Source organism: Haliotis cracherodii, unplaced genomic scaffold (assembly GCF_022045235.1).
Source record: "Haliotis cracherodii isolate W230 unplaced genomic scaffold, xgHalCrac1.p SCAF_6, whole genome shotgun sequence".
NCBI lineage: Eukaryota > Metazoa > Mollusca > Gastropoda > Lepetellida > Haliotidae > Haliotis > Haliotis cracherodii.
Genome location: NW_027266319.1, coordinates 54,443,128 through 54,515,216, shown reverse-complemented (window position 1 = coordinate 54,515,216; position 72,089 = coordinate 54,443,128). Strand labels below are relative to the sequence as shown.

At 41.9% G+C, this 72,089-nt stretch overlaps 4 protein-coding genes across 4 annotated transcripts; 2 read left to right on the top strand and 2 right to left on the bottom strand.

Annotated features, from left to right (window-relative positions):
* Nucleotides 1-6,253: 6,253 nt before the first annotated feature.
* On the bottom strand, nucleotides 6,254-10,726 carry LOC139446139 (uncharacterized). Its single transcript, XM_071227437.1, has 3 exons — nucleotides 10,497-10,726; nucleotides 7,400-7,633; nucleotides 6,254-6,495 (listed from the first exon to the last, which is right to left on the bottom strand). Exons 1-3 carry the CDS (start codon nucleotides 10,723-10,725, stop codon nucleotides 6,254-6,256), a joined length of 705 nt encoding a protein of 234 aa, XP_071083538.1. The 5' UTR covers nucleotide 10,726.
* A 6,448-nt stretch (nucleotides 10,727-17,174) lies between these two features.
* On the bottom strand, nucleotides 17,175-26,477 carry LOC139446145 (uncharacterized). Its single transcript, XM_071227444.1, has 3 exons — nucleotides 26,417-26,477; nucleotides 21,853-22,092; nucleotides 17,175-17,410 (listed from the first exon to the last, which is right to left on the bottom strand). The coding sequence occupies exons 1-3, from the start codon at nucleotides 26,475-26,477 to the stop codon at nucleotides 17,175-17,177; spliced, it is 537 nt and encodes a 178-aa protein (XP_071083545.1).
* An 8,095-nt stretch (nucleotides 26,478-34,572) lies between these two features.
* Nucleotides 34,573-46,127, top strand: LOC139446506 (uncharacterized). The gene is made up of 6 exons (XM_071227812.1): nucleotides 34,573-34,579; nucleotides 37,406-37,474; nucleotides 38,651-38,927; nucleotides 43,559-43,758; nucleotides 44,312-44,536; nucleotides 45,916-46,127. The coding sequence occupies exons 1-6, from the start codon at nucleotides 34,573-34,575 to the stop codon at nucleotides 46,125-46,127; spliced, it is 990 nt and encodes a 329-aa protein (XP_071083913.1).
* An 18,989-nt stretch (nucleotides 46,128-65,116) lies between these two features.
* LOC139446137 (uncharacterized) lies at nucleotides 65,117-70,263 on the top strand. The gene is made up of 3 exons (XM_071227436.1): nucleotides 65,117-65,444; nucleotides 68,384-68,617; nucleotides 69,521-70,263. Exons 1-3 carry the CDS (start codon nucleotides 65,216-65,218, stop codon nucleotides 69,760-69,762), a joined length of 705 nt encoding a protein of 234 aa, XP_071083537.1. The 5' UTR covers nucleotides 65,117-65,215; the 3' UTR covers nucleotides 69,763-70,263.
* The last annotated feature ends 1,826 nt before the right edge of the window (nucleotides 70,264-72,089 follow it).

Genomic DNA, 72,089 nt, shown 5'->3' with positions numbered 1-72,089 from the left:
TGGCTGGAATCGATTTCGTAGGTGTGTTGCTCGAATCAAGTTGTCTTGTCGATTATTGGTTACGCGTTGTCTGCCACTCCGAGGATGGTCTCTGACTGCTGTCAACTGCTTCGGCTGTTGCCATTAAACAATAAATCGTGTTTTTGTGGACGTTAAATTGTCTTGCAATATCACGTTGACTGGATCCTGCTTCAAGCATACCAATGGCTCGCAGACGCTCATTTTCGGACAGGCGTGGCATTTCGTAATGTTGAATTACGTAATAATTGCGTAATTGCTGTAAAAGGCGACTAACGGGATCGGGCGGTAAGGCTTGCTGGCTTAGTTATGCATGTTATCGTATACCAAATGCGTAGATCGATGCTACGTGTTTGTTTGTTTGTTGTTTAACGCCACACTCAGCAATATCCCAGCTATATGACGGCGGTCTGTAAAATAATCGAGTCTGGACCAGACAATCCAGTGCTCGACATCATGAGCATCTATCCACGCAATTGGGATCGATGACATGTATCAACCATGTCAGCGAGCCTGACCACCCGATCCCGTTAGTCGCCTTTTACGATAAACATAGTCGCCTTTAACGGCATGTATGGGTTGCTGAAGACCTTTTCTACCCCGGAATCTTCACGGGTCTCGATGCTACATGTAAGGATCATATTTCAATCAAAGTAATGACATCATATTTCACCTATTACACATACATGAATAATTGACATTTAATTACCACCAAACCTTATCTAGATTATTGTAGTTAATCGTGCGTGGAGACTGAAAGGTATTGTGATAGATAAAGTGAAGTTTTAAGCTTTGCCTCATTGGCAAATTAGTTTGAAGGATTGAAAAAATAGTGAACGTGCTTTATATGTAGTAATTTGATGTATATGAAAGGATACATCTTCCCGAGGCAAGGGACTTAACTGACGAGAAAAGTCCAGTTTCCACCCTTGCCGAACTCGGCTGGTATTATGGAGTTACATTTTGGCTGGACTAACGAGTCTATGCATAGTCCAGTCAAAATCGAAATCCGGTTCGCAATCTGTCGTGCAGATTTCCGTCGATTGCAGGATTTCCAAAGCATGTGCACCGCTCACTCTTTGTCCAAATTTATTTTCCAAATTGAATTCTTTTCATGATTTTAATCAAGGTGCTCACATGATTTGATGCACTTTGCGATGTAAGACCCGTTTTATCACAACATCTTGATTATCGACCAGATCGTCTTGACTGGGCGCCGCCATTTTATTTGAAGCAAATGCAAGTGAATCAGAAGTGGAATCTGATTGGTCCATAGGAGAGGCTTAGAATGGTCTTACTCGTAAAGGCCACTGGAGGCGCTACGATTGAGCCAAGGAATTCCAGCCTAGTTCGGCAAGGGTGGAAACTGGACTGAGAGAGTCAGTTAACTCTCTTGCCTTGTCTTAACTCTGTCCATGTATATTATGGGGTGTTGGTTGATGCTGCATTCAGTAATATTCAAACTGTATGAACCGCGGGTTAGAGGACACAACCCAGTGATTGATATTCTGAGCAACGATCGTCGCCGTCGTAACACAAGACAACACAAAACCATTAAGAAAGACAAACCTGCTCACCTGATTCAAGTATCACCACAAAGGAAGCACTACGTAAAAGGCGACTGTGCTTGTCGCAAGAGACGACTAACAAGATCGGGTGGTCAGGCTCGCTGACTTGGTCGATGCATATCATTGATGTCAATCACTTGATTGTCTGGTCCAAACCCGATTATTAAGAGACAGCCGTCATATAGCTGTAATATTGCCGAGTGCGGCGTTAAACAACAAACATTTGTTCCACATATACAGGTCGGCCATATTCAGCGTGTATACGTTTAGAACTGAAGTTAAAAAGGTGAATACAAACGTATTAATTTATTAAATAGAATTGTTCTTGCATGTTTTATGGAACCACTACTATTTAGATTTACAGAGGTACCAAACAATAACTCTGCACTACCAAGTTACAGCTTTAATGGGGCTGTGGGATCCGGGGTAGAATAGGTCTGTAGCAACACATGCTTGCCGTAAAAGGCGACTATGCTTGTAAGAGGCGACAAACGGATCCCAATTGCATGGATCGATGTCAATCCCTGCATTGTTTGGTCCATAAGTGATTATTTACAGGCCACCATCATCTAGCTGTAATATTGCCGACTGTAACGAAATAATTATTTGTCTTTTGTGCGTCACTTTAAATCCAATAACAAATATGAAACATTCCCAGTGTTATTATGTAGTGTCATAACATGAACACAGACGCATTTCGTTGTGTATTTAAGAGCTGGGTTCCATGTATGCCGAGTTGTGTTTATATATACATTTTCATGGTACCAAAATAAGAAATAATGTTCCTCCCACTTTTTTCAATAAAATCATCAAATATTGTACCTCTACTTTTGGACCCGTGAAGATTCCGGGTTAGGACAGATCTTCAGCAACCCATACTTGCCGTGAAAGGCAACTATACTTGTCGTAAAAGGCGACTAACGGGATCGGGTGGTCAAGCTCGCTGACTTGGTTGATACATGTCATCGATCCCAACTGCGTGGATCGATGCTCATGATGTCAATCGATTATTTTACAGACTGCCGTCAAATAGCTGGAATATTGCTGAGTGCGGCGTTAAACAACAAGTAAAAATAAAAAAAATACCCCTTTTTGAAAAAACATTTATTATTTGAATATGAACTTACCTTCACGGCGCTATAACGGCAGCAGGACAGCAGGTTGTGGAACTTATGTAATACCTTTCCTACTTTTAAATGGAGGATTGAAATTCCCGAGTATATTAAGAAATGGGAAATGTGCATGTGGTTATCTGTTATTTCTGGTATGTATTAAGACTTTGTAAAATAAGGATAGGACGACTTGTATGGAAGTATTTGTCGTATAATAAATAAAACATATGTATTAATGTGTATAAAGGATGAATATGAGGATAAGAATAAGGTTTGATAGTTGTTTCAAGTAGAAATCGTTTATGGATAATACAAGAATGTTGTATAACGCCAAATCGGGAATACCTACAGTCCGTTTGATTACATCTGAGACCGATGAATTGCTCACTACCTGAAAATCTAATAATTGCAACAAAACCAAAATGTGCACAGCGACATGAATTGGACAGACCAACTCTGATGGTTTGTCTCATAATTTTGGAGACCCGAATAAAAAAATTGTTTAACAAACGATCATCATATTGTTGACATTTTTCGCCATCCCATGCAAGGGAGGACTAGTCACTCATGGAACAGCTAGGTAATGACCAAGCATGTCCACCGTATATTGGGAGTCATCTCAAAAGCCGTTTTGGGTGTTCAATCGGAGTCACTGTTACAGGTTTCTGAAGCCGTGACAGTGCTTTCGGAATCGGTGTCGCTGTTGTCCGAATCGCTATCGCCGCTGTCCGAGTCTACCCTGATGATCACTGGCTTGATTGTGGCATGGTCCAATCCACTATGATCCAAATAATGTCTCTCTATTTAATTCTCAACTTTCTCAACACACTTTTGCCACGTTTCCTGCGTGATGGTGTCTATTGATTGTTGAACCAGTTTCTGTACATCCCGCAGTTTGAATGTTGTATTTTGCCTGGCAACAATCGATTTAATGATACCCCAAATTAGTTCTATTGGGTTTAAATCGCAATGATAGGGCGGCAATCGGAAAACTGAATGGCCATGTTCTTTAAGATACTCGTCAACTTTAAAGACAGGTGTGGTTTTATGAGACTTTAATAACATACAGAACAGGTTTCGTTGCTTTTTGTGGATCGGTATTGCTTTGTGTGTCAACCATTCTATCATATCGCCCTTCCTACTGTTAGACGTTGGGGCTTTTGTGTTAGGTACCTGAACGCCATGATATGGAGCATTGTCCATGACAACCAGACTCTTGGGGGGCAATACCGGTACCAGTTGAGTTTTAACTCATTCTAGGAATACCGCTCCGTTCATTTCGGTATGATAGTCTCGGTTGTCCTTGGATTTTGCCTTGAAGACTAGCGAACAGCCTGGTAGGAATCCCCGACTCTTGCAGCCAGCATGGAGCACAATAAGCCGCTCACCCTTGCCAAGTGGCAATTTCCTGGCACAGAAATCAGAAGAGGAGCTAGGGAACCATTGTGTTCCTGTGGTATGGGAAGTGTTTACCCACGTTTCGTCCAAGTATACGGGCTCATAACCCTCGTAACGTTTTTCTCGTGTTGTGCGTAAGAAATGATTCCTTAGTCGAACAATATCAGACCTCTCGCATAATGCATGTCTATTTTCGGAGCCTACTTTTTTGTAACGGAAACCAAATTGGTGTAGCAATTTCCATAACTGATATTTTGAAATGGTCAAAGAATGATTTGTCGCCATATATTTTTAGAGTACGGAGAGGGACATAGATATTTTGTTTATACAGAGTCTTAATGGCGTTACTAACCATCTCTTGTTGAAATGAATCGACTTTAAAACATCGCTTGGGTTTTGAGATAGTCCCCTCAGGTGTATCCCTGGTATGGGATGGCGAAAAATGTCAACAATATAATGATCGTTTGTTAAACAATTTTTTTATTCGGATGTCCAAAATTATGAGACAAACCATCAGAGTTGTTCTGTCCAATTCATGTCGCTGTGCATATTTTGGCTTTGTTGCAATTATTAGATTTTGAGTTAGTGAGCAATTCATCGGTCTCAAATGGAATCAAATGGACTGTAAATCAAATCATTTGTTAAAATATCTTTGTGAAAAAGTCGAAATATTTGGCTCCCTAGGTTGAAGCAGTTGCATCATAAAGTAACTATAATTCTTAGGTCTTTTGGGATGACGCGGCCGCGGATCACATCACCAAGCTTCCGCTCCCAGGGTAGTCACTGTATCAACAAGACACCGGATGCGGTCCGGTATTTACTGGAGTTTCTGGTATGTATTAGGATTGCGTGTCATCGTGCCCCAGGGCGTGGGACATGCACATGTGCTTATCTGAACAGTAGATGTGTGTTTATGTGCAGGGACATATTAGGTCTCCGTGTGTTGTTAACAGCCTAGTACACACTCACACTCACATTCAAGCACGCGCATGCACACACAGACACACCACACACACGCATTCAGTCACATCTTCATGTGTTTTTTTCTTGAGCAATTAACGATTCTCTGGTCCGGACTTATGCCAGTTTTATAGTGCTGGCCCGCTGAGATACCATGCCGTAGTTTAACATGAATACCCCACTCAGACACAGTATGCTGACCGAGACAACCAGTCCTTGTTTTAGCCCCTTAATGCTGAGCGCCAGGCAGGGTAACAACAAGTACCATCTTTAACATTTTTTGGTATGACGCTGTCGAGGATCAATCCATCGTCCTTCCACTATGGGTAGAGGCTCTAAACACTACACCACAGAGGCGATCTATGACGACAGTAGACGAGACAATAGAACAGAGGCTGATAATGTCAGTCTGGTGCGTGCATTAAGCTCATCATCATATGATATCGACAACTATCGTGTAATGCCGCCACTGACTAGTTTATTACTTTGTACTATGCCACAGCAGGGACAAGATGGGTTTGTTTGTTTGTTTGTTTGTTTGCTTTTTTTAAAATTTGAGTCTGGACCAGACAATCCAGTGAATGACATCATGAGGATCGATCCACTCAATTGGGATGCGATGACACGCATCAACCAAGGGAGCGAGCCTGACCACCCGATCCCGTTAGTCGCCTCTTGCGACAAGCATAGTTGCCTTTTACGGCAATCATGGGTTGCTGAAGACCTATTCTACCCCGGAACTTCACGGGTCCCAGGGACAAGAAGATGTCTTCCACAGCATACGTGAGAATCTAATCCGCTTAGCTGTAAATGCATTTATCACTCTGCTAACACTAAAGCATAGAATGTGATGGGTTCGCAGACCCTGAGAAAAGAAATAATTGGTGGACAGATTTATTCAATCAAAGACAATATTCACCATACACTGATCTCATGTCAAGGGGCAGGATCATCTGAGCGTGTATTAAACCCGAATCCACTGATGAGGTTCGCAATCAATTTATACAACACTTCCAACACAGCATAATGATCATAATCACAACGATTACATATTATTACACAGCGGCACAAAATTTAGGCATCGCGTGACCCCGTGGTGAGTATCACTGCCAAATAAGGAATGACCACTATTGAAGCAGGAAGCTCAGAAACAATACCAAGTGCAAGAAATTGAGAAAGTTCTTGATCTTCATTTCTTCAAGCAGTCTTCTCAACGCACATCCTCTTGACTTTATCGAAGATCTGTGGTCCGTTCTCCTGGTTGCACTTACCCGAATACACCATCCGTCCACCCTCACACACGACGAAGTTGGCGGTGTTTTCCCATGCCGACCATTCAGCCCAGTGGTTCAAGCCGTCGGGAAGACCCTTGCAAGTTGGGTAGGTCACATTACAGGGTCTACAGTGAGCAACCTCGCATTGGTTCACGCGGTAGTCGCCTGTCAGAGAGAGAGAAGGTTGTAAACCCTTGAGTTGTAAACCATTGTGGACGAAACAAGACAGTGATTGTGAGGAACGGCCAACGTAGTCGAGTACGATGACACCTACCAACCAAGTCACAGAACCTCATACGACCGGCATAGCTTGATGGGTTGGTTGGTTGGTTGTTGATTAACGCCGCACTCACCAATATTCCAGCTATATGACGGCGGTCTGTAAATAATCGAGTCTAGACCAGACAATCCAGTGATTGACATCATCGATTCACTTAATTGGGATACGATGACATGCATCAACCAAGTCAGCGAGCCTGACCACCTGATCCCGTGAGTCGCCTCTCACGACAAGCATAGTCGCCTTTTATGGCAAGCATTGGTTGCTGAAGACCTATTCTTCACGGATCAGCTTGATGGGCACCTACTCTAATCAAGAGTGAGTGAGTTAATGCTTTACGTCACATCGGCAATATTTCAGCCATATCGTGACGAGACTCTAATCAAGAACCTTCACAGGCTGAATATGCTCAAGTATCCCATGCTGATCGTGAAAGTCGACTCGACTTATGAGTGAGGGGTTTTACGCCTCTGTTAACATTATTCAAGCCATATCAGGCGAGGGAACACCAGAAAGGAGCTTCACGCCTTCTACCCTTGTGGGGAATCGTACAGTTCCATTGGAAGGGTGGCGCCTGGTATGGCCAACTATCGGCAGTCAGTTACCGATGCTGTTGGGAGTTGCTCAGACTGGTATTCCTGATCCATACGTGATTATGAACTGTACGCTTTGACACATCTGTTTTATTGCCAACAAAGGCTTAAATATCCATATTTCACTCACTCGCTATCACCGTGTTCTAGATTAAAGACTTTCCTCTATGAATGTCATAGGTAATGATATACTCACAGCGATTTTTGGGTTCGACTCTTTCACCGCATTCCACCATGGTGTAGTGCTCGCATCGTTTAGTGATGACGTTGTAAAGTTGGGGGAAGGTGCACTCCCTCAGATGCTCAGGCCAAAAGTACCCCTGCTTCGGCTCAGAGCAGTTGTAGTACTGGGCACAGTTGGTGGGGTGGGGGATCACGGCACTAGACTCCGGCAGACAGATGACCGTCTCTGCTGGGTTTTCCTTGGTACCTGTCGAATAATATTATCATTTCAATCAAATATTTCGATTTTTTTTTAATAATCAAAAGGGGTGAGCGTTTATCGTACAGACACGTATGCCTAAGTATATCTGAATATACATAGGGAGAGCAATCGTCCAGCGAGTTTTCCAATTTAATGAGGTTTCTGGACTGACATGGAATCCGGACTATTGGAGATCTGGACTATGAAGGTCTCAGAAATGACATGGGAAAAGGATTGACGAATTTCCGGATTAACACGGTTTCTGGATGATCAAGGTTTCGGACTAACAAGGTTTCCAGCTTAACAGGGTTTCCGGACTAACATGGAGTACAGGTTTTTGACTGTGTTTGTATATCAATTCACGATCATATGTCCGCAAAGCAAGTACTTCTATTTGGCAAAATCAGTTTGACGTATGTCCATTAACTGAGTTTGAATGCGTTGTTTTAATGTGTTGCTCGTATATCACTGCGTTGTTGTCGTCATGGAGAAGACCCCTGAAGATCCGGGTTAGAACAGGTCTTCAGCAACACATGCTTGCACACATGCGACTTTGCTTGTCGTAAGAGGCGACTAACGGAATCGGGTGGTCAGGTCGCTGACTTGGTTGAAGCATGTCATCGATCCCAAGTGCGTGGATCGATGCTCATGATATCAATAACTGGACTGTCTGGTCCACACTCGATTATTTACAGACCGCCGACATATAGCTAGAATATTGCTGAGTGCGGCGTAAAACAACAAACCAACCAACCAACGTCATGAAGAATACACAAATACACGCTTTTGAGGTCTTTTGTTTTGACAAACATTATTCAAGCTCACGACCAGCAAACGCGTGGCACAATAAACTGCACCGGTGTCGAAATGAAACAGGCGGTTGCACATGCAGTCCGAGATGTTACGGGTAAAAGATTTGATGTACGTGGTGAACAAACCATCACAGTGGAACAGTTCATGTTGATAGGGGACGTCAGCTAGTTTGCTGATATTGTTCGTGATAAATAATACAATAAATCAATAGAGTGACTTCACAAGAAATATATATTTTTAACTAGCTTGCTACACGATCTGATGAACTTGTTCCAGTAAACAAGAAGACTTCAAATGATCTGATTAGTCCCGGGGCATAACTGCTGTGAGCGGCAATATCTTATTGACCTGCACAACGTCTCCCGGTCGGTGCCACACCTCGACGACAGGGACGGCCGACTGTGTATACAGCCACACCACCTCGACTTTATTCTCAGCTAAAATGTTGCCGAAATACTTGCATCATCACCGGCGACGAGAATTGACGTTGTACAACACAAAGCAGGTATTTTTCGCGGTTTGCTGACGAGAGTGAGTGAGTGAGATAGTATGGTGTTACGCCGCTTTTAGGAATATTCCAGCAATATCACGGCGAGGGACACCAGAAATGGGCTTCGCACATTGCACCCGGGTCTTCGGCGTGACGAGCGAACGCTTTAACCACTAGGCTACCCGACCGCCCCTTGCTGACGAGAACATTTGGAAGAAATCATTGCTGAGTGGCGTCAGCTGCATGCGTAAACGACGTCTGTTTTGGCGGACTGTCATATTACGTATAAAGCACATGCAAAATACTGCCGTCTTGAGCAAAGAAAGCTTGTGTCTGTCTCGTTGTGATTTTCCTTCACGGAATCGAAGTGAGGGATGAAAACATTGAATATCAGGTAGGCTGTGCTTGAAGTTACAGAGAACATTGCATCTTGGAGAAGAAAGTTGTTGGTCGCTCAGTTTTTGTACATGATTATTGGTAGAGTTCCTAGGGCAACCATTTTTATACGTGCAAGGTATAAAGTGCATTTTAAACCAATATCTAGGAGATGAATTTTAACGTAGATTACAAATTCATATTAGAACTAACTGTATCAGCCAAATCCGCTTAGTGAGTGACTTTAAGGTCCGTGATGTTTTAGCCACGTAACGACTCAAGTTAAAAATCCAGTTTCCACCCTTGCCGAACTAGGCTGGAATTATTGAATTTTGGCTGGAATAACGAGTATATGAAAAGACCAATTAAAATCGCGTTACGATATCGACATCCGGTTCGTAAACTGCCGTACAGATTTCGGTCGTTAGCAGTTTTTGCAAAGCATGTGAACCGCCAACTCGGCATCAACAGATAATTTCCAAATCTTTTCATGTTTTTAATCAAGGTGCTCATGTGATTTGATGCACTTCGCGAAGTAAGACCCGTTAAGTTTTATGACAATAAAGATTTTGATTAGCGATCAGATCGTCTTGACTTGGAGCCGCCATTTTGTTTGAAGCAAATGCATGTGATGTGAGATGTGGAATCTGATTGGTCAATATGAGGGACATAGAAGGGACACAACTCGTAATAGCTACTGATGTCGCTACGATCGAGCCCAGAAATTCCAGCCTACTGTAGTTCGCTAAGGGTAGAAACAGGGCTTTTACAGTCAGATAACTCCCTTGCCTTTGGAAGATGGCCCACATTGGGAATAGAAAGAGTGAGTGAGCATGCTTTTACGTCGCTTCTAGCAATATTCTAGCAATATATCGGCGGGGGACTCGGGAATAAAACCAGAGTCTTCGGCTTGGCGAGGCTACGCGTTAACCACGGGACTATCCAACTGCCCTCATATTTCAGTTCAGGAAGATAGAATCGATTATTTTTAAACTTAAATAAATCCTCTGAATAGAGTGGGTCAGTATGGTTTTACGCCTCTGTTAGCAATATTCAAACAGCGTCCCGGCGGTGGAAATCCATACATGAGCTTAACCATGTGGGGAATCGAACCCGCGTGATGAGCGAACGCTTTAACCACTAGTCTATCCAACCACCCTCTGAATATAGAGTTTAATACATAGTACTTACATTTGTCGTAGATGGATCCCTCGGCTACGCATGAATTGGTCTCGGGGTCGAACACGCTGTCTGCACAGTTGAACTTGTACAGGATCTCATTGGTGCACACATAGAAGACCGAACAGTCATCGGGATCTGGTCTGAAGTCGGGGTTGCCTTTAACCACACAACTACCCACTGAAGTTGAAGCGGTTGCCATGGCCACGATTAAGCAAGCGAGTACAATTCGAAATGCCATGATGAAATAGAACGGCAGCGACACGATTTCACCGAAAGTACTTAACCAGTTATACGTGAACTCACTGCGTTTAACCTTTCTCACGAGCAATATACAGTTTTATCGTATATGCCTGTGAATTCTGATCGTATTTATACCCATCACAGACATGGAAATAGGTGACTTCCCGGCTGGTTTCTTGTGTGACGTCACCGCCGTAGAAGATTCTGTTTGTCGAATCTGACAGCTGATTGGCGCACGGAGACTCGTTTTCTTCATGTGACGTCACGTGCGCCGCCTGGTAACAAATCAGCGATCTAACTGACTAACGGCTTGTAAATATAACAAGCCGTCAGTTACCCCTTCTTTTCAATTTCAATGTACTGTTTAGCCAACCGGGGATACAGTTTTACAAACTGATTCATGAATAACTTAATGTACAATTGGCTGTATAATTTAAGAGATTCTTCAGAAGATTGGTTACTTGTTTGTCGAGGGCGACAATGTTTCTGTCGTCAACAAGGAATCAGTTCCTCGTCTGAAACGCGAGGGAGGGCGCTAAGCAGGGGAAAGGGTAAGCTTGTTTTCCAAAGTTCACCATAGTGATGCGTACATGTATATACGTTCCGATAGACGGGGTGACGGATGTGCCTATCCCAATGAAGGAGTAATTAATTATGCTACTTCTAAAATAAACACTATTCATGGAAATTATAAATATCAAGTTCGCGGCTTGAACGTTAATTGAGACTCATCATCAGTTGTTGATAATATACGAGTACACATGCAAAACCCTTTATTTTAACCTTCATCTACCTATGTCATTTTAAATACACGTAAATACATCACTTCATCTCGTCCCCCGCGCATGTTACCTCAATATGTGACCGTAATATATACCTCAATATATGACCCAAATACATACCCGTTTAGTTCCGGGGTAGAAAAGGTCTTCGGCAAACCATGCTTGCCATAAAAAGCGAGTATGCTTGTCGTAAGAGGCGACTAACGGGATCGGGTGGTCAGGCTCGCTGACTTGGTTGATGCACATATCGTATCCCAATTACATGGATCGATGCTCATGATGTTAATCACTGGATTGTCTGGTCCAGGCTAAATCACTTACAGACCGACGTCATATAGCTGGAATATTGGTGAGTGCGGCGTCAACCAACAAACATACCCTAAGCACATTACCTTATCACATCCAATCACCTCATCAAAAGCCTGATCAAAGCATGTGAGCTCAGAATATATCGTCAAAGCTCGTCTGCGCAATTTCTCTTAAACTATTCAGTGGATTCATCTCAAACTTAGTACATATAATCTGTGTCATATGGAGGGGTGCAGTCAAAAGAAAAAAATTGTTTTTATTAATTTTCCATTTTTTTATGAATTTTTCAAACCCTATGTTATGGGCTGATGATCTCGTCGCGGTAGCGCTGTCCATTGAGATTTACCTCTACCACTATCAAACGGGTCCTCTGTCTTGCTGTAATCCCACCCGATACCATAACGCTGCCGCCCCAGAACCGATCTTCTTCAATGACACAATGATTGACGTAACGTTCACCTCGACGTCAGTACGCTCGAATCCGTCCATCGCTGTGGCGGAGGTGAAAACGAGACTCGTCAGTGGATAATACTTGTCCCCACTGTATGACCGTCCAGCGTAGACGCTGTCTGCACCCGACAAAATGGGACGTCTGGTGGGTTAACCACTTGATTTTCCTGACGCAATAGTATCTCGTCAACGAAGAGAGGACGTCTATGTAAAATTTAAAAATATGGACATATTTGGCCGGAATTCGGCTTTTTAGATGATAAAACTTGCTAAATAAACGGAGATCATAGGTCTTTAAACACAATTATCATCAAGAGATTTCCAAATGGTATTAGGGACTATCATTAACCATTCTTATAGCAGGCTTTGATGACTACCTAAGCATGTTTGGGTTTGTAGGAATCCATAGCCAAGCTTTTAAGCTAACAGGCTATAGCAGGCTTTGAGGACTTCATAGCTGATCAGATATATATTCACAAGAATCAGATTCATGCAATTTTCATTACATCTCAACGATAGGCCTAATCTATGATATCCATACGAGTATTCAGAGACCTAATTTTATAAATACGTGATTTTAATCTCAATAAAATCCTTCCATCTTTAAGAACAAAACATAAATTTGACCATTTGTTGACTCTCAGAGCTGATGTCCAATGCTCTTCTGCCTCCTATGTTTCATTATGCACACTGGGATTACAGAGGGTCAACTGTGTGGGGTGAGATGAGGGTGTGTCTGGCCGGCCTTATGCAGAAGATATTTTGTCTGGCAATGGGTATTTTGTAATAAGTAGAGTGTAATAGTTCATCTTATGTTGGTTCCATGTGATACCTCCAATAAGCCTTATGCAGAGGAAGATTTGTCTGGTGTGGCCCATTCTGTACTCTGTGATATGAACCTGTTCATTTAAACATACCTTAATGTGGTACAATCGATATCTATTCCAGCCCAATTTACCCGTGTATACCTGAAGGGTCAACTTTTTGTGGGTGTCTGGCGGGCCTTATGTAGAAGATGATTTGTCTGGCAATGGGTATTGTGCAATAAGTAGAGTGCAATTGTTCATTTTATGTTGGTTTTATGTGGTACCTCCAATGTTTAACCCAGCCGAAATTTTGGGACCCTCCCTGGAGGGTATGGCGGACCTTATGCAGAGGAAAATTTGTCAGGTATGGGCCGTTTTCTACTCAGTAAAATGTACCTGTTCATCTAAACTTACTTTCATCTGGTACTTTGAATATAGTCAAATTTTACCAGAGTGTCCACTGAGTGCATTAAGGGTCAACATTTGGGGGTGTCTGGCGGGCCTTATGCAGCAGACGATTTGTCTGGCAATGGGTATTTTATACTTAGTAGAGTGTTATAGTTCATTTTATGTTGATTTCATGTAGTACCTCCAATGTTTTGGGACCCTCCCTGGGGGTGTCTGGCAGGCCTTATGCAGAGGAAGATTTGTCTGGTGTGGCCCATTCTGTACTCTGTGAGATGAACCAGTTCATTTACTCTTACTTTCATGTGGTACCTCCAATGTTTGATCCAGCCCTTGAATGGTCCCTTCTTTTGGGGGGCCAGGCAGACATCCATATATGAATATGTTGGGTTACACAGTAAATGTTCCTGTGTTCGAATATTGGTACCTTGTTCGTGTGACCAAAGTGCTCTGGGCTGCCGGTCTATCACTTTTCTTTGTTAAGCTACAGAAACTTTATTCTTATTGGCCGGAATTTCTTCATTACTAATTTAAAAGGTCAATGGCAGAGAATAACCCTCTCGATTATCTGCAAAATAATGGTCGAGATTATATGAATAGATTACTGAAAATCAGTGATGACACCAGGCATTCGCTAAAACTTTTAAAAACACCTTTTTTCACATTCAAAGGTGAAACCAAACGTGTATTTCTTCTTTGCTGATGTCTGGATGTCAGATTAAAACTTAATGAATATGTCACTCACCAAGAAAAAAATAAACATAGCAGATATATTTCAACTTAAGTTTTGTGCTCAAGTTTCCCATAAATTTAAATTTTATTTGCCCTTGGTGAATTTATTTTACCATCTGATCAAGTATAATGTACATCCCAAACTGAAATCGGTCCTTGGAAACACGACTTCCAATAAATCACAACGAATCCCGTCACACACGGGCCCAGTTCATAATGCAACCGTAGCTGCGGCCATCTTGACTCCTGCACTTTAAAGTAGACTTCGACAGTTGTTGCGCTGTGTTCGCTTTGTGAAACGGGGCATGAGAACCAGTGAAAATATATTTCGGAACAAGGGAAGAGTCAATGATAGATCACTGCGTCAATAAGGATGTCATCGGAACGGAGCCCATAGCTCTACATCGTATTCAACGAAACTGCCGGGCATAAAAAAGTCTGCATCATTGTTTATTGGTGGTTTAAAATGAAGCAAACAATAAATGGTAATTCGATGGTGATGGATTTAACACACACACACACACACACACACACACACACACACACACACACACACACACACACACACACACACACACACACACACACACACACACACACACACACACACTTACACTTGGCCAAGAACAAAATCAACGTATCTTTAATTTTGAGGCATCTCCGTCAACCTGGGGATCCAAAAACTTTTCTCAAAAACATATTTACCACAAACGTCGTCCTGGTTTAGATATTCCCTTGAAGATCCGGGGTACAATGGGTATTCAGCAACCCATGCTTGTCGTAAGAGGCGACTATAGTGGATAGAGCCCCAGAGCTGAAAGTCGGTGGTTCGATCCCGCCAGCCTCATATCAATTTAAAGATGCTTCTTCTTGTTTCCCTGCCTGGCGCTCGGCATAAGGGGACAAACCAAGGACTGGTCGGCTTGGAGCCAGTGCAATGTGTCTACAGAATCTCAGTTGGTTGGCGCTATAAAACCGGCACACACACTCTCTCGCACAAGAATCTGGTGGTACTTTACTTTGCCATTATAATGAAGATAATAACGTTTCAAACTATGCACGGTACAATGAATGGAAATATCAGTTTATATATACAATATTATACTATGTAATATTATACATTTCTAGTCTGTTAAGAGTACTTTTTGTTTGGGAATACAGAATCCCATATATGCTATTAATTTTGGGTCAAATAAGCGAATTTAAATATGAATAGAGGGACACACAGGTAGATATGAAGATTGGGTTCACAGTACATATTGCAGGAATAGTTTTCATTCAAACCAGACCCGTGAAGATCCGGGGTAGAATTATGCTTGTGGTAAGAGGCGTGGTAAGAGGCGACTATATCATGAGCATGTGTTTATGAATCACACTTTGAAATAGTGATGATACCAGGTGTTTGTGAAAAGGTGAGCGTATTCTGCCCAACCGGTAGCACCATCACAAACACATGCAAAGGCAAGACAAGAAACGCACACGCGCAATAGTACGGCATGGCCATGGATAGGGTTCCTTTTTTAATCTCAGTCATTTTCATCTGCGTTAAATTTATTCCAATATCAGACTGTATGCAAAACACGCATGCTAAGTATACGAGACACCTGGTGTTTGTACAATTGGGTCAGCTGTTATTGTGCTGTTGGTTTAGACTTGTCTTGTAAACGTATTTAATCCCTGGAGTTACATTTGCCCTCATGGGATCAGGTTAGATGCAGACAAATACTTGCATGTTGAATTCTTTTATTTTAACAGCAGCGTTTTTCGATCACCTGCAGGAACGTAATTTTGCGTCAAAGATAGGCGTCCCCGTGCTGTTGTAGCACACGCCAGTGTAGACCAGACGCTGATTAACGCATACAGCGTATTTTGGAGAGTTGGGGCAATGTTCGTACGCGTTCAGGCCGTCAGGGAGGTTCCTGCAGCTGGGGTTGTTGGCAAAACATGACGTCCCAGAGTCCCTTCCCACGAGATACTCACCTGGAAACAGACATATTTCAGATGCCGCTATTTTTTTCATTTAGAGAAACATTTAGACAGATCAATTTTACGGTCCTCTAATTGTAGTAAGTTGGCGATCTTCCCGAGACAAGTGTCCACTGGCCTATATCAAAGTCTAGTTTTATAACAGTGTAACTGTCGAAGGGTAATTTGTCCATGCTCTCGAGGAGTGGAAGTCAAGGACACTTACACTTCCCCAGGGGCTCTGTTCTGTTGCCGCACTGGACCTTGCTGTAGTGTTCACATCTCTGTGTTCCAGGGTCGTACAACTGCGGGTAGGGACATTCCTGTAGGTTAGCCTCCCAGTAGTGTTTCATGGCGGGTGTGGTACAGTTGTAGTACTGGGCACATTCAGTTGGGTGGGGAATCAGCGGCAGCCTCTTCGTCAAGCAAATGGGGTTCACTTCGCTTGCGACTGCATTTAATAAATGCAGGAATTAATTTGAATTCACAGGTTAAAATTTAGTTTGTTACATGTTGGAGTCTAAAGTCCACTCTGTCCCTTGTTACCAGTTTTGACAAATACACCGACCCTCTATCTACCTACCCTTTCTCTAACCTCTGCTGAACACACTACACCGCACCCTTCTCTCCACCAATATATGTAAACCCTCTTACCGGTGACGACCAACACTCCTCGTCGAACCCTTTTATTCGACTTTTCTCCCCTCAACCCAACAACGCACTTCACCACAGGAAAAAGACATTGATGAAAAAGTTCAGTTTTCCCAGGTCAGATATTGTTTACTTGATATATTTGTGCACTAGGGTATTTTTAACCCAGAGGTAACATATTTTACTCCACCTGGTGGCATGGGCAAATCTACACCCAGGGCGTACGTTTATTCTTGTAAATGTATTTCTCCTGAGGATAGCTCATAGACAAGGTTACCCCTCGACAAATATATGCATTGTTTGTAAACCCTTCAATTGTTCATTGTGATTTTTAACAAAAGTTTTTTTTACGAACGTCTGCAGGTACGCAACACTGCGTCAAAGGCAGGTGCCGCCGTTCCATATCCAGGGCACATCCCAGTGTAGATCAGTCGCTGATTAACGCACATAATGTATAAAGGAGAATTCGTCAGCCATTTATTGGCGTAGAGGCCGTCGGGGAGGTTCTTGCAGCTGGGGTTGAGGACGTAACACGGTGTCCCACAGCCCATCCCGTCGCCACACGCGTGCTGGGCATACTCACCTGGAAACATATATATAAATATCATATCACGCAAAAGAAAGAAGTTGGTTATGGATCCCTTTTTAAAACTCTAAATTAATGGTATGTAAATTAACAGACATCATCAAGTGGCTGACTAGCCTTGGCAAACTAGCCAGTAATTAAATGTTATTAAAAAGTGATAATTATACGATGTTCACGAAACAAGTGTCAAACTTGTGTCTTAAGGTACGTGGACTCGGAGAGTGGGTCACGGATGTGGTAAACTTATAGCCAGGTCAGTGTTTGAATGAGTGAGTGAGTGAGTGAGTTGGGTTTAACGCCGCTTTTAACAGTATTCAAGTTATATCGCGGCTTGTCAGCTTAATGTGGGAGGAAAGCCCGAAGTGACGCAGGTCTCAGAAGTTTACCACTTCTGGTAAAACCCACGAGCACGGGTATGGTGCTGATATACCTAGAAACATAATCGGGACGAACCGGGATTCGATCATAGGTTTCTGGCATAGGTTTCTGAAAATAGGTTGTCAATATATTGTCAACAAGAAAATCAACTGCTCTATTAGTCATAGAACGAGTCACTGAGGGAATGTTGGATTCTTCGATATTTCCTCACTGGCCCCCTGGGAGGCAGAGTTAGTGTGTACTTCATTACGAGAGCCAATGTGTTAATGTGAAATACACCTCTATAAACTGGTCTGGAGAATATAATGTGAATGATGTCAGTCGATAGGGATTTGGTTGTTTTGCTGACAGATGTAAGTGACAAAGCATTTGATTGTATCATGACTGATGCAGTGGAATCCGTGGTCGAGGCACTCCATCCATCCTAACAACGCGTGTAGATCTGCTGGTCAAAATGTAATTGCTATGGTGTGCTCCGAACTGTAGAACAATTATTCACACTTTGGATGTTCTTATGCCACATCTGCTTGATATGAGTCGGGGCATTGCCACCATTAAGCACTTGTTTTGTATTCCATGCTCTCTAGCGCTATTTTTGGTATTTTTGGAATTTGATTTTGTTCGATGCATCTTTGTTTTGATTATCTTTTCACAAGTTCAGAATATGGTCGTCAGACACTTGTCAAAATCTTGGAGGGGTGGCGGAGGGTTTTCTATATTGATTTAAAAAATGGGCATTGAAAATGTCATCAAGCACGACCAGATTCGCTATTGTCATATGTCAACATGGCAACAGGTACTTGTTTATCAGCACCTGCGCGGCATGCATGCACGATGGCATGCACTCCGACCCAAACACAGCCCCTTTCTCAGGCCTCGCCACAGACAGAAGAGGCTGCGAGGGGCCAGACAGAATCTGCAATGGAGGCATCACAGGTGCTCAAAAGTACTCTTTTCGGAAGAGACCTGTTTCAAGTTCTCGTTCAATGATGACTGGATACCTGTTTATCGACGGCCACTGTGAACATAACATTGACGGTGCAGTTGTGGAGCACGATGTGTGACTGTGGGTCCTTGATCTGGGGTGTCACCAGCTTGAATGCTCAAACAGACCTCATTGTTGTGCAAGGCAGAGGTACAGAGATAGCATTACTAATACTTACTCACCTCCTTTAAATGGGGGGCACGGGTGGCCCAGTCGTCTACAGGTTGCGTCCCCTGGGCACGCCAAAAACATATGATTGTGTGTTCGAATCTCGGTTCGCCCCCGATTATGTTTCAAGGTTTGCCAGCACCATACCCGTGCTCGTTGGTTTCACCGAAGTGGTAAACGTCTGAGGCCTGCATCACTTCGGGCTTTCCTCCCACATTAATAAAAGCTGACACGCCACGATATAACTTGAATACTATTAAAAGCGGCGTTAAACCCAACTCACTCACTCACTAACCTTTACATGGATGACCTTGAACATATTGCCAATGGGGGATCCACACTAAAATCACATATTCTCATTGTCTCATTGGAATTCAGAGAAGAACGCTCACAATAAAGTGAAAGCCACAAATACTTGAAATGTGGCAAGGCTGAAGAGGGAGGCCTTTATGTATTTAGGGATACAGGTTAGGGACAAACTTATCAAGGAAAAACTTCGGGCAGAGTTCAAATGTAGAAAATCTGGAGTTCAGAGCAGAACGCTCACAATAAAGTGAAAGCCACAAATACTTATGCTGTACCCATCATTTTGTATTCATTTGGTGTTGTTGATGCGATGAAACAAGAAATTCAGGTTCATGACACTGTCAGTTAATAGATCCCACGATCCTCGCTCTCTCCTCAATCGCTTATATTTACCAATCATAATGGGAGGGCATGCTTTGCTTGACTTGGAGGGTTTCATGGTAGAATTGTACTGTGCACTTTTGCACACATTTTCTTGTCTGATGATGCTCTTGTGAAGCATGTCAAGACTCATGATGAAAACAAGGCATTTCACAGTTTCCTTTAACGAGCCAAGGATGTGGGACATAATCTCAATGTCATTGTTGATTTTCTTGATGGTTCTTTAGTGCCGGACGGTACCGAAATGAGTGTCAAGTAAGCAAAGTGCCATATCAGATCAGCCCAGGCTCAGTTTTGAGGAGGACAGCAACCATGCAGAGTCCTTCGTTTGGATGAAGTCAGCTGGCCTGAAAAGTGAAACAGAAGGCTTTCTGTTTGCTGCTCAAAACCAGTCACTTCCCACTCGAAACCGTCAGTGTGTGATTTTTCATCAAAATGTAAATATGAAATGTAGATTATGCAATGAATTTAATGAGACTGTCCAACACATTGTTAGTTGATGTCCAGCTTTGTGTTAAATACATTATCTTAGCCACATAATGGTGTGGCTCGAATATTATTTTAACATCTTCACCATGCTTGTATTTACGACACAGAGGTCCATCCATAGTACGACCCATGATATGTCGAGCGAGTCTTGGAAAATGATAAATACAAAATTCTTTGGAATAGCCCCAATTAAGCCTCAGACCTGTCAATGCCAACAAACCCAATCTTGTCCTTTTAAATTTGATAAATCCAATGAAATCATTTATATTATTGAATTTTCTGTCCTTTTTGACAGTGGAGTGATTGACAAGATAAAGGAAAAACATGGCAAACATGCAGACCTCGCTTTTGAAATGTCACGATTGCATCCCAAGTTGTGCGACTAATTGTTCTCGGTGCCTATGTTTGGTACCTCCCTATCTGTTGACTGACATTGGGAGAGTACCCGGGTTTGCTGAAAGGAATACGACCCTTCTGACAATCTTTGTAATGCAGTTGGCTGCAGTGTTAGGGGTCTTCACATTCTGCTAAAAGTTCTGGGCCGGTTCAACTAGGCTTCCTGGGCTGTGTGTTGGGGGGGCAAGGGCCCTGTGTTGAGGATGAGCCTAACCAGCCTGACTGTGCCAGGGTCACCAAAACCCTCTTTGCTGCATTTTGTTTTGTAACCTGTACATAATAATAATAAAAAGGCCATTTCTAAAACGGAAAATTCCCCACCACCGAGGAACATCCTCAATGCGCCACTAGAGCATATGTACATATATTCAACAGAGAGGTAACAGTAAGTTATTAAAATATATACATATTCGGTTGCTGCGTTTGAAAAGGTACGATTTGAATCCAAACTTATCCACAGTCATACAAGGGGAACTTTTGAGGCTGAAGCGAAGAGTTCCATAGAGGCACCAGCATGAGTGAAGAATTTCAGTTTGTATTTTGGTCAGACAACATTTCTTGAAGTTAGGCAGGGCCAGTGTTTATGAAGAGACTGGTAGACAAGAGTTTTTTTTTTTGGGGGGGGGGGGGATTTCAAAATCAATGCTCGCGGATTTGTATCCAATGTAATCAATTCAAGATGGGGGAGATATGTGATCCAAGCTTTGTTCTTGTCACTATTCGGGCAGCTCTTTTCTGTATCGTCTCCAATCGGTTCAGCTGATATCCTGATATTCCCGTATGGAGTGGCCAGCATTATCTCCTGACGTGAATCCGATTGGACGTCGAGTATATGCTAGGTTGCCATGCTTTGTAACATTGAGAACGCTTTGATAAAAAAATGGCAAAAACACCCCAACGTCAAATTGGGATGCTTATTTTCGGGATGCAGAGGCGTCATAGAGCGTGCATCTTGGTCAGAGGTGCCAGTACATGATATTAATGTTTGCTTGACCACCACATGTTGTTTGGCACACTGTTCGTTCTGGATAAAGTTTTTTTTTTAACTTTTGATTTTCGATCGTTTTTACCTTTGCCACGTTGTGTACAGCTAATGATATTTAAAGTATAATAAAACAAGTAGTCCGTCATCCTCGTCACTGGGGTATGGGGGCAAGGTTGCCTTTCAATCAATCATCTACAATTTATTGCACATGGAATGATATGTGACTAAAGCATATACGATACTTATGAATTTGATTATTTCTAACCCTATGGGTAATTATGTTATTTGTTACTGTATATATGTCCATGCTCTTGGTTTCTGACCACAAGAGCCGCATCATGGGATACTTACATTTCCACACGGGCTCTGTTCTGCTGCCACACGTGACCATGGTGTAGTGCTCACATCTCTGTGTTCCAGGGTTGTACAACTGTAGGTAGGGACATTCCTGTAGGTTCTTCTCCCAGTAGTGTTTCATGGCGGCCTCCCTACAGTTGTAGTACTGGGCACACTTAGTTGGGTGGGCGATGAGCGTCTCTGTCGTTGTCATGCAAATGGGGTTCACGTCGCTTGGTGCAATTAATGCTGATGCTGGAATCAGTGTGAAGCGACAGGTTAAATACTATACTGAACAACATTGAAAACGCACCACCATGAAAATGGATGTATTTTTATCTGGGCTTAAGTCATATGAAAATATAAAAGTGAATGAGTAATATACGATGTTCTGGACGAAGCATGAAGAAGAACAGCTCGTCAAAACACATTCCTAATTTTTGTGTGAGCGACATCACCAAAACACAACAAATTGCGTGCACATCATGGAAAACGTGTTTTGTTTCACGGGAAGCATGCAGAATAGGGCTATAAAAGACTTTTAAAAGCCACATCACTTGTTGCTGCAGACGTAAAGGGTACTGACACAAGAAACGCCAAGATTAACAGCAGAGGAACGTGAACGTGCCTTGGGCATGCTTCAAGTTGGTACGTCAAGTAGAGTCGTTGCACAACGGTTTCAATGCCATCATTCAACAGTCCTCAGGCTACTGAGCAGATACCCGCAGACAAGAACCACCAGACATCGACCACGTCCGGGTCAACGTCGTGTAACTACACCACGTCAGGTGGAGTGTCATGGTATGGGGCGGCATCAGCCATAACCATCGCACAGAGCTCCTTGTTTGTTGTGGAAGAGTTAATGCCCTTTACTACAGGAATAACATATTGGCAAATCACGTCATCCCATTCTTTCATCAGCACCAGGATATGCACACCTTCCAGCAAGATAATGCAAGAGCGCACACAGCACGTGTTTCAACACAGTACCTTGCGAACAATAATGTGCCTCTGCTTCCATGGCCAGCTCTGTCACCCGATCTATCGCCAATTGAACATCTATGGGATTACCTGGGTCAACGCCTCTCACGTCGTCTGCAAGTACAGAACCTGAGAGAACTTGAAGATACACTACGTCAAGAGTGGAATGCCCCAGAACACTATTCGCAGACTTATTTGATCAATGAGAAGACGTTGCATGGCCTGTGTTGCTGCCAATGGCGGACATACCAGATATTGACTTTTCATTTTAACCCTATGTGTCTTCCTTACACTGATGACGTAAATGTAATTACTGTGTGGTATTCCTGTTTCCTTTGTCGTCTTTCTGAATAATCCGTCTATGTCTGTTCTAATTAAAATCGGTCATTGCTCAAGTTGTTTTAGTAATATTTCAAGATTTATTGCTGGTGCGTTTTCAATGCTGTTCAGCATATTTTGAGAAAGAGGACGCTGAATTCTTTCTATCCAGTACCACCAATCACACTGGACTCTCCTCTACCTATCTCTTTTCTCCCCTCCTATCTCCTGTACACCAACGACCATCTCTCCTCACTGCATCCCTCTCACCATATATCTACTCTTACTTTCGCCAAACAACGCTCCTGCACGCAACACTCTCTGACCCGTGAAGATTCCGGGGTAGAATAGGTCTTCAGCAACCCATGCTTGGTCGTAAAATGCGACTAATAGGATCGGGTGGTCAGGCTCGCTGACTTGGTTCATGCATGTCATCAATCCCAATTGCGTGGGACCCGTGAAGATCCGAGGTAGAATAGGTCTTCAGCAACCCATGCTTGCCGTAAAAGGCGACTATGCTTGTCGTAAAAGGCGACTAACGGGATCAGGTGGTCAGGCTCGCTTATTTACAGACCGCCGTCATATACCTGGAATATTGCTGAGTGCGGCGTAAACCAACAAACCAACCAACCAACAATTGCGTGGATCGATGCTCATAATATTAATCGTCTGGTCCAGAGTCGATTATTGACAGACTGCCGGCATATAGCTGGAATATTGCTGAGTGCGGCGTTGAACAACAATCCAACCAACCAACCAACGTTTTTTAATGTTGTGTCTTTTATATGTTCAGGCGCAGTATGACCATCTCCCCAAGCCATGTATCATTTGGCCGACTTAAATGGGCATAATCCACTTTGGTTGGTTGGTTGTTTAACGCCGCACTAAGCAATACTCCAGCTATGTGACGGCAATCCGTAAATAATCGAGTCTGGACCAGACAATCCAGTGAATTAAATTATAAGCATCTATCCACGCAATTGGGATCGATGACATGCATGAACCAAGTCAGCGAGCCTGACCACCCGATCCCGTTAGTCGCCCCTTTCGACAAGCATAGTCGCCTTTTTACGGTAAGTATGGGTTGCTGAAGATATATTAAAACGACACACATACCACTCAACACAACATACAAACACAACATACACAATTAAACTCATAACATATAAATACAACACCATACACATGACAACATACAATAACAAAACATACACATACAATACAATATCCAAACAACACAGCACACCCAGTACAACATAGAGAACACAATATACGAATACAACACACAACACAACATACACATACAATACAACATCCAAACAACACAGCACACCCAGTACAACATACTGAACACAATATACGAATACAACACACAACACAACATACACATACAATACAACATCCAAACAACACAGCACACCAAGTACAACATACAGAACACAATATACGAATACAACACACAACACAACATACACATACAATACAACATCCACACAACACAGCACACCCAGTACAACATATAGAACACAATATACGAATACAACACACAACACAACATACACATACAATACAACATCCAAACAGCACAGCACACCCAGTACAACATACAGAACACAATATACGAATACAACACACACCACAACATACGCATACAATACAACATCCAAACAGCACAGCACACCAAGTACAACATACAGAACACAATATACGAATACAACACACAACACAACATACACATACAATACAACATCCAAACAACACACACACCCAGTACAACATACAGAACACAATATCCATCCAACATCCTCCAACAATGTCCCTGCGTTCCAAAAATACCAAAAAACAGCATGAAAAATAAAACTCCCCAAAATACAATTCGTGAATGGTTACTTAAAAATGGTTTTACGTTTTCAAATCCAAGACCAACTGCATTCATTTTTGTGAAAATGGAAACCCCATAAGGACCCTGATTTAGTTTTGGATGGAACTCCTATTAAACTTGTAAAGGAGGCCAAGTTCCTTTGTATTATTTTTTATCATCAGTTGACTTTTCTACCGCATATAAACTATTTAAAGAAGTCTGAAGGCACTTGATTTAGTGAAAGAAGTTTCAAATTCCAAGTGGTGATGGGATCAGGGCCATGTCTTGCTTGACTGTATTGATTTTTCCATCACAAGAAATAAACATTTCAAAGTGTCATCTATAAAAGATGTTTTTTTGTCAAATAAATGCTCATTTAATCATCAGTTTTTTAAAAGAAATAGAAATTAATTGATAAATTTTGATGTAGAAAGTTATATATTTTATGAATTGGTAGTATATGGTTATTAAACTGAGATTGTTAGTGGCTGTTTCATTCGACGGGGGTTGAAGTAGCATACAATTATTGTGCCCCTGAGAGGATATGTAAGCCCACGTTTATCAAAGTTTTTTTATGTCCACCAGTGTTTTAATCCTAGAATACTTGTCTTAATCTCCGGCTAAACCCTGTCAATGATGACCAGTGACTAAAGGGATAGTGCAAATCCTGCTGGGGTCCACGCAGGTAGCAAAGATCACCAGTATGGTGGCCTGCCTTTGGTTGCTGGTGATAAAAAATCCCACTTTTATATTGTATTGTGATGAATAGTCAAAACTTATGGTTACATACTAGTTTTTAAACCTCTATCTGTGATAATCTACTTGTTTTTACTGCCCTTTGTCGACAGGTTATATTCTTAATTTATGTATTATCAATCTCTAATGTGATTTTAGACACGATATGACGGAAATATTGCCGATGTGACTTAAAATCTTAACTCACTCACACACACAACACAACGTACAAATACAACATTCAAATACAATATTTACTCAACATACAAACACTCACACACACAACACAACGTACAAATACAACATTCAAATACAATATTTACTCAACATACAAACACAGAACATACAAAACACACAAATGAAACACTAAATACACAACACATACAAGTACAACCCACACAACACAACACAAATACAACTCTGACACAACATTGCAAATACAACATACACAAAACACAACTTACAAATACAACACAACACATAAATACAACAAACAGAGAAAAAACATACAAATACAACATACACATATTACAACACATCACACACAATACAACATACACAAATAAAACAACGCACACAACACATAAATACAAATGCAACACGAACACAAAACCTCACAACATACAAATACAACGCAACATCAAAATGCAACACAACATCATTAGAACAGAGAAGCCTGCTCACATGATTCCAGGGCGGTCAGCAGCAACAGCAGCCAGCACAACACGCAACATTCACACATCATGGGACTGTAGATCAGATTCCAAACCGTCTACAAGAAAGCTAATGCATTAACATGTTAAAGCTGATCTGGTTTGGATAAAACGACATGTCATTTGTTGTATCTTAAACAGATTGGGGTTACAGAAAGCTTTCTTTTAATATAATAACAAATTAGTATTTTCTATTAATTTACTAGTAAATGAACGTTTGGGGTGTATTTTAATGTCCCAATGTCCCAGTTGTTAATAAGTTAGTTACTGAAGTTAAAAGTATGAATACAAAAGTATTAACCTATCAAATATTATTGTTCTGGTATGCTTTATATAAGGAATAATATTTAGATTTAAAGAAGTTTCAAACGATTTCTCAGCACGACAAAAGTAATGGGGCTGAAATCTAGTAAAGAATAAAATAGAATTTTCCATAGTTATGTGAAGTATTATTTACCTCTGCTATCGATAAAATGAACACAAACGTTTTTCGTTTGTCAATGATTTTCTTGGAATGAAATAACAGATACAAAAATATAATATCCCCCCCCCCCCACCCCCCCCCCCCTCCTAACTTTCAAGTAACATTGATTATTTTTACGCGGCCTGGTATACAAAATGGATATGAACTCACCTTCACAGGGCTGTAACTTCTATTGGGCAGCAGCTTGTGGTACTTGTGTAATACCTCTCATTCTTTGAATAGGATTTAAATGTCAGGGTATATTTAGATGTGGGAAATGCGCACGTGGTTATCTGCAATTTCTGGTGTATGTTAAAACTTTGCATTATAAGGATTAGACGACTTGTGTGGAATAATATGTCGTCTAATAAATATAATCTATATATTGAGGATTATTAAGAATGAATATAAGAATAAGAACAAGGTTTGATATTTGTTTCAAGTAAAAACCTTTAATAGGTAATGCAAGAATATTGTTTAACGCCAAATCATTTTACTCAAATGATTCGTTATAAACATCTTTATGAAAAGGGCGAAGTATTTGGATCCAATGGTAGAGACTCTTTCCACTAGATCACGGAGGCGGTCCGGTATTTACTGGAGATTCTGGTATGTATTAGGATTGCCTGTCATTTTTTTTGTTTGTTTTGTTTTGACATTATTTATTCATGTTAATTGTCCACGATTTTACATGGCCCTGTACATTGCCACTTGGACTGGCATACCAGGGTGTCATACCTGTCATCGTGCCCGGCGGCGTCGGACATGCACATGTGGTTGGTTATCTGAACAAAAGGTATATGTTTTATGTGCAGGGATAAACATGTATTAACTACCCATGTGTTGTAAGGATCCTATAGTACACGCACTTACGGACACACGCACGCACACACACACACGCACATAACGATCTTAAAGGGATATGATTCATGTATCTGCGATGAACACGCTGATGATTTTGTTTTCACAATAATATTTGTGTTCCACGCAATACGCCTGTGGATATTGTCGATCGGCAATGATCACCCTCCACAACAGGTGCTCGAAAATGGGTGTGACAAAACGTGTTTCAAAATAACATTCGTGCCTTGCTGAATATGTAAGGACAAACGCAAGGGCGTGATGTACTTATCAATAAAACATATACCGTACATATTTTCAGTTTTCACTTTAAATTTGGGATAGGTGAAGACGTTTTCCTTTTATAATACATTTATAGATTCTAGCATGGTTTTAGGACAATTTCAAGGAGCATTTTAAAAATTATTCCATAAATATATAGACCGCCATGATAGCGGTATGATGATAAATTTGTTAATGTTTAATTATTTAAAGCTGTTCAGAGTTTTTAATGTGGTGTGTTTTGCTAATACATGTACTGCTGCAAACTTGTTTTTCCATGTTTGCAATCACAGTATCACATTTCATCAGGTGGTGCGTCACAAGTTCCTCAGTTGGTGTGTATAAAAGTGCCCTTGCCATCATGAAACAAGAATATTTCTGAGTTGTCCATATGTTTCAGAATTTGTTACTACTTTTAGGAGCCGTCTACCTGCGTTTGGTTCGTAAACAACAGACACTAAGGGTTTTCCAATTTAACTGGCCTCTTCTTCAGTGACAAGATGTCACTTATCTATCACAATCAAATAACCAATTTGAGTTGTGCCAGTGTGGGTTGACTTCAATAAAGGGCCAAGTACAGTTAGTCATATTATGAGTGAGTGAGTGAGTGAATGAGTGAGTATGGTTTTAGGCAGCTTTTAGTAATATTCCAGCAATATCACGGCGAGGGACACCAGAAATGGGCTTCACACATTGTACCAATGTGGTGAATCGAACCCGGGTCTTCGGCGTGACGAGCGAACGCTTTAACCACCAAGCTGCCCGACCGCCCCTAATATACCTAACTTGATGAAATATTTTATTTGCAATAAACATGAAAAAATAAATATAATCATATAGGTTTAGTTTAGCTTTCATGGGTACAAAATCACAAAGTATTTTGGGTACAATTTTGTTTTGGGTACAAAATAAACTAGGCCCTACATTCATCCAGTCGCCGTGTACCTAGTTTCATCCGCTCTGAAGATCGGGGGTGGGGGTGGGGGGTGGAGGTGGGGGTGGGGGTGTAAACGTTTTAAAAAACATACTTAATAGTCTAAATTGTCCGTCTTGCAATGACAGACCAATACCAATATTATGTTGTTATTAGTATGTCAAATGAATATGTTATATCGCTCTCCGCTCCCGTCGTTTTCAGAAAATAATTTGAAACTAATCGAGCGTTGGATCGTTTATGGGTTCGGATTTAGACTTAAAAATTTGATGTTACGCACCATCGGCAATCAGGAAACAAATTTAAACAAATAGAAGTGAAGACTGCTTTCCAGGTGAGTGAGCGAGTTGGGTTTAACGCCGCTTTTAACAGTATTACAGCTGTATCGCTGTGTGTCAGCTCAGTGTGGGAGGAAAGCTCAAAGTGATGCAGGTTTACCACTTTGGTGGTACCCACAAGCACGGGTATGGTGCTGACAAACCTAGAAACATAATTGGGGCGAACCGGGATTCGAATCCATAATCATAGGTTTCTGACGCAACCCTTAGACGACTGGGCCACGCGTGCAACATTTAGCTCGGGTCAGCATGTCACCATACATATTCCACACACACAACACAACATACAAATAGTGAGTGAGTGATTATAGTTTTACGCCGAGTTTTAGCAATAGTCCTGCATTATTACGGCGGGGGACACCAGAAATAGGTTTAACACATTGTACCCATGTTGGGAATCGAACACGGGTCTTCGGCGTGAAGAGCGAACGCTTTGACCACTACTCCATCGCCCCTCATGCAAATACAACACACACAAGACACCAAACTAAAACAAGATACAATTACAACACAACATACACAACACAATGTACAACACAAGACAACATACACAAACAACACAGCATACAAATAAAAAAAACACACAGCACAACAGAATATACAATAAAACATTCACGGTACAACACACACAACACATACAAATACAACACAGAACACAATGTACAAATACAACGTACAAATACAACATACAACACAACATACAAATACAACACACAGAACACAAATACAACACAGTACACAATGTACAAATACAACACAACATACAAATACAACACACAGAACACAATGTACAAATACAACATACAGTACACAATGTACAAATACAACACAACATACAAATACAACACACAGAACACAATGTACAAATACAACACACAGTACACAATGTACAAATACAACACAACATACAAATACAACACACAGAACACAATGTACAAATACAACATACAAAACAACATACACAAGACAACATAAACAACAACGTACACATACAACATGCAACAGACCCAGCACAACATACAGATACAACACAACATTCAAGTACAACACATCATACAGGTACAACGCAACGTACAACAACAACGCACCACAAACATACATACATACAGAACACAATATATGAATTAAACATACAACGCAACATACATTACACACAGCACAACATACAGAACTCATCCGTGAAGATCCGGGTAGAGAATAGGTCTTCAGCAACCCATGCCTGTCATCAAAGGCGACTTTGCTCCTCGTAAGAGGTAATTAACGGGATCGGGTGATAAGCCTTGCTGACAAAGTTGCATCGTATCCTAATTGCGTAGATCGATGCTCATGATGTCAATCACTGGATTGACTGATCAAGACTCGATTATATACTTATTACTGGAATATTGCTGAGTGCGGCGTCAAACAGCAAACAACAAACAAAACATACACAACACAACTTTCAATGCACACAACACAGAATACACACAAATACATCAAATACACAACACAACACACAAATTCAGCAATCCTGTTTGATGCCCCGTGACTTTGCAAGAATCTGATAATTTAAAATATGTATGTAGTGTTTCGGGATATTTTTACTTGTGTTCGCCTCTCAGCTGACCGCATCAGTTTGTTTCAGGTGTTTCACATAGGTGTCAATTCTCATTGGTCAGCTGAGATAGAACACGTGACAACTATGTTATGATGTCAACGGTTCTTTACAAAAATCCATAGAGTTAGAAAATAATGATCAATCAATCAACGTATTATCGGCGAATCCTTTGAACAAAGTATGTACTTTGTTTTAACTAGTCACTTCACGCCCATATATGGGTGTATTTCGTCAGCTTAGGAAAAGACTTGAATATGGGGAAATTTAATCTTGGATTGAGAAATGTGATGTTATTGGCCTACAAGAAAAATAAACAGATTTCCTTGATAAATTCAATATAAATAATTTCACAATGTACCTGAAGTTCAGATCCAAAACAGAGTGGTGAGAAATAATTATAGACATTTCGTTTCCGGAAGATTATAACGATGACATTTTATGGATTCAATTTTTCAAGTCATTTCTAAATATTGATCAAGACACTTCCTTTGGGAAAACGCAAATCTTATCTCTCTCGATGGGAGAGCTTCCAAAGGGAAGTAACTCGTGACTGCCCAATACAATACCCATGAGTGACAGAACAAAAACAGAACTGCAAGAATTGTCATTGTACTTATTTGTGCCCTATTCCTTTTTCAAAAGATAATATAATCTTATAAAATATTGCTAACTCACCAGCTTAAGTGCCACCCTCGTTCTTGTAAGTAAACAAACAACAATCTCATGAGCTGTTACAAGAAATTAATGGAAAACAACCACTTAATGCACAAGAGTAATGTCCATATGAGTTTGTATGAATATGTTAAGAATTTTAATATCTATGTATTTATTATTTATGAAATACTAAAATCATATAATAACATCAGATAGTTACTTATTCACATAATTAATGTTCAGGTGAAAGATAATAATTGTTGAATACAATCTGTTTAAACTAAAGATAATAATTGTTTGATCAGTTACACTGTGCTGATACATTTATCAATAATAAGTGTCCAGACAATGTTTTTATAAACTCTGAACAGCTGTAAATAATTAAACATGAACAAATTTATCATCAAAACGCAATCATGGCGGTCTTTATACTTATGGAATACACTTTAAAATGCTCCATGCAATTGTCCTAAAACCATGCTAGAATCTATAAATGTATTATTAAAGGAAAACGTCTTCACCTATCCCAAATTTAATAAGAAACTAACACTGAAAATATGTATGTAGTATTTCTCTCGTCATATTAAACGGAAAATGACAAATGAAACATTCTTCGATTGAGAAGATCGTCAACTTTCGCCAAGGCATATATATGAAGTCAATGTAAATTTTTGTTGATATTAAAATAGCAATAAGTAATGCAGGGGTCGGGCGAAGCGCGCCATGTTTTATTTTCATACGTCTGCTAGCATCATGACACGGGAGGACTGATAAATAATTACAAGTCATTAATTTACTGAAATGGTTCGAAATTTACCATCGCGTTGTTATTTGCCGATAAAAAAATCGAATTTATACTCAGTTAAAGATATCGGAGATATGCTTATTGAAATCAATTTGCATAAATTTGACGATTTCAAAAGGTTCCTCACATGAAACCCAAACCACCTTCAATAACGTAATTCAGGTAAGCTCAAGAACATTTACAAATTTTGTGTTCGCTTTGGTCTAAACCTTGGTACGATCGAAAACATCAGGATATTTTCATATAGTAAGGTGTAGTTTTCTATCAGGAATAAATGTGCAAATTATTTCTTCAATTGACCCTTGTTCAATGAAGCACCGACTGTTTGAAATCGCCCACCCTCTTCACAGCAACTTATTCTAAAACAATTTAGCAGGCTAAAGGTTAAGGGGCTTAGCCAAGGACGTGATCGGCTCTGCCAGTAAACAGTGTTTGATGTGGGTATCCATGTTAAATTGCAGCGTGGTATCTCATTGGGCCAGCTCTATCAAATTGATATTAGTCTAACACGTAGACACACACAAACACTCATGACTACAGACGATCGTTATGTGCGTGTGTGCGTGCGTGCGTGCGTGCATGTGTCCGTAAGTGCGTGTACCATAGGCTCTTGACCACACATGGATAGTTAATATATACTAGCCACATAAAGAAACTGTGCACGGAGAAAATATATTCTGGATTGAAATACAACACAGCAAGAACAAAATGATGCAGACGCTGAAGCAGCTGAATGATCGGACCATAAGAAAATGTCAACGGGACCTGAACAACATCTGTTACGATGACGTCAGAAGATAAAAATGGAGTAGGGGGTCAAACGACAAAGTCACAAAGTCAATAACGGGTATGACCACCCTGTGCGTGAATCACAGCAGTGCATCGGCGACGCATGGAGTCCACCAAATGGGCATGGAAGGCCTGGGGAATGGCCTGCCATATGCTCCTCAAATCCCGTGCCAAGTCACGGACGTTATCTGGAGGATGTGGAAGACGACGCTCCATTTCATCCCAAACATGCTCTATTGGGGAGAGATCTGGATAATTTGCAGGCCTTGGCAGTAACATGACATTGTTATGGTGAAGGAAATCCATTGCGACCCTAGCCGTGTGAGGACGAGCGTTGTCCTGTTGAAATGTCAATCCCGGAACGTTGCAGGAAAGGAATGACCACAGGCCTCAGAATCTGATCTCTGTAGCCAACACCGGTGAGATTGCCCTGAACAACCACCAAAGGGGTTCGGTGCCGTGCTGTTATCCCACCACAGAGCCACCTCCAAAACGATTCCTCTCCACAATACAGTTGCGTGCATAACGTTCTCCCAAACGCCGGTAGACACGTTGGCGCCAGTCACTGTGGGAAATGTTGAACCTCGATTCATCTGTAAAGACAACATTTTTCCACCATATTCGAGGTTGGCGAACATGATTTCGACACCATCTTAGACGGTTGACTCGATGACGGTGTGTCAGGATGGGACGTATGGCAGGGCGTCGTGGTCGAATCCCGTACTGACGTAAACGATTCCTGACAGTGTTGGGATGGATACGGCGCTGTCCAGGAATTGTCTGGGACGTCGTTACTGCCGTTTGGAACCTGTGTCGGAGATGTGTCACTCGAATCCATCTGTCCTGTCTTGGCGTCGTTACTCGGGGACGTCCTGAACGTGGGTGGTCGGCAACGTCATTTGTGTTCTGATAACGCCTCACCAATGCCGATATCGTGTTACGATGGCATTGGAAATGTGTTGCCACCTGTTGTTGCCTCATTCCCGCTCGGATCATTCCAATGGCTTCATGACGCTGTGCAGCTGTCAATCTTGGCATGATTTGCTTGTGATATGCTTGTGTCTGCGCCTGAGCAGTTTTGAATTTTTGAATGACCACAGATCATGCTTTCCAAAGTGACAGCGAATTTGGAGTTGCACATGCTGTGTACAGCTGCACAGGTTGCACGTGCAGTAACACATTGCACGTCCATAGGCCCCCATCAATGACGTCATATCGCATGGCACGTGCATGAGCGTTTGAATGTCTCCAATAATTGCTGTGTTCAAACCAGTATTTCATATATGGACGGTGTGCCCTTATATCTATATTTTCTCTGTGCACAGTTTCTTTATGTGGCTAGTATATGTATATCCCTGCACATAAAATATATACCTTTTGTTCAGATAACCAGCCACATGTGCATGTCCGACGCCGCCGGCCACGATGGCAGGCAATCTTAATACATACCAGAATCTCCAGTAAATACCGGACCGATTCCGTGATCTAGTGGAAAGAGTCTCTACCATGGTATCCAAATACTTCGCCCTTTTCATACAGATGTTTATAACAAATCATTTGAGTAACATATTACCGATTTGGCGTTAAACAATATTATTCTTGTATTACCTATTAAAAGTTTTTACTTGAAACAAATATCAAACCTTGTTCTTGCTCTGATATTCATCCTTAATAATCCTTAAGACATAGGTAATATATATTAGACGACATATTATTCCACACAAGTCGTCTAATCCTTATAATGCAAAGTTTTAACATACACCAGAAATTGCAGATAACCACATGCGCATTTCCCACATCTAAATATACCCTGACATTTAAATCCTATTAAAAAAATGAGAGGTATTACACAAGTACCATAAGCTGCTGCCCAATAGAAGTTACAGCCCTGTGAAGGTGAGTTCATATCCATTTTGTATACCAGGCCGCGTAAAAATAATCAATGTTACTTAAAAGTTAGGAGGGAGGGAGAATATTATATTTTTTATCTGTTATTTCATTCCAAGAAAATCAGCAAACACAAATGGGCATTCATTGAACTCGGCTCCTTTAGACAAACGAAAAACGTTTGTGTTCATTTTATCGATAGCAGAGGTAAATAATACTTCACATAACTATGGAAAATTCTATTTTATTCTTTTACTAGATTTCAGCCCCATTACTTTTGTCGTGCTGAGAAATCGTTTGAAACTTCTTTAAATCTAAATATTATTCCTTATATAAAGCATACCAGAACAATAATATTTGATAGGTTAATACTTTTGTATTCATACTTTTAACTTCAGTAACTAACTTATTAACAACTGGGACATTGGGACATTAAAATACACCCCAAACGTTCATGTACTAGTAAATTAATAGAAAATACTAATTTGTTATTATATTAAAAGAAAGCTTTCTGTAACCCCAATCTGTTTAAGATACAACAAATGACATGTCGTTTTATCCAAACCAGATCAGCTTTAACATGTTAATGCATTAGCTTTCTTGTAGACGGTTTGGATCTCATCTACAGTCCCATGATGTGTGAATGTTGCGTGTTGTGCTGGCTGCTGGTGCTGCTGACCGCCCTGGAATCATGTGAGCAGGCTTCTCTGTTCTAATGATGTTGTGTTGCGTTTTGATGTTGCGTTGTATTTGTATGTTGTGAGGTTTTGTGTTCGTGTTGCATTTGTATTTATGTGTTGTGTGTGTTGTTTTATTTGTGTATGTTGTATTGTGTGTGCTGTGTTGTAATATGTGTTTGTTGCATTTTTGTGTTGTGTTGTATTTGTATGTTGTGTTTTGTGTATGTTGTATTTGCATGTTGTGTCAGAGTTGTATTTGTGTTGTGTAGGTTGTATTTGTATTTACACCATCCCTTTCGACAGGGTTTAGCCGGAGATTTAAACAAGTATTCTACGATTAAAACACTGGTAGGTATAAAAAAAACTTTGATAAACGTGGGCTTACATATCCTCTCAGGGGCACAATAATTGTATGCTACTTCAACCCCCGTCGAGTGAACAGCCACTAGCAATCTCAGTTAATAACCATATACTACCAATTTATAAAATATATAACTTTCTACATCAACATTTATCAATTAATTCTATTTCTTTTAAAAACCTGATGATTAAATGATCGTTTATTTGATTAAAAACATCTTTTATAGATGACACTTTGAAATGTTTATTCCTTGTGATGGAAACATAAAGACAGTCAAGCAAGACATGCCCCACCATAGACGATGGAGCCGTTATCCAGTTTAGAGCGGATGAGCGCTCTGTCCACTTGGAGAAGGGTTTTTTGATCCCATCCCCACTTGGAATTTGAAACTACTTTCAATTAATCAAGTGCCTTCAGGCATTTAGTCTTTAAATAGTTTATATGCGGCAGAAAAGTCAAGTGATGATAAAAAATAATACAACGGAACTTGGCCTCCTTTATAAGTTTAATAGGAGCTCCATCCAAGCTAAATCAGGGTCCTTAAGGGGTTTCCATTTTCACAAAAATGAGCGCAGTTGGTCTTGGATTTGAAAACGTAAAACCATTTTTAAGTAACCATTCACGAATTGTATTTTTGGGAGTTTTATTTTCATGCTGTTTTTTTGGTATTTTGTTGAACGCAGGGACATTGTTTGAGGATGAAGAATGTTTAGCAAGGGTTTTTCCTAGTTTATTGGCAATATCCGATTTATCAGTTAATAGTTCGTCGACCCGTGAAGATCCGGGGTAGAATAAGTCTTCAGCAACCCATGCTTGCCGTAAAAAGCGACTATGCTTGTCGTAAAGGCGACTAACGGGATCGTGTGGTCAGGCTCGCTTACTTGGTTGTTGCATGTCATCGTATCCTAATTGCGGGGATCGATGTTCATGATATTAATCACTGAATTGTCTGGTCCAGACTCGATTATTTACAGACCGCCGTCATATAGCTGGAATATTGCTGAGTGCGTCGTTAAACAACAAACCAAGCAAATGATAGTTCGTCCTCATTCTTAAGATGATGGTTGCTAGATTTAGAACCCTTACTTTTAAATATCTGAATCATGTTCCAAACATCGGTTTGGACATCGGTGTTCGGACCCGTGAAGATCCGGGGTAGAATAGATCTTCAGCAACCCATGCTTGCCATAAAACGCCGCACTCAGCAATATGCCACCTTCCTCTCAAGAGGTCCGAACGGATTGTGAATCTCCACAGGGGATGTCAAAGAAGGTGGTACCTGGCATCGCCCTGGACTTTTTTTTTTTATCTTTTTCTGGTTCTTATTCAGAAGAATCTGAATCTCGGTCTGTGAAGCAGACGTTGAGATTTGTGACTCTGCTTGACGGGGTGTTTGAGGGTTATCTTCCAGGGTGATCTGCTGGTCAGTCACCCAAGACAAGGTTGTCTGGCAACACGTTGAAACAGTAGGAACTTTGTTGACAGGCGCTGGAGAAGAGACTGTGGCAGAATATGCTCTAGCAGTAGTTTGGGATGGAGTTGAAACAATTTTTTTGCGTCATGATGAAATAGATTTTGGGTATATAAATGTTGAGAATTTTAGATTCCTTGTCATAAATTGCACATACTTTGGATGAAGCAACATGGTCACCATTGCAGTTTATAGTCAGCCCTGCAGTCGGAGCTATCATGAGCTTCATCACAACGGACGCACACACTGTTGCGAGTGCAGTACTTAGCACCATGGCCAATCATCGGAGTGGATTTGACACATATACCTCCACTCCGCTGTTAAAGTAGCCAGCTTTGAGAGACTTTTGCAGATCATTTTTTGTTTGTTTGTTGTTTAACGACGCACTCAGCAATATCCTAGTTATATGGCGGCGGTCTGTAAATAATTATGTCTGGTCCAGACAATCCAGTGTTTGACATCTGGAGGATCGATTTGTGGTGAATTGGGGTTTAACGTCATGTTCAAGATTATTGCACTTACGTAGCGACGCGTCAGTTTTGATGTTGTTGTGTAATGAGAATCATTAGTCGGCGGAGGTACGTGCGTGAGTGCGCTTCTTACGCAGCCTTCAGCAATATTACAGTAGGGGACACAAGACATGAGCTTCAAAACGCTGTATCTTTGTTGGGAACCAAGCCCGGGCCTTCGGTGTGACAAGGGAACGTGTTAAACACTACGTTATCCCACCGAACGTGGCGGAGGTAATAGACGATAGGGTGGAAAGAGTGTTGTTAAGAGCATTGTTCGGCGAGGGTAAGAAATTGTAAATCAGGACAGCGGTGTGGAGCGAAGCATTGTTCCGGGGTGGGGGGGTGGGTGGGTGGGGGGGGGGGTGGGGGTGGGTGGGGGGGGGGGGGGTGGTGGGTGGGTGGGGGTTGTAAGAGTAGATATATGGTGAGAGGGATGCAGTGAGGAGAGATGGTCGTTGGTGTACAGGAGATAGGAGGGGAGAAAAGAGATAAGTAGAGGAGAGTGCAGTGTGATTGGTGGTACTGGTTAGAAAGAATTCAGCGTCCTCTTTCTCAAAATAATATTTAACTTGTCGCTTCACACTGATTCCAGCATCAGCATTAATTGCACCAAGCGACGTGAACCCTATTTGCATGACAACGACAGAGACGCTCATCGCCCACCCAACTAAGTGTGCCCAGTACTACAACTGTAGCGCACCTGCCATGACTATACATGGCAGACCCTGGGAGAAGAACCGCCAGGAATGTCCCTACCCACAGTTGTACAACCCTGGAACACAGAGATGTGAGCACTACAGCATGGTCACGTGTGGCAACAGAACAGAGCCCGTGTGGAAATGTAAGTATCCCAGGATTCGCCTCTTGTGGTCAGAAACCAATAGCATGGACATATATACAGTTACTGTGACAAACAACATAATTACCCATAGGGTTAGAAATAATCGAATTCATAAGTACCGTATATGCTTTAGTTACATATCATTCCATGTGCAATAAATTGTAGCCGATTGATTGAAAGGCAACCTTGCCCCCATACCTCAGTGACGAGGATGACGGACTACTTCTTTCATTGTACTTTAAATCACACTGGCTGTAAACAACGTGGCAAAGGTAAAACCATATCTCCCCCATCTTGAATTGATTACATTGGATACAGATCCGCGAAGATTGATTTTGAAATCCTCCCTCTTGTCTACCAGTCTCTTCATAACACTGGCCCTACCTAACTTCAAGAAATGTTTCTCCAATACACATTTACCAGAAATCTCTGATCAAATTACTAACTAACATGCTTCTCTCATGCTGGAGCATCTATGGAATTATCGTCCCTTCAGCCTCAAAAGTGCCCCTTGTATCACTGTGTTTAAGTCTGGATTCAAAACGTACCTTTTCGAACGCAGCAACTGAATGTGTATATTTTTTATTAACTTACTTTTCCCTCTCTGTTGAATATATGTACATATGCTGTGTTGGCGCATTCAGGTTGCTCCTCGGTGATGGGGAATTGTGCCTTCTTATTATTGTGTACATGTTACAATATAAAATGCAGCAAAGAGAGTTTTGGTGACCCTGGCACAGTCAGGCTGGTTAGGCTCATCCTCAACACACGGCCCAGGAAGCCTAGTCGAACCCACCCAGAACTTTTAGCAGAATGTGAAGACTCCCTAACACTGCAGCCTACTGCATTAAAAAAGATTGTCAGAAGGGTCGTATTCTTTTCAGCAAACCCGGGTACTCTCCCGTTGTCAGATTGGGAAGTACCAAACCTAAGGCACCGAGAACAAAGAGTTGCACAACTTGGGATGCAATCGTGACATTTCAAAAGCGAGGTCTGCATGTTTGCCATGTTTTTCCTTTATCTTGTTAATCACTTTACTGTCAAAAGGGACAGAAAATTCAATAATATAAATGATTTCATTGGATTTATCAATTTTATGAAGGACAAGATTGGGTTTTTTGGCACTGACAGGTCTGAGGCTTAATTGGGGCTATTCCAAAGAATTTTGTTTGTATTTATCATTTTCCAAGACTCGCTCGACATATTATGGGTCGAACCATAGATGGACCTCTGTGTCGTGTTGGACAGTCTCATTAAATTCATTGCATAATCTACATTTCATATTTACGTTTTGATGCAAAATCACACACTGACGGTTTCGGAAGTGACAGGTCTTGAGCAGCAAACAGAAAGCCTTCTGTTTCACTTTTTAGGCCAGCTGACTTCATCCAAACGAAGGACTCTGCATGGATGCTGTTATTTTCAAAACTGAGCCTGGGCCGATCTGATTTGGCACTTTACTTACTTGACACTCATTTCGGTACCGTCCGGCACTAAAGAACCATCAAGAAAATCAACATTGACATTGAGATTATGTCCCACATCCTTGGCTCGTTAAAGGAAACTGTGAAATGCCTTGTTTTCAATATGAGTCTTGACATGCTTCACAAGAGCATCATCAAGAAAATGTGTGCAAAAGTGCACAGTACAATTCTACCATGAAACCCTCCAAGTCAAGCAAAGCACGCCCTCCCATTATAATTGGTAGATATAAGCGATTGAGGGAAGAGCGAGGATCGTGGGATCTATTATCTGACGGTGTCATGACCCTGAATTTCTTGTTTCATCGCATCAACAACACCAAATGAATACAAAAGGATGGGTACAGCATAAGTATTTGTGGCTTTCACTTTATTGTGAGCGTTCTGCTCTGAACTCCAGATTTTCTACATTTGAACTCTGCCCGAAGTTTTTCCTTGATAAGTTTGTCCCTAACCTGTATCCCTAAATACATAAAGGCCTCCCTCTTCAGCCTTGCCACATTTCAGATGAAGAATGTTGCATTTGTCAAGTCCAAAGGACTAGACAATGAGAATATGTGATTTTAGTGTGGATTTCCCATTGGCAATATGTTCAAGGTCATCCATGTCATCAAAAGGTGAGTGAGTTGGGTTTAACGCCACTTTTAACAGTATTCCAGTTATATCGTGGCGTGTCAGCTTAATGTGGGAGGAAAGCCCGAAGTGATGCAGGCCTCAGACGTTTACCACTTCGGTGAAACCCACGAGCACGGGTATGGTGCTGACAAACCTAGAAACATAATCGGGGCGAACCGGGATTCGAACACACAATCATACATTAGGTTTCTGGCGTGCCCAGGGGACGCAACCTGTAGACGACTGGGCCACCCGTGCCCCCCATTTAAAGGAGGTGAGTAAGTACTAATAATGCTCTGTACCTCTGCCTTGCACAACAATGAGGTCTGTTTGAGCATTCAAGCTGGTGACACCCCAGATCAAGGACCCACAGTCACACCTCGTGCTCCACAACTGCACCGTCAATGTTATGTTCACAGTGGCCGTCGATAAACAGGTCTCCAGTCATCATAGAACGAGAACTTGAAACAGGTCTCTTCCGAAAAGAGTTCTTTTGAGCACCTATGATGCCTCCATTGCAGATTCTGTCTGGCCCCTCGCGGCCTCTTCTGTCTGTGGCGAGGCCTGAGAGGGGGGCTGTGTTTGGGTCGGAGTGCATGCCATCGTGCATGCATGCTGCGCAGGTGCTGATAAGCAAGTACCTGTTGCCTGATATAAGCGGGCAGACAGTGATATGCCTGTGTTACGCCTGGTCTGGAGGGCTTTTGAGTGACATGACCGAGGACACAGAATTTGTCTGTTGGAACCAAATCCAAAGGTTAGATATAGCCTTTTGGACACCCGAAACCGTCTGGCTACACATCTTTGATATGATCTGGTGACTTTAAGTGACTTTTATCAATGTCTCATTTAATTTGGTTACGTAATGGCTGATAATGACGTGAGATTTACAAAAAGAATTGACGATAGAAAATTGTGCCACTATCAATGACATATGACAATAGCGAATCTGGTCGTGCTTGATGACATTTTCAATGCCCATTTTTTAAATCAATATAAAAAACCCTCCACCACCCCTCCAAGATTTTGACAAGTGTCTGACGACCATATTCTGAACTTGTGAAAAGATAATCAAAACAAAGATGCATCGAACAAAATCAAATTCCAAAAATACCAAAAATAGCGCTAGAGGGCCTGTAATACAAAACAAGTGCTTAATGGTGGCAATGCCCCGACTCATATCAAGCAGATGTGGCATAAGAACATCCAAAGTGTGAATAATTGTTCTACAGTTCGGAGCACACCATAGCAATTACATTTTGACCAGCAGATCTACACGCGTTGTTAGGATGGATGGAGTGCCTCGACCACGGATTCCACTGCATCAGACATGACACAATCCAATGCTTTGTCACTTACATCTGTCAGCAAAACAACCAAATCCCTATCGACTGACATCATTCACATTATATTCTCCAGACCAGTTTATAGAGGTGTATTTCACATTAACACATTGGCTCTCGTAATGAAGTACACACTAACTCTGCCTCCCAGGGGGCCAGTGAGGAAATATCGAAGAATCCAACATTCCCTCAGTGACTCGTTCTATGACAAATAGAGCTGTTGACTTTCTTGTTGACAATATATTGACAACCTATTTCCTGGCATTATTATCTAATATATTTGATACAAGACTGACTTATTTCGACCATGATTAATCCTTACATACTTAAACAAGAGCGAGACTTCAGGTCACATTTTGTTTATTTCAAGCAGCATACAGACCAAAGAACGATAAACTTTCAATTGAAAACTTGTTATCGGAAGTAGTAACATGCATAACATTTTTTTAATAATGACAACATTGGTGTATAATAACAACTTTTTTGATAGTTTATAACAATAATGGCTCTAGTCGTGGCAACTTCCAAACTTTTGGGAAGTTGCAATTGTAATCTATCGGACCGTCATTCAGGCGATGTTTCTGAAAGTGTATCCCGTGGATAAGCCGACCCCGTTCTACAGAATCTTTTTTCTGGTCCTCAATACGGTAAGCGAGCAATTCTGATTGTATCGTTGACCATTCCGTGGTAGAGCTCCCATCAAAAGAGTTTCTTCCCGCTGTCCATGGAAATTATGGGTTCAAATTCCTGTTCGCACCGTTTCTAGGTTTGTCAGCAACATACCCGTGCTCGTGGATTTTCACCAAAGTAGTAAACGTCTGAGACCTGCATCACTTCGGGCTTTCTTCCCTCATTAAGCTGGCACGCCGCGATATGACTGGAATACTGTTAAAAGCGGCGTTAAACACAACTCACACACTCACTCACTCATACACTGACCTGGCTGTAAGTATTCATACACCGTGACCCACTTTCCGAGTCCAGTTACCTTAAGACACAAGTTTGACGCTTGTTTCGTAAACATCGTATAATTATCACTTTTTAATAACATTTAATTACTGGCTAGTTTGCCAAGGCTAGTCAGCCACTTGATGATGTCTGTTAATTTACATACCATTATTTTAAAGTTTTAAAAAGGGACCCATAACCAACTTCTTTCTTTTGCGTGATATGATATTTATATATATGTTTCCAGGTGAGTATGCCCAGCACGCGTGTAGCGACGGGATGGGTTGTGGGGTACCGTGTTACATCCTCAACTACAGCTGCAAAAACCTCCCCGACGGCCTCTACGAGAAATGGAGGATGACTACCCCTCTCTACGTGCTGTGCATTGACCAGCGACCGGTCTACTTTGGAGGGTGCCCTGGATATGAAATGGCGGCACCTGTCTTTGACGCAATGTTGAATGTCTGCAGACGTTCGTAAAAAAACTTTTGTTAAAAATCACAATATTCATTGAAAGGTTTACAAACAATGCATATATGTGTCGAGTGGTAACCTAGTCTATGAGCTATCCTCAAGAGAAATACATTTACAAGAATAAACATACGCCCTGGGTGTAGATTTGCCCATGCCACCAGGTGGAGTAAAATATGTTACCCCTGGGGTAAAAATACCCTAGTGCACAAATATTTCAAGTAAACAATATCTGACCTGGGAAAACTGAACTTTTTCATCAATGTCTTTTTCCTGTGGTGAAGTGCGTTGTTGGGTTGAGGGGAGAAAAGTCGAATAAAAGGGTTCGACGAGGAGTGTTGGTCGTCACCGGTAAGAGGGTTTACCTATATTGGTGGAGAGAAGGGTGCGGTGTAGTATGTTCAGCAGAGGTTAGAGAAAGGGTAGGTAGATAGAGGGTCGGTGTATTTGTCAAAACTGGTAATAAGGGACAGAGTGGACTTTAGACTCCAACATGTAACAAACTAAATTTTAACCTGTCAATTCAAATTAATTCCTGCATTTATTAAATGCAGTCGCAAGCGCCATGAACCCCATTTGCTTGACGAAGAGGCTGCCGCTGATTCCCCACCCAACTGAATGTGCCCAGTACTACAACTGTACCACACCCGCCATGAAACACTACTGGGAGGCTAACCTACAGGAATGTCCCTACCCGCAGTTGTACGACCCTGGAACACAGAGATGTGAACACTACAGCAAGGTCCAGTGCGGCAACAGAACAGAGCCCCTGGGGAAGTGTAAGTGTCCTTGACTTCCACTCCTCGAGAGCATGGACAAATTTCCCTTCGACAGTTACACTGTTATAAACATAGGTAACATGACAGATTATTATTTAAAAAAGCATGCACACAATATAAATGGTTTAAAAAAGGACCAATTTCTAAACATGTAACGTCCGATCATGAAGGTGCCTTGCTACGTCTTGATTTAACTAGAACAAAGATGTAATGTATTGCATACATTATATATGTACAGATATGATTTGCTAGTTTTTTTGTTGTTTAACGCCGCACATAGCAATATTACAGCTATATGAGGCTGGTCTGTAAATAATCGAGTCTGAACCGGACAATGCAGCGATTGACATCATGAGCATCGATCCACGCAATTGGAATAAGAGGACCTGCATCAACCAAGTCAAAGAGCCTGACCACCCGATCCCGTTAGTCGCCTCTTACGACAAGCATAGTATCGCCTCTTAAGGCAAGCCGGATTTGCTGAAGACCTATTCTAACCCGAATCTTCACGGGTTGTATAGGGAAGAAATATAGTAATATTGACTGTGAAAGGAACACTATTATTGCAAAAATTAAGAATGCTTACTGTGTAACCTAACTGTACTTACTTGTGTGATCGAGTATGGGTTGATGCCGCTATAGTGTACGAATGTTGGGAATCAAACTCAGGGCTCTGTTGTGAAGTGTGAACGCTTATGCCTCAAGGCTATATCCACGCTCTGTAAAATGAATTAACCTCTCTCATACCAAAATGTTCTTTTGTTTAAGTTTATATTTAACTTCAAACTCAATTTTTTCCCCCACAGCTTTACATCTTTTATTTAACAGCTCTTAAGAAATACAATAAACATTTGTTTAGATAAGTACAATTTTAAGGGGCAGTATCTTGTTTGTCTCCAAAAAAGACAATTAAGTTTATATACATTAACGAATTGCAATTGCATTTTTATTTTTTTTCACTTGGACATTTTGTTATATTTATAGTTATATTTCAGCCATATCGTGACAATCTCAGTCACTATCATAAGCCTTGGGTTTGCACTCAAATATATAAAATACAGAAAATACTTGGCCGAGTTGATTGAAAAAATCAGAAAAACTTCGAAAATATTTGACTTATCTGAATCGTAAATATAAAGATTTTCAGTGCAAATCTACTATCAATATGTGCAATGGTCGAATCACAAGCTAGTCTGTTTTTGCACAGAAAAGTAGGCTTGAAATGGCAAGGGTGAAAACTAGACTTTAGTATAGGCCAGTGGACACCTTGTCTCGGGAAGATCGCCAACTTACTACAATTAGAGGACCGTAAAATTGATCCGTCTAAATGTTTCTCTAAATGAAAAAAATAGCGGCATCTGAAATATGTCTGTTTCCAGGTGAGTATCTCGTGGGAAGGGACTCTGGGACGTCATGTTTTGCCAACAACCCCAGCTGCAGGAACCTCCCTGACGGCCTGAACGCGTACGAACATTGCCCCAACTCTCCAAAATACGCTGTATGCGTTAATCAGCGTCTGGTCTACACTGGCGTGTGCTACAACAGCACGGGGACGCCTATCTTTGACGCAAAATTACGTTCCTGCAGGTGATCGAAAAACGCTGCTGTTAAAATAAAAGAATTCAACATGCAAGTATTTGTCTGCATCTAACCTGACCCCATGGGGGCAAATGTAACCCCAGGGATTAAATACGTTTACAAGACAAGTCTAAACCAACAGCACAATAACAGCTGACCCAATCTTACAAACACCGGGTGCCTCGTATACTTAGCATGCGTTTTTCCACAGTCTGATATTGGAATCAATTTAACGCAGATGAAAATGACTGAGATTAAAAAAAGAACCCTATCCATGGCCATGCCTTACTATTGCGCGTGTGCGTTTCTTGTCTTGACTTTGCATGTGTTTGTGGTGGTGCCATCGGTTGGCAGAATACGCTCACCTTTTCGCGAACACCTGGTATTATCACTTTTTCATAGATGATTCATAAACACATGCTCATGATATAGTCAGAGTCGAACAATCGACAGAATTTAAATTATTTTTCTGATGAATATGGAAATGGCTTTGTAGCTTTTATTTCCCCAAAGTTGCAAACCTTCATCAATTTTGACTTCCACCTACATTAAGCTAAAAGGCCTTGGTAGAGCTTATATACTGCTCCTTAAAACCTAATTTATTCAGTCACTAAGCACACAAGTGCGGCGTTAAATAACAAACAAACAAACAAATGTTCACTCAGCATATCAACACCCTTGTGAAGTGTACACGGGCCATCCTATATTCAGCGAGCTATTATACAAGATGGGAGCTGTTATACAAGTTGGTGGTGGACTGTCTACCGTTTGTCTTGCTCTCGTCAAAGTTGAGGGAAAATAAGCTTTAAAATGAAGGAAACAACCTAAATTGTTCAAAAGAAGTTATCAAATTCAGTGAGACAATTATTATGGACAAGTTTGACTTTTCTAAAGCTACAAAATCTCCAGAGAAAAGTGATGGCAAGGCAAATGGAAGCCATGACAGCTTCCAGGGGCACGACGACACATGCGAACGTGAACCCCTAACACATGAACCAACATGACGCTGGGCACGAGCCTCCCCCACCATTGATACAAGCTATTCTGGTACATTTGGACACATTGGCCAGGAAATGAATAATATAGACAATTTAGAACTTTCTGTAAGGTAAACACATTGATGCTGCAAATGCAGAGTCTACAAATGTTGTGTCTAACCTAGCAGAGTCCGAAACGTTGCCAGTGCTAACAGTAAACATTTAGAGAGGCTAAAGGCAGAACTTGCAGAACTTGCAAAGAAAATGGAAGAAATTGAAAAGTGACTTTTCATGATCTGAAAGAAACCCAAATTGATTTATAATGCAGACAAATGAAGCAAATCCTTGTGTTCTAACATATTCCAGAGGAACAAGATAACTGCAAAACCGATGTATACATATTCTTAAAAATCATTAAAAATAAATGAAGATTCTGAGATCATTATGGATGGAGATGGCTCCATTCAAAACAGGTAAACAATGACCATTGGTTGTTTTCCCACATCAGCTGACAACGACTGGATAAAGTCCCATGCTAAATACATCAAGGCCAGCAAGTTTGGAATTTCTGATCAATACCCTAGGGTTGTCGTAGACAGGAGAAGAAGACTAACTCAATACTTACAGCAAGCGAGGAAGCAGGCCCATCTTTGCATAGACTTGCTTATTGTTGAAGGACGGGTAGTACACTTAAGCCTCTAGGCTATCCCTTGAAACATTTGTTTGTTTGTTTATTTGTTGTTTAACGCCGCACTCAGCAATATTCCAGTTTATGACGGCGGTCTGTACATAATCGAGTCTGGACCAGACAATCCAGGGATTGACATCATGAGCAATTGGGATCAATGACATGGATCAACAAAGTCAGTGAACCTGACCACCTTATCCCGTTAGTAGCCTCTTACGACAAGCATAGTCGCCTTTTACGGCAAGCATGGGTTGCTGAAGACCTATTCTACCCCGGATCTTCACGGGCTTCGTCTCTATGAAGTTGCTGACAACCACAGTGTTGGCACACTTCACAGCGGCTGAAACCCTTATGCGTACAAGCCACAGATAACGGCTTCAGTTATTCAAGGTGTCAACGATACTGGTTGTGTAACATTAAAGGTGATACTTCAAAAGAAATAATGAAAGTTGACAGGTCGGGGTAGAATAGGTCTTCAGCAACCCATGCTTGCCGTAAAAGGTGACTGCTTGTCGTAAAAGGCGACTAACGGTATCGGGTGGTCAGGCTCGCTGACTTGGTTGATGCATGTCATCGATCCCAAATGCGTGGATCGATGCTCATGACAATGACTGGATTGTTTGGTCCAGACTCGATTATTTACAGACCGACGTCATATAGCTGGAATTTTGCTGAGTGCGGCGTTAAACAACAAACCAACCAAACAATAAAGTTCACACTATTAAATAAACAAGCTTATGCTGATCGTACTTATAAGAGGCAACTTAATGGATCGGGTGGATTCGCTCAGTGACTTAGTGGATTGAGTGTTTGCGTACCCCGCCGGCTTGGGTCGTTGGTCGTGGCCTGAATACGGCGTTAAACAACAAACACAAGCATATGTCGTGTTGTAGTGATAGCGTTGTACAGATGGCTGATATTACAACTGTGGTATATCGTCACTTGATTGTTTTGTTTGTTGGGTACTGCTGTGCGGCGGCGGGCAATAAATACTAACTTTTATTGTTTGAATGGTGGAGCTATCGGTAGGGCATGACATGTTTACCCTTTTCGCGAACAGCTGTGATTTTCAGCTGTCCATTCATATAATTTTCACAGCTGTTTGTCCTCTCTCTCTCTCTGTGTGTGTGTGTGTGTATGTGTGTGTGTGTGTTTGTCTGTCTGTCTGTCTGTACTTGTATGTACAATAGGCTCTTCAAAACACACAGGGAGTTCATATATCCTTGCACATCTGTTGTTCGGTTAACAACCATATGCACAAATCCCATGCCCAAGGAAACATGGTAATTTGCAGCAGTATCACTCAGGGTATGTGCGGTCTTATGCCTCCCGTGTTAGATTTTATACCACGCCCCACATGGAGACACATCAAACCTTAACCTTCATTAACGTTTACGCCGGCTACGCGAGAGTCACGCCTCACCCACAGAGGAACCGACTCGTAACTTCCGTCGGGACACCGACGGTGCCGTACAAACTGGTGTCCAGTTCGGGAGAATCTCTCAGACAATAGGGGGGCACGGGTGGCCCAGTTGTCTAAGGCGCTGCGATTCGCTGTGCAGAGTTGCGTACCTTGGACACGCCAGAAATCTATGGTTGTGGGTTCGAATCCCGGTTCGCCCCAATTATGTTTCTAGGTTTGTCTGCACCATACCCGTGCTCGTGGGTTTCACCGAAGTGGTAAACGTCTGAGACCTGCATCACTTCTGGCTTTCCTCCCACATTAAGCTGACACGCCGCGATATAGCTGGAATACTGTTAAAAGCGGCGTTAAACCCAACTCACTCACTCACTCACTCTCAGACAATATATAATCCTACAGGGGCAACAAAGCCCGGACGTCAGGGCATGCGACGCTGCTGAGAAAGTCTTTCTCCCCAATCAGCTAGGTTTTAAGAACCTTTAATCCGCCAAGGCGATAAAGTGTGGTTTTTAAGACCCTTTAATTCGATACTACGGATTAGCATATTATCTAACATAGATAATAAAACCGCCATGATAAGGTGCGGCGTTTGCACTTTAAAAATAATTTATATACAATAAAGGCCCGAGTGGTTTAATAGTTACCATAAAAAAGGTAACGACAATCTGGAAGGAATGTAACATTTAATGAAAACTGACGTCCAAAAGAAACTTTACCAGAGTTTGAAATCACTCTTGCTCAAAAACAACAAAACATACATGCATGAAGTAAAGTGTATTGAGAAAATCAATATATCAACATAATCAACACTGAAAACGACAATCATACCGCGACCGAGAATGACGTCAGAGCCCCCCAAAGTTGGGTGTGGTACAAAACTCGAGCTTTCAGAAGCATGGACAATAGGCAGAGTACATAAACAATCACTCACGTTCAATAACAAGTCATTAGTAGCGTGTGTGACCACCAAATGCCTCAATACACACAAAAAACTCTTCGACGCACAGAAAAAGTCAGTCTTATGAGGTCACGTGGGATTTGACGCCATTCTTCTTGGAGGGCCAAGATCAGTTCTTGGCGGTTGGCTGGAGAGTATGGTCGTTGTCGAACACGACGATCCATCAAGTCCCAGAGGTGTTCTATGGGGGGCATGTCGGGTGAGCATGCAGGCCACGGCAGGCCGTTGACGTTGTTAGTTAGTGACAATTCTGGCTGTATGGGCTCTAGCGTTGTCATGCTGATAAATGACACCACGTGGCTGCTGTTGGAGAAATGGTAGGACAACTGGACGAAGAATGTTATCCATTTAACGCTGAGCCGTCAACGATGACCAGCAGTGTCCTCTCCTGCCCACAGATCCCTCCCCACACCATGACACTCCCTCCACCATATGGTACGACCTCCTGTTGTATCAAGTTGGTAACGGCAACACGGGAGCAACCGAAGGTTCGTGCAATATGGGCGTGGGTGGCTCCCATATGTGAGTCGTGGCATTTCTTTTGTGTTCTTTTTATCACTGTGGATGTCTGACTTGCCGTTGCAATCGTTTTATACCCTTACCCGCACGTGCATTTGCAGTTGTCCGTGGTGCACGTGTTTTTCACTTTTTCGCGTGTTATCTCGATATCGTTAACAGACGATTAACATTTTCTGCATACACTATTGTTGTATTTAGGTTATGTGTTTTTGATAGACTTCATCGAAAAAAAAAATATTTTGTCTGAAATTTATATTTTCAGTTGGTAAAGTTTTTTTGGGACGTCAGTTTACATAAGCTTAACAATACAAGGCGGCGGTCCTTCAATATGCACCCTCATCACAACCACATATACCCCGAGTGATGATGCTACAACGAATTTATCTTGTCGAAATATACTACTCAAAATTTGATAAGGATCACTAGGTGATATGTGTGTAAGTTACCACAAACATAACAAAAGACATGACTCTGACTCAGAAACGTGTTTAATTATGTTATGAATGAAAATTCATGAACGGCATGAACTTGTATCAATATGGAATGTTTGAAACACCAAAAGGCATTTCATTAAAAAATGTTAACAGCAAACAAGAGAAAGAATTACACAGTTATGAGGGATAGTCCATCATTACACTGAGTCGATGAAGTGTCAATATCGAGTATGACCTCCCCTTGCATCAATGACGGCCTGACAACGTCGAGATATGCTGTCAATAAGCACCCGGATGTTCCCAATGGGAAGGTTGTTCCACTCTTCCACGAGAGCATGTCCGAGCTCTGCCAAAGTCGTGGGTTGTGCTCTACGGCGTGAAAGGGCAACCTGCAGCATGTTCCAGACATGCTCAATCGGGTTCAAGTCCGGCGAGCGCGCTGGCCAATCCATGCGGACAATTGTCTCCTGCTCCAGGTACTGCTCAACCACCCTGGCGCGATGAGGACGGGCGTTATCATCCATCAGGATGAACTCAGGGCCAACAGCACCAGCGTAGGGTCTGACGTATACATCGAGGATCTCATCCCGGTACCTCACCCCCGTCATTGTTCCTCTCTCCAGGACATGAAGATCTGTCCTTCCATCTCTGTTGATTCCACCTCAGACCATGATGGAACCACCACCATAACGGTCATGTTCACTGATGTTGGCATCATGGAAACGTTCACGTTGTCGTCGCCACACCCGCTGCCTCCTGTCTGTAAAGTCCAAACAATACCTGGACTCATCGGTGAATAGAACTGGAACCCAATCGTTCCGTGTCCAAGTGACATGATCTTCAGCCCATTCCAATCGCTCCCGCCGGTGTCGAACAGTCAGGGGGATTCGGACACATGCCCTTCTCGAGTAGAGACCTGCATTGTGAAGACGATTCCGTATCGTCTGAGTGGACACATTCACCCCCGAGGCATTCAGGAGGTCGTTACGTAGGCTGGTTGCTGTCCAGAAGGGATGACGTCGTGCCTGAAGAGCCACAAAATGATCTTGGCGTTGGGTTGTCGACCTCTGACGACCACCCCCATGTCGGTGTGCTGCTGTACCAAAAGTTTGCTGTGGGGACCAGGCCCTGCTTACAACGCTCTGGCTGACGTTTAGTGCATTGGCAACGTCACGTTGTGAATAGCCAGCATCAAGCATTCCAATACATCTGCCCAGTTGTTCTGTCGTCAGGCGACGCCTTACACGTTGAGGGGGCATTGCGTAGATCAACGTAGTGTAAACACTCAATTGAGTTTACAGTTTCAGAATGAATCAGACACCGTTGCCTGATTGGAAATCGTGCAATGGTAGCAAAAGCATGAACTGTGATGTGAAACGCATTTCCCATGGCATGAAATGCACGTGCACTAGTGTTGGAGACGTTTTTGATTTCACTTGAACACAATATTGCCAGTTATGCAGTTATTTTGTTTTTTTATTAAGAAAAATATCTACGATCCTTATCAAATTTTGAGTAGTATATTTGACTCTGCCATTGTAAAGAATTGAAATTGAGAAAGAAATCAGTCCTTGAGGTATACTTATGCTGTGTCACGTTATTTATTTTTACTCGTAAAATCTTGCATCGTAGCCGGACGCAAGAGATTTATTGTCTCACTTAGAAATGCACTTGCAGTCTGTTTTGTTTGGAGTGTGGGGGGGGGGGGGGAGGGTTTGTTGTCGCACTCATAAATTCATTTCTCATCTCAACAATCATTTATGACATTTATACCCCATCTATATCAAAAGGTTGACAAATAATACTTCACAATAGCTGCTTGCATGTGCACCAGTCATTCCATATTCTGACCCGTGAAGATTCTGTCCCAGACTCGATTATTTACAGACCGCCGTCATATAGCTGGAATATTGCTGTGTGAGGCGTTAAACACTCGTCACTCACGCACCTCCCTAGGCGATCCTCACTGCACTTTCGCTTAAAACTCGAACTTTCCTCATCTCACAACACAACAAGCATGCTGACTTGGTTGATGCATGTCATCGTATCCCAATTGCGTGGATAGATGCTCATGATGTCAATCACTGGATTGTGTCGTCCAGACTCAATTATTTACAGACCCCCTTCATATAGCTTGAATATTACTGAATATGGCGTTAAACAACAAACAAACATTCCATATTCTACCCACTCTGATAACGGTTATCAGTTAAAGGAACTGTCTGTACTACGTTTAAGAAGTGTGACGCGTATCTCATAACTACCACAAGCCGCGGCTCTATAGCAGTTAAACCCATTTTCATTTATTTATCAAGCTGAATAACAGTAAATGACTTAGTTGTCTGCAACACTATTTGCTGTTTTCCTATCCAAAATACTGTGCACACATCGAACTTGGCTGTTTAATTCATCCACGAAAAACGTCAACAGTCTGCTTCAAATGTCGCGTGAAATTTGATTTTGTTTTGTTTTCCCAAAATTGACTGACGTACAGGATTTGAAGCGACTACTTGATAGCGAAAAAACCCATTTAATTCATATTATCATATTCATATTCATATTCATATCAAAGTTGTACTTTTGTTGTGCGAAGTAATCGTATCATTTTAAATCTAACTATCAGTGGAAAGTTAGTTGTATAAAGCATGCCAGTGCAATTATATTCTCTATTCGCCATTTTATTTTCAGGTTCCATAGGTATACACAGTGTTTACAGTTGACCTCTATCTGTAGAGCTATATTCAGACTCTAGACAACTCTTTCCTTATTGAATCAAGATAACCAAGTGCATGATTTGACCTGTCAGTTTCAAGATTTCACGGATTCAATGCCTGTGTGTGAAAGCAATGAGACAGTTGTGGCCCAGAAATAGTGGTTCGTGTATGATTTTCCTAATTGTGTGTGTTCTGAAATGAATGTCATCAAGATTGATAAGCTGTGATGTCGGGACTTTGTTTCCCTGCCTTCCGAAGGGAGGAGTGTTTTCTGAGTCTTTCGAATCCTCCCTGCCAAATCCTTACGGTGGTGGTTAACCGCGATGGCAATGAAACTCGAACACAAAAAGTTTGTACACAACATGTTGCCATTGAATAAGGTTTCTTCAAACACATTTTGATAATGTTATATTTTAGTTTCATTGTCGGTTGTTTCAATGACGAAATTGTCTGTTCCAAATCTGTTCGCCATCGAACATGTCCCTAACAATTTCATAAACATTTCATTTGTGTGTAAAAGATATGCCTTTGTAAAGTCTTGATATCTCATCATCAAAGTAGTTAAGGTAACGGCCTAGAACAAATCGTCGCCAAAGAAATCTGATATCAAACTACCGTATTTCCTCTATTAGACGCTTGGTGGTCTATTAATTTGTATATATTATTGTGCACTATGTTTCCACAATGTCCAGCTTCAATTGTAAGCTGTTCAATTCCATTATGCAATATTATGTTTAACTGTATATAGGGAGAAGGCTGCAGTAGGAAGTTTTGTACACCAGGGGACATCAACAGTTTCTACGGTTGTCGAGTAGCCTAGTGGTTAAAGCGTTCGCTCGTCACGCCGAAGACCCGGGTTCGTATCCCGACATGGGTACAATGTTTGAAGCCCATTTCTTGTGTCCCCCGCCGTGATATTGCTGGAATATTGCTAAAAGCGGCGTAAAACCATACTCACTCACTACTCACTCAACAGTTTCTTAGAGACAGTGAATGTCGTTTATCGCCACAGTCAGCAATATTCCAGAGGAATAACGGTAGTTTGTAACTGGTCGAGTCTGGAGCAGTGGATGATAGCATGATAGCAGAACACACATCGTAACCACCCGATCCTCACTGGTCTGCCCTCACGACAAATATGTAGTGCTGTGAATCTATTCTGCTTAGGGATATTCGCTAGTGAGAACTCTATTCTTGGAGAGTAATAGGTGGTGTGATTTGAATGAGGCTTAACGTCGCATTCAAGATTATTGAATTTAAATGGCGATGTGGATGTGTGGCATCTTGTTCTAGTCCAGACAAATCCCGGTTTCATAGTGCTTGCCCACTGAGATATCATGCAGCAGTTTAACCCACTCAGACACGGTCCTTGTTTTTTAGCTCTCAACCCATCTGTTGGGAGCAGTATTTGGAAGTAAATGATGTTGAAGCCCCTTAAAGAGGGATTACGCAACACCGTTAGTTTACCATTTTAAGGAAACATGTAGCTCCAGACATAGTTGTTGCAGCCCCGCGTGCTGATGTAATTAGGGAAGGCATTACTGTTTGTTTGTTTGGAGTTTACGTGGCACAAATATTCCAGCTAGATGACGGTCTGTAAATATTCGAGTATGGCCAAGAAAATCCATTGCTTGACCTCATTAATCAACCAAGTCAGGGAACCTGACCCCGCTTGTCAGCTCTTACGCGTATGGGTTGCTGAAGACCAATTCTAACCCGGATCTTCGCGGGTAGGGAAGGCATTAACTGATAGATCTACACTATGAGTTAGAGGCATAAGAAACGTTTTTGAGACATGTTGAATCAAACCTGCTGTGACTGACAGCACGTCGGAACTCCCCAATAATCTTGCCATGTTTGGGCTCTTGTTTATCTACCTCCGTGGTCTAGTTGGAGAGCGGAAGGTCCGGGGTTCGAACCCTGACCGCGTCATACCAAAATACGTTTAAAGTTGGTACTTGTTGTTACCCTGACCGGCGCTCGGCATTAAGGGACTAAAACAAGGACTGGTCGGCTCGGAGTCAGTATACTGTTTCTGAGTTGGGTATTCATGTTAAACTGCGGCATGGTATCTCAGTGAGCTAGCACTATAAATCGGCATCAGTCCGGACTAGTACAAGCAGCCACACGAACACACACACACGTGTATGCACGTCGCTATATAAGTGCAATAATCTTGGACGCGACGTTAAACCCCATTTCACCTCACCTCACCTTATTTCAAAACACCACTCTCAGTAGTACATGGCATGTTACAGATAACAGAGGCACAGGAAGCTCTTAATTTACATCCTTTCAACTTATTACACATATTCTATATAAATGTACTGCACAAATCAACTGTATAAATATATAAAAAATCCTTCATAGCTGAGTTTATTTTACACAAAACAAAATGTTGTAGTTTATAATAATTTGGTTTCCTATTATATTTTTTTATATATAGTTTCCATTCATTCACAAAAACAGTGCACTCAAACAGATAATGGAACTCATTCCCGATTGAGATTTTACACAACAGACATATTCTATCACTGCATACACATATGGCAGATTCATCCATCGACCAACCTCTCAAGGGAATCTAAGATTGCTCATTTTGAATTTAACTAATACATTTATGCATGAAAGTCATTGTCAATAAAAGTTTCCAATCCAAAATCAGGCGTTATACAAGAATATTATTTCCCCTTTGAAAGTGTTTGATCATGATGCCATTCTTGAATAAACTGGCCCCGGAGCCTCCTTTCTACAACAGAGAGAAGCCAGTGTTCACTGCATGCATACTGGTCTATCAAAACAAAACTTAGTCCACAAATATTAAATATATCCTGAATAAAATCTATCCACCTTGAACGACATATATGTTTGAGATACATTTGGTTAGAAACTATTGTAAATAATCTTTGTTGGCTTATTACTTTTGGTATCTGTCATATTAATACAATATGAAAAAGCAATTATGCGTTTTTCAATGGCAATCAAAATTGGTAGTCTCCTGGTATCATTATAAAACATAAATGAGGGAGTACTTTTCCTCAGATACAAATTTCAAAAATATTTTCTGAACGTTTTCAAGACATGTAAAATCAGTGAAACCCCACACTTCGCATGTATACAGGCCGTGAAATACAAATGTAGCTTGACAATGTCTGTCTTCGGCGTTGAAACAAACAACATCAAACTTGTTCATTTAACACTCGGGAGAAACATTGTTAACTAGTAAATTATTTTAGCTAGATAATCAATGCTGGAACAGGCACACCGTGGTCATCGATCGAGGCCATAGGGGTAACATCCACCCGATGCTCACTTCAGTCGACTCTTGTGTTGAAGACTTATTTGTACCCAGTCCCGACAAAGATTTCCCTAAGTTATTTTTTAGGAACATATTCTTTGCATTTACGTCATAAAGATAAATTATTACAGCTGTATCCGTACTCTGAAGTTTATTAATTGCGTCATAAGCAGTACCCATACGGCGGACACACTGCATAATGCCTCATAAACAACACTCAGACAGGGGACTCACTGCATAATGCCTAATAAACAACACTCAGACAGGGGACTCACTGCATAATGCCTAATAAACAACACTCAGACAGCGGACACACTGCATAATGCCTAATAAACAACACTCAGACAGCGGACACACTGCATAATGCCTAATAAACAACACTCAGACAGCGGACACACTGCATAATGCCTAATAAACAACACTCAGACAGCGGACACACTGCATAATGCCTAATAAACAACACTCAGACAGCGGACACACTGCATAATGCCTAATAAACAACACTCAGACAGCGGACACACTGCATAATGCCTAATAAACAACACTCAGACAGCGGACACACTGCATAATGCCTAATAAACAACACTCAGACAGCGGACACACTGCATAATGCCTAATAAACAACACTCAGACAGGGGACTCACTGCATAATGCGTCATAAACAACACTCAGACAGCGGACACACTGCATAATGCCTTATAAACAACACTCAGACAGGGGACTCACTGCATAATGCCTAATAAACAACACTCAGACAGCGGACACACTGCATAATGCCTAATAAACAACACTCAGACAGCGGACACACTGCATAATGCCTAATAAACAACACTCAGACAGCGGACACACTGCATAATGCCTAATAAACAACACTCAGACAGCGGACACACTGCATAATGCCTAATAAACAACACTCAGACAGCGGACACACTGCATAATGCCTAATAAACAACACTCAGACAGCGGACACACTGCATAATGCCTAATAAACAACACTCAGACAGCGGACACACTGCATAATGCCTAATAAACAACACTCAGACAGGGGACTCACTGCATAATGCCTAATAAACAACACTCAGACAGCGGACACACTGCATAATGCCTAATAAACAACACTCAGACAGCGGACACACTGCATAATGCCTAATAAACAACACTCAGACAGCGGACACACTGCATAATGCCTAATAAACAACACTCAGACAGCGGACACACTGCATAATGCCTAATAAACAACACTCAGACAGCGGACACACTGCATAATGCCTAATAAACAACACTCAGACAGCGGACACACTGCATAATGCCTAATAAACAACACTCAGACAGCGGACACACTGCATAATGCCTAATAAACAACACTCAGACAGCGGACACACTGCATAATGCCTAATAAACAACACTCAGACAGCGGACACACTGCATAATGCCTAATAAACAACACTCAGACAGGGGACTCACTGCATAATGCGTCATAAACAGAGACCATATAAGGCACCCACTGCACAATGTGTCATAAACAGCACCGATCCAGGGTGCAATGCACAATGTGTCATAAACAGCAGGTAATATTTGCTAACGATGCAAATTCAGGATTACTTTTAATTACCAGAATCCATTTGTTGTGTACATTGCTTATACACAGTCTACTGAATTACATTCTGCAGCAATGTGCATACATTCACTGGACCCGTGAAGATTCCGGGGTAGAATAGGTCTTCAGCAACCCATGCTTGTCGTAAAAGGCGACTAACGGGATCGGGTGGTCAGGCTCGCTGACTTGGTTGATACAGGTCATCGATCCCAATTGCGTGGATCGATGCTCACGATGTCAATCACTGAATTGTCTGGTCCGGATTATTTTACAAACCGTCGTCACATAGCTGGAATATTGCTGAGTGCGGCGTTAAACAACAAGCAAACAAACAAACAAAAACACATATCTGATGAATAACTTCAAATATAAACTGAGAATCATCAGAAAATATACAGATGTTATTTTTATAAAAATAAATATACTTTGCCAAAAGTAGGGGATAGTGGGCGATCAGATTTAATAGGTTCTAATGGTTGGTGTGATGAGATGGTGGCGCACTAGGTCGTTAAAGAGATCGGGGCCAAATTCGAAATTTGCCCCTTGCAGCCAACGTCACTAATATTGGCTAAAACCACCTCTGTTGTCCAGACATTGTCCTGCAATGATGTTGCCCCGACAGTATTGACCTGTATCTGCCCTGGACAATATGGAGCGCAGTCACTGTCATACCACCCCATACCTTTAAAGACGATTATGCAGTACGGCGTTAAAGTCCATAAAACGCTCATTAGCGTCATGGAAGTCGAGAGTGAACCGACCCGTGAAGATCCGGGGTAGAATAGGTCTTCAGCAACCCATGCTTGCCGTAAAAGGTGACTATGCTTGTCGTAAAAGGCGACTAACGGGATCGGGTGGTCAGGCTCGCTGACTTGGTTGATGCATGTCATCGATCCCAATTACGTGGATCGATGCTCATGATATTAATCACTGAATTGTCTGGTCCAGACTCGATTATTTACAGACCGCCGTCATATAGCTGGAATATTGCTGAGTGCGGCGTTAAACAACAAACCAACCAAAAAAAAGGGAGTGAACCTCGACTCGTCAGAAAAGCATGATATTAGCCCATTGTCGATTATCCCAGTGCAGTTTTACCCTTGATCACTGAAGGCTCTGATACACATCATGTGCAGTAAGGTGGGGGGATGACACGTGGACGTCGTGCACGCAAAGGCCATCTGTGAAACGATTTCACCCCATGTTGGCAGTCCTCTTACACCATTTGCCCGTTGCAACCAGTCCCTTATCTGAGTGGCAGTTTGGAACCGATATCTTAATGCCATCGTTTGTTCGTGACAGATTGAGAAACATGCAGCGTTTGACCAACAGTATTCTGACTGTGCCCACCAGCAATATGCCTATGCTCCATAAACGTTCACGACACTGCAAACATCGCATCATCAATTCTGTTGCTTCCTTAAAGATTAAATGTGTTTAATGAGTATCTTTGAGCATTAGGTTCCGGGAAAACAATATGCGCCTGCTCACAACCGAGTCTGAGTGAAAATGGTAAATCTGGCATACCACCCCTTGCAGTGCTGTCCGAGGTCACGTGCTGCATGACTTCCACAGTGTTGGTTTCGGAGCTTGATTTCTTCGGAAATGTTCTCTACACACGTAACTCACCTACTTTCATTCTCAGACATTGGTGTATTTTCCTGCACTTTCACCTCCAAACAAATATCTACTTTTTTGCAATGTTTACGTCATGTGCATGATCAGTCGTTACACCATCGTGAGCATGCCATCAGTGCCAATGACGTTTACATTAGGTAATATTCCAGCTTTATAACGGCGGTCTGTAAATAATCGAGTCTGGACCAGACAATCCAGTGATTAATATCACGATCATCGATCCACGCAATTGGGATCGATGACATGCATCAACCAAGTCAGCCAGCCTGACCACCCGATCCCGTTAGTCGCCTTTTACAACAAGCAAAGTCGCCTTTTACGGCAAGCATGGGTTGCTGAAGACCTATTCTGCCCCGGATCTTCACGGGTCTCGTTTGAATGAAAACTATTCCTGCAATATGTACTGTAAACCCAATCTTCATCTTTGTGGCCCTTATTCATATATAAATTTTCATTCATTTCACCCATTCTGTATTCCCAAACAAAAAGTACTCTTAACAGACCAGAAATGTGTTATATCGACTGATATATCCATTCATTGTACCGTGCATAGTTTGAGACGTTTTTATCCTCATTATAATGGCAAAGTAAAGTACCACCAGATTGTTGTCTTTAATTGTGTGTGTGTAAATACCTCCCATGTAACTTTGCATGAAATAGAAATTATTGAAAATTAGAATGACCCGCGTGGAGCGAATATACAAAATATGTTATATTAACTTAAAGTTTAATACATTTTACAATTTCCATGCTATCTAATTGGAAATGGTGTAATGGTAACCAAAATAACTTTAGCTTTCTTTTGATATAATGCGTAATATGAAATTAAATTTTTTTTGAAGCCTTCTGTGGACCTTTTTTGCTTGGGTCCGAAAATGACACTCGATGCGGATCGCGAAATCGTAATTGTAAAGGAACATCCACGATTATGATGATAACAGGTAATGCATCCCTATATTTTCAGTGTTAACATTCGATTTCATGTTCAGGACATGCAGGGAGCTTCAGGGAAGGTTTTGTTGGAAGGTGGGGCGATGGAGCTGAAGGGGGGTGGGGTGGGGGGTGGGTGGGTGCACGTTGACCTAAGTAGCCCATGGCCTGCAATACAAGTACAGTCACGAATGTCAAATGCATAATTCATCAGTGAGAAAAAGGTATTTTCCCCCAAACCACGTCTTGTCTTGCAGTGCGTTGTCGTCAGTGAGTGACGGATACCGCTTGGTTGTCACTTCATTATCTTCAATACCACTCAACGACATCATCAGTCTCTGATAAGTAGACATACGTCACTGAGGAGAGTTGAATTAAAAAGACGAATTGTTTATATTTTGATAACAGTAATATGTATTCAACCTCCTATGTAGAGGTCCGCCTGTCAAATATACTTGTATGCAGCGAACCCCGCTAATCAGCAAAACCCCATATTCATCACTTTTACTGATGTTAAGTATTTATTCCATTAACGGAATATATAAGGTAAAACTCGTTTATCTAATGGTGTTAAGCCGGGAAAATTGGCGAAACGCCCAAATTACAAGATCGCTGTGTTTCTGGATACAGTAAAATCTTGTTCTTGCAGATCCCATTTTTCTGGAAAAAAAAACCTTCGGATGGCTGTGAGGCAGGGTTTAAGGTCACCTGCGTGCGTGCGTGCGTGCGTGCGTGCGTGCGTGCGTGTCTATGTGTATGTGGCTACTTGTATTAGTCCGGACTACTGCCGGTTTTATGGCTCCAGCCAACTGAGATTCTGTAGCGCAGTTTAACATGGATGCTCCACTCAGACACCTTGCACTGGCTCCAAGCCGACCAGTCCTTGGTATATCCCCTTATGCCGAGCGACAGGCAGGGAAACAACAAGAAGCCTCTTTAAATGCATTTTGGTATGAGGCTGAGGGGATCAAACCACCGACTTTCAGCTCTCGGGCTCTATCCAGTATAGCCGCCTCTTACGACAAGCATAGTCGCCTTTTATAGCAAGCATGGGTTGCTGAAGACCTATTCTATCCCCGATCTTCAAGGGAATATCTAAACCAGGACGACGTTTGTGGTAAACATGTTTTTGAAAAAGATTTTGGATCCCCAGGTTGACGGAGATGCCTCAAAATTAAAGATACGTTGATTTTGTTCTTCGCCAAGTGTGTGTGTGTGTGTGTGTGTGTGTGTGTGCGTGTGTGTGTGTCTGTGTCTGTCTGTCTGTGTGTGTGTGTGTGTGTGTGTGTGTGTGTGTGTGTGTGTGTGTGTGTGTGTGTGTCAAATCCGTCACCATCGAATAACCATTTATTGTTTGCTTCATTTTAAACCACCATTAAACAATGATGCAGACTTTTTTATGCCCGGCAGTTTCGTTGAATACGATGTAGAGCTATGGGCTCCGTTTCGATGACATTCTTATTGAGGCAGTGATCTATCATTGACTCTTCCCTTGTTCCGAAATATATTTTCACTGGTTCTCATGCCCCGTTTCACAAAGCGATCGCAGCGCAACAACTGTCGAAGTCTACTTTAGAGTGCAGGAGTCAAGATGGCCGCAGCGCTACGGTTGCATTATGAACTGGGCCCGTGCGTGACGGTGTGATTCGTTGTGATTTATTGGACTATTGTAAGTCGTGCTTCCAAGGACCGATTTCAGTTTGAGAAGTACATTATACTTGATCAGATGATAAAATAAATTCACCAAGGGCAAATAAAATTTAAATATATGGGAAACTTGAGCACAAAACTTAAGTTGAAATATATCTGCTATGTTTATTTTTTTCTTGGTGAGTGACATATTCATTAAGTTTTAATCTGACATCCAGACATCAGCAAAGAAGAAATACACGTTTGGTTTCACCTGTGGTTGGTTGTTTAACGCCGCACTCAGCAATATCCCAGCTATATGACGGCGGTCTGTAAATAATCGAGTCTGGACCAGGCAATCCAGTGATTGATATCATGAGCATCGATCCACGCAATTGGGATACAATGACATGCATCAACCAAGTCAGCGAGGCTGACCACCCGATCCCGTTAGTCGCCTTTTACGACAAGCATAGTCACCTTTTACGACAAGCATGGGTTGGTGAAGACTATTCTACCCCGGAATCTTCACGAGTCGGTTTCACCTGTGAATGTGAAAAAATGTGTTTTCAAAAGTTTTAGCGAACGCCTGGTGTCATCACTGACTTTTAGTAATCTATTCATATAATCTCCACCATTATTTTGCAGATAATCGAGACGGTTGTTCACTGCCATTGACGTTTTAAACTAGTAATGAAGAAATAGCGGCCAATAAGAATAAAGTTTCTGTGGCTTAACAAAACAAAGTAATTATAACGATATCTCATTATCATCAAATAATATAAACCATGAATCGAGTAACGCCATAATCATTACCTGTACCCTATACGTCACGCCTCTTAGGCAGAGAAGGTCGTTTCACCTTGTGGTATTTGTTTAAACTTCCTCAGTGATTAGGGATTAGTGAATACGACGTGCTTTGTATCTGACTAAATTAATGTTTTGTATCTTTCTAAAATACTGTTTTGTATCTTAGTAAATTAATGTTTTGTAACTTACTGAATTAATGTTTTGTATCTTTCTAAAATAATGTTTTGTAACTTGGCGTTTCATGAGGTGATTGGACGATGGGATAAGGTACTGTGCTTAGGGTATGTTTGTTTGTTGTTTAACGCCGCACTCACCAATATTCCAGCTATATGACGGCGGTCTGTAAGTAATTGAGTCTGGACCAGACAATCCCGTGATTGACATCATGAGCATCGATCCATGTAATTGGGATACGATGACATGCATCAACCAAGTCAGCGAGCCTGACCACCCGATCCCGTTAGTCGCTTAGCCCTTTTATGGCAAGCATGGGTTGCTGAAGACCTGTTCTATCCCGGAACTAAACGGTATGTATTTGGGTCTTATATTGATGTATATATTTCGGTCATATATTGAGGTAACATGCGCGCGGGACGAGATGAAGTGATGTATTAACGTGTATTTAAGATGACCTAGGTAGATGAAGATTAAAATGAAGGGTTTTGCATGTGTACTCGTATATTATCAACAACTGAGGTCCAAGACAAATCTACCCCAAATCCACCGTGAACTCATAATAATGAGTCTCAATTAACGTTCAAGCCGCGAACTTGATATTAATAATTTCCCTGAATAGTGTTTATTTTAGAAGTAGCATAATTAATTACTCCATCGTTGGGAGGATAGGCACATCCGTCACCCCGTCTATCGGAACGTATATACATGTACGCATCACTATGGTGAACTTTGGAAAACAAGCTTACCCTTTCCCCTGCTTAGCGCCCTCCCTCGCGTTTCAGACGAGGAAATGATTCCTTGTTGACGACAGAAACATTTTCGCCCTCGACAAACAAGTAACCAATCTTCTGAAGAATCTCTTACATTATACAGCCAACTGTACATTAAGTTATTCATGAATCAGTTTGAAAAACCTGTATCCCTGTATGCTAAACAGTACAATGAAATTGAAAAGAAGGGGTAACTGACGCCTTGTTATATTTACAAGCCGTTAGTCAGTTAGATCGCTGATTTGTTACCAGGTGGCGCACGTGACGTCACATCAAGAACACGAGTCTCCGTGCGTCAATCAGCTGTCAGATTCGACAAACAGAATCTTCTACGGCGGTGACGTCACACAAGAAACCAGCCAGGAAATTACACATTTCCATGTCTGTGATGGGTATAAATACGCCGTTACTCTCACCGAGATCACAATTCACAGGCATATACGAGAAAACTGTATATTGCTCGTGAGAAAGGTTAAACCCAGTGAGTTCACGTATAACTGTACTTTAGGTGAATTTGTGTCGCTGCAGTTTATTTCATCATGGCATTTCGAATTGTACTCGCTTGCTTAATCGTGACCATGACAACCGCTTCTACATCAGTGGGTAGTTGTGTGGTTAAAGGCAACCCCGACTTCAGACCAGATCCCGATGACTGTTCAATCTTCTATGTGTGCACCAATGAGATCCTGTACAAGTTCAACTGTGCAGACAGCGTGTTCGACCCCGTGACCAATTCATGCGTAGCCGAGGGATCCATCTACGACAAATGTAAGTACTATGTATTAATCTCTATATTCAGAGGGTGGTGGGGTAGACTAGTAGTTAAAACGTTCGCTCGTCACCCGGGTTCGATTCCCCACATGGTTAAGCTCATGTATGGATTTCCACCGCCGGGACGTTGCTGGAATATTGCTAACTGGGGCGTAAAACCATACTGACCCACTCTATTCGGAGGATGTATTAAGTTTAAAAATAATCGATTCTATCTTCCTGAACTGAGATATGGGGGCAGTTGGGTAGTCCTGTGGTTAACGCGTAGCCTCGCCAAGCCGAAGGTTTTATTCCCGAGTCCCCCGCCATTATACTGCTTGAATAATGCTAGAAGCAACTTTAAAGGATACTCACTCTTTTCTATTCCCAATGTGGGCTATCCTCCACAAGGGAGTTATCTGACTGTAAAAAAACTGTTTCTACCCTTATCGAACCAGGCTGGAATTTCTGGGCTCGATCGTAGCGACACCAGTAGCTATAACGAGGTTTGTCCCTTCTAGGCCCCTCCTATTGACCAATCAGAGTCCACCTCTCATAGCACATGCATTTGCTTCAAACAAAATGGCGGCGTCAAGTCAAGACGATCTGATCGATAATCAAAATCTTTATTGTCATAAAACTTAACGGGTCTTACTTCGCAAAGTGCATCACATCACATGAGCACCTTGATTAAAATCATGAAAAGATTTGGAAATTATCTGTTGATGCCGAGTTGGCGGTACACATGCTTTTCAAATACTGTTAACGACCGAAATCTGTACGGCAGTTTACGAACCGGATGTCGATATCGTAACGCGATTTTGATTGGACTATTAATATACTCGTTATTCCAGCCAAAATTCAATAATTCCAGCCTAGTGCGGCAAGGGTGGAAACTGGATTTTTAGTCGTTGCGTGGCTGAAACATTACTGACGTGAAAGTCCCTCACTAATTGGCTGATACAGTTAGTTCAAATATGAATGTGTAATCTACGTTAAAATTCGTCCCCAGATATTGGTTTAAAATGCGCTTTATACCTTGCACACATAGAAATGGTTGCCCTAGGAACTTTACCAATAATCATGTACAAAAACCGAACGACCAACAACTTTCTTCTCAAAGCCAAGATGCAATGTTCTCTAAAGCCGGCAGTATTTTGCATGTGCTTTATACGTAATATGACAGTCCGCTAAAACAGACGTCGTTTACGCATGCAGCTGACGCCACTCAGCAATGATTTTTTTCCAGATGTTCTCGTCAGCAAGAGGCGGTCGGGTAGCCTAGTGGTCAAAGCGTTCGCTCGTCACGCCAAAGACCCGGGTTCGATTCCCGACATGGGTACAATGTGCGAAGCCATGATATTGCTGGAATATTGCTAAAAGCGGCGTAAAACCATACTCACTCACTCACTCACTCTCGTCAGCAAATCGCGAAAAATACTTTTAAAGTGCCTGCTTTGTGTTGTGCAACGTCAATTCTCGTCGCCGGTGATGATGCAAGTATTTCGGCAACATTTTAGCTGAGAATAAAGTCGAGGTAGTGTGGTTGTATACACAGTCGGCCGTCCCTGTCGCCGTGGTGCGACACCGACCGGGAGACGTTGTGCAGGTCACAGCAGTTATGCCGGACGTGACCCGGGACTAATCAGATCATTTGAAGGCTTCTTGTTTGCTGGAACAATTTCATCAGATCGTGTAGCAAGCTAGTTTAAAATATACATTTCTTGTGAAGTCACTCTATTGATTTATTGTATTATCTATCACGAAAATTATATCAGCAAACTAGCTGACGTCCACTATCAACATGAACTGTTCCACTGTGATGGTTCGTTCACCACGTTCATCAAATCTTTTACCCGTGACATCTCGGACTGCACGTGCAACCGCCTGTTTCATTTCGACACAGGGGCGGTCGGGTAGCCTAGTGGTTAAAGCGTTCGCCCGTCACGCCGAAGACCCGGGTTCGATTCCTGACAAGGTTACAATGTGTGAAGCCCACTTCTGGTGTCCCCCGCCGTGATATTGCTGGAATATTGCTAAAAGCGGCGTAAAACCATACTCACTCACTCACATTTCGACACAGGTGTAGTTAATTGTGTCACGCGTTGGCTGGCCGTGGGCTTGAATGATGTTTGTCAAAGAAAGATCTCAAAAGCGTCTATTTCTGTATTCTTCGTGACTTTGGTTTGTTTGTTTGTTGTTTTACGCCTCACCCAGCAATATTCCAGCTATATGACGGCGGTCTGTAAATAATCGAGTCTGTACCAGACAATCCAGTGATTGATATAAGAGCATCGATCCACGCAACTGGGATCGATGACATGCTTCAACCAAGTCAGCAAGCCTGGCCACCCGATCCCGTTAGTCGCCTCTTACGACAAGCATAGTCGCCTTTTACGGCAAGCAGGTGTTGCTGAAGACCTATTCTACTACGGATCTTCACGGGGCTTCTTCGTGACGACAACAACGCAGTGATATACGGGCAACACATGAAAACAATAATTAGCAAATGATCTGAACGGTTTCAAACTAAGTTAATGGACTTCAAACTGATTTTGCAAAATAGAAGTACTTGTTTTGACAGACGTATGATAGACCGTGAACTGAAATACCAACACAGTCAAAAACCTGTACTCCATATTAGTCTCACTGGAAATCCTGTTAATCTGGAAACCTTGTCAGTCCGCAACCTTGATAATCCAGAAACCTTGTTAATCCGGAAATTCGCCAATCCTTTTTCCATGTCATGTCTGAGACCTTCATAGTCCAGAACACCATTAGTCCGGATTCCATGTCAGTCCAGATACCTCATTAAATTGGAAAACTCGCTGGACGATTGCTCTCTCTATATATATTCAGATATACTGAGGCAAATATGCCTGTACGATAAACGCTCACCCCTTTGAATTATTAAAAAAAATGAAATATTTGATTGAAATGATAATATTATTCGCCAGGTACCAAGGAAAACCCAGCAGAGACGGTCATCTGTCTGCCGGAGTCTAGTGCCGTGATCCCCCACCCCACCAACTGTGCCCAGTACTACAACTGCTCTGAGCCGAAGCAGGGGTACTTTTGGCCTGAGCATCTGAGGGAGTGCACCTTCCCCCAGCTCTACAACGTCATCACTAAACGATGCGAGCACTACACCATGGTGGAATGCGGTGAAAGAGTCGAACCCAAAAATCGCTGTGAGTATACAATGACATTCACAGAGGAAGCTCTTTAATCTCAAACACGTTAATAGCGAGCGAACGAAATAAGGATATCTAAGCCTATGTTGGCAATAAACTAAATGTGCCAAAGCGTATAAAAGCATAATCACGAATGGATAAGGGAAACCAGTCTGAGCAACTCCCAACAGCATCGGTAACTGACTGCCGATAGTTGGCCATACCAGGCGCCACCCTTCCAATGGAACTGTACGATTCCCCACAAGGGTAGAAGGCGTGAAGCTCCTTTCTGGTGTTCCCGCGCCTGATATGGCTTGAATAATGTTAACAGAGGCGTAAAACCCCTCACTCATAAGTCGAGTCGACTTTTACGATCAGCATGGGATACTTGAGCATATTCAGCCTGTGGAGGTTCTTGATTAGAGTCTCATCACGATATGGCTGAAATATTGCCGATGTGACGTAAAGCATTAACTCACTCACTCTTGATTAGAGTAGGTGCCCATCAAGCTGACCCGTGAAGAATAGGTCTTCAGCAACCAATGCTTGCCATAAAAGGCGACTATGCTTGTCGTGAGAGGCGACTAACAGGATCGGGTGGTCAGGCTCGCTGACTTGGTTGATGCATGTCATCGTAGCCAAATTGCATGAATCGATGATGTCAATCACTGGATGGTCTGGTCCAGACTCGATTATTTACAGACCGCCGTCATATATCTGGAATATTGGTGATTGCGGCGTTGAACAACAACAACAACAACCAACCAACCCATCAAGCTATGCTGGTCGTATGAGGTTCGGTGACTTGGTTGGTAGGTGTCATCGTACTCGACTACGTTGGCCGTTCCTCACAATCACCGTCTTGTTTCGTCCACAATGGTTTACAACTCAAGGGTTTACAACCTTCTCTCTCTCTGACAGGCGACTACCGCGTGAACCAATGCGAGGTTGCTCACTGTAGACCCTGTAATGTGACCTACCCAACTTGCAAGGGTCTTCCCGACGGCTTGAACCACTGGGCTGAATGGTCGGCATGGGAAAACACCGCCAACTTCGTCGTGTGTGAGGATGGACGGATGGTATATTCGGGTACGTGCAACCAGGAGAACGGACCACAGATCTTCGATAAAGTCAAGAGGATGTGCGTTGAGAAGACTGCTTGAAGAAATGAAGATTAAGAACTTTCTCAATTTCTTGCACTTGGTACTGTTTCTGAACTTCCTGCTTCGTGATTGGTCATTCCTTATTTGGCACTGATACCCAACACGGGGTCACGTGATGCCTAACTTTTCTGCCGGTATCCAGAATTTCTTATACACATTCCAGGACTTCTTCAGCCTAATCAATCAATTTGTGATACATTCTTGGGGCGAAATAGCAATCCAGAATTTGACATTCAAGTTTCATGTGTTCAAGGAATCGGATGTAACTAACGCGCGTCCTAAATAGGATTTCTAAGGTTTTCTGTTTGTACATGGGTAAATAAGTAAGTCACTACCATGAATACTGTTCTGTTGCCTAAAATATTTTGAAGTTTGTGAATAATTCCATAATCGTTACCAAGCTGGTATTTAACACTTGAAGTATTGACCTGCCCGTCATTGAATGTGTACACACTAACTCTGTAAGTCTCATTGCAGCCGGTATAAACTCCGGGTTTATATGTTTTGTGAATATGTAATCGTTGTGTTTATGATCAATATGTTGTGTTGGAAGTGTTGTATAAATTGATTGCGAACCTCATCAATGGATTCAGGTTTAATACACGCTGAGATGATCCTGTCCCTTGACATGAGTTCAGTGTATGGTGAATATTGTCTTTGATTGAATAAATCTTTCCACCAATTATTTCTTTTCTCAGTGTCTGTTAACCAATCACATTCTATGCTTTATTGTTAGCGGAGTGAGAAAAGCATTTTACAGATAAGCGGATTAGATTCTCACGTATGCTGTGGAAAACATTTTATTGTCCCTGTGACCCGTGAAGATCTGCGGTTGAATAGGTCTTCATCCTTGCCGTAAAAGGCGACTTTGCTTGTCGCAAGAAGCGACTAACTGGATCGGCTGGTCAGGCTCGCTGACTTGGTTGATGCGTGTCATCGCATCCCAATTGCGTGGATCGATCCTCATGATGTCATTCACTGGATTGTCTGGCCCAGAATCGATTATTTAAAAAAGCAAACAAACAAACAAACAAACAAACCCATCTTGTCCCTGCTGTGGCATAGTCAGTGGCGGCATTACACGATAGTTGTCGATATCATATGATGATGAGCTTAATGCACGCACTAGACTGAAATTATCAGCCTCTGTTCTATTGCCCTCGTCTACTGACGATAGTTGTCGATATCATATGATGATGAGCTTAATGCACGCACTAGACTGAAATTATCAGCCTCTGTTCTATTGCCTCGTCTACTGACGTCATAGACCGCCTCCGTGGTGTAGTGTTTAGAGCCTCTACCCATAGGACGATGGATCGATCCTCGATCGTGTCATACCAAAATACGTTAAAAGATGTTACTTGTTGTACAGATCGTCTCGGTCAGTATACTGTGTCTGAGTGGGGTATTCATGTTAAACTGCGGCATGGTATCTCGTTGGGCTAGCACTATAAACGGGCATCAGTCCGGTCTAGTACAAGCAGCCACAAACACACACACCTGACTTCTAAAAAATTGAAACACATGAAGATATGACTGAATGCGTGCGTGTGGTGTATCCGTGTGTGTGGTCTCCTCCCATTAGTAAGACAGCTCAGTTGTGAGACACCTTAAAACAACAATGTCATACCTGGTTGCACATGATAATCAGGTAATTAACCCCTATCATGAAAATGGACTTGTCTTATCATAGACAAAAGAAATGACTCAAGATGCTTGATACCCTCTTTTACATTATTTCATTCAACATTTTAATTCATCCATCCCTTAAATCCATTGTTTTAACATATTCGCCACTTAGAGTTCAGTTAAAGTTAATATCACAGTTCACATCACAGTTCACATCAAGGTTGTCACACTGACACAACCTTAATCCATCTTCAGAAGTTTGCCAACAGCATCCAAGAACTGGAGTGGTGTCTTGACACCCTGGGATAGCTGATCCTTCAGTCTGGAAAGTCGATTGTCAATCTCCTTGTACACACGCTTTCTTGCTGGTGGAGCTGCACCTAGGTCTAACTGAGATAGCTTGGTCTTCTCAGATTTCTCAATCTTCTTGATGATCTCGATGAACCTGTAGAGATTATAGGATGACAATGATTCAGTGATGACCATAGTTAAGTGGGTAGACTGGCTGTGTTTGTTTAATTAATCCCACCTACTCCACTGTCTTACAATGGGTGTCTCACTAATGGGATGTCTTACTAAAGGGATGTAACCGTGTGTGTGTGTGTGTGTGTGTGCGTGCGTGCGTGCGTGCGTGCGTGCGTGCGTGCGTGTGTGTGTGTGTGTGTGTACTAGGCTGTTAACAACACACGGAGAGTAAA

Bases quoted from the DNA above. Each gene is read 5' to 3' on its own strand.
- LOC139446145 (XM_071227444.1), bottom strand. From the start codon at position 26,477: ATGATGTGTGAATGTTGCGTGTTGTGCTGGCTGCTGTTGCTGCTGACC. The intron at 22,093-26,416 runs GTGAGCAGGCTT...CACTGATTCCAG, and splicing joins GCTGACCGCCCTGGAATCAT to CATCAGCATTAATTGCACCA. The intron at 17,411-21,852 runs GTAAGTATCCCA...ATATGTTTCCAG, and splicing joins AACAGAGCCCGTGTGGAAAT to GTGAGTATGCCCAGCACGCG.
- LOC139446137 (XM_071227436.1), top strand. From the start codon at position 65,216: ATGGCATTTCGAATTGTACTCGCTTGCTTAATCGTGACCATGACAACC. The intron at 65,445-68,383 runs GTAAGTACTATG...ATTATTCGCCAG, and splicing joins GGGATCCATCTACGACAAAT to GTACCAAGGAAAACCCAGCA. The intron at 68,618-69,520 runs GTGAGTATACAA...TCTCTCTGACAG, and splicing joins AGTCGAACCCAAAAATCGCT to GCGACTACCGCGTGAACCAA.
- LOC139446506 (XM_071227812.1), top strand. The intron at 43,759-44,311 runs GTTCGTAAAAAA...TATTAAATGCAG, and splicing joins AATGTTGAATGTCTGCAGAC to TCGCAAGCGCCATGAACCCC. The intron at 44,537-45,915 runs GTAAGTGTCCTT...GTCTGTTTCCAG, and splicing joins AACAGAGCCCCTGGGGAAGT to GTGAGTATCTCGTGGGAAGG.
- LOC139446139 (XM_071227437.1), bottom strand. From the start codon at position 10,725: ATGGCATTTCGAATTGTACTCGCTTGCTTAATCGTGGCCATGGCAACC. The intron at 7,634-10,496 runs GTAAGTACTATG...ATTATTCGACAG, and splicing joins GGGATCCATCTACGACAAAT to GTACCAAGGAAAACCCAGCA. The intron at 6,496-7,399 runs GTGAGTATATCA...TCTCTCTGACAG, and splicing joins AGTCGAACCCAAAAATCGCT to GCGACTACCGCGTGAACCAA.